We start from the raw sequence: 72,012 nt of genomic DNA, 5'->3' as shown, positions 1-72,012 counted from the left end.
CAATCAATATTGAGTAATTTGGGTAAACACAATTTTAAACTGGCATTGTATTATAGCAGAATATTTGTAAAAAATGATATTCAGGAAAAAAGTATTTATGTAGGCGAAATTGCATACTAAGTGCGCTACACTTTTTTTTTAGACCTTTGCTCGGAGCTTATGGCCATTGAGCAATGAGGGTTCTTTAGCGTCCCACACCTACTGTGACACAGGACATCCGTTTTAAAGTTCATCTCCGAAGAACCGTGACACACACCTGATGCAATCAGAACTCCTTGAATGTCTCGCGCACTCGACATAGATCTCGGATGTAATACGATGCCATCCATGAGTGAATTTGATGCATTGCCAGTTACTCCTCCTAGGCACCTGATCCCACATCTGGTGTGTCCAGAATGCTTTACAACCCCCAATCCACCCCCCCCCCCCAGCGTGAAAACTATAGGACACCACCAATCATCGTTTAGAAGATAGTTTTCACGCGTGGGGATAAATTGAGGGTTGAAAAGCGTTTTTCTATAGAAAACAAAACTGGTTTCCAGAGCTCCTCGGATTCACGATTTTCACCAAAATTTTATTTTTCATTTTTAATTATCAAAATCTACTGCCTAATGTATTTAAAAGATTTCATATAAAAAGTAAGGTTATACATTATCACAGAAGCTCATTTTAGAGAGTTTGTTATTTGTTTTGTAAACAAAGATTGCAGTATGTTATTGTTTACAAAATTTTCAAAAGAAATGGATATTGATCTAATTTTATTATATCTTTCACATTTCAAGCATTTTTGGGGTTAAATGTGTCATCTAAAAGTTTAAATTTGTGACTATGCAAAATTAAGATGCTTTTTGTATTACAAAATGAATATTTCACTTGTTTGTTTGTATACATAAAAAGACTCGAGTCTTTGTTTGCATAACACAGATTTAAAGCTAAAATATTGCTTTTTATTCTTGCATTCAGAAGGTCAAAAGTTTGGCTGTAAACATTAAAAGAGTTATATTTTTAATGTTTAACATAAAAAATGAAAAATATTTTCATCAAAAATCGTGAATCAGTCCCTTTAATACATTTTATGCAGTAGCCAAATCATCTTTCGGGAGGTGATTGGTGCTTTACATGTGCAATCAGCTTTCGGAATTTTCTCTTTTACCTTGACAGGCAAAAGGGGCGGACAAAGAACGAACAGAAACTTGGTGCACATTGTATTGTGTCGTGTGCAACAAGAATATATTTACTTTGAGGGTTGGAATCTCAACCATTTTAAAGAAATAAATGATGGCGGTTGGAATGACCCCGGGGCACTTGCCCAGCAGAATACTCAATGTATCTTGATATGTGCAGCAGGAATATATTTGGTTTAGGGGTCAGCAACTCAATTATTTTAAATATATTTCAACAATTATGAAATAAGGTTTCTGATGACTCCAGGGCATTTGCCCAACAGAATACTCAATGCATTTGACATATGCAGTTTGATTATACATGGTATAGAGTAAATATTAATGTCTTATGACAACATAAAGTTTAACATATAGTGAAGTAAAATGTACTTCAACCAAAAGCACATTTCAACCAGATCTCAAACTTTGTAAAATTCTCTAGACTACAAAGGTGCAAGGGCGAAGTCAGGATGGAGAAGAAACAAATTTTATTTTGTTTCATTTTCTTTGCACTTCCGTTCCTTTGCATCTTACGCCACGGTGGTCTAGAGGTAAGAGCGTTCGACCCGCATGCGGACGGCCGGGGTTCAAATCCCGGCCGCGACAGACGTAAGTCGTTAAAACAGGTAGTGACAGTTCCATTGCCAATCGCTCGGCATCAGGTGTGAACATCACGGGTCTTCGGAGATGCCCGTAAAAAAAACTAGATGCTGTCATGAGACAGTAATACCCGCACGTAAGTGTTTGCCTTTAAATATACCCCCGTCCAAATGGCGGATCCAGAGGGGCACACCCCCCCCCCTTCTGTGGGACATCTTTGTAGTTTGTTTTTGTTTTTTAAATATGATACTGCTAATATTTGTAGGCAATTATTTTTAAGGTACAAGTTAAATAAAAGATTAACTAGCACTGGATGATACACGTATATTTATTTTTATCGATTCATTTTTTTTTTCTTTTTTGGATTTCTGGAACCTTTATATCGCTGAATCCTATAATGTTTAACTAGCAAAGAAACCACAGTGCGAGTTGGCTACGTAATTGCATCCTCAGTTCCAAAAGGGGATGAAGAAGTTGACTCAGTAATTCGACAACTAGGCCTAACGCTATTAAAACAAAGTACGTACTTAAAGCCAAACCTCGATATACCAAATCTTCAAAACATGACTGAATTCATCGTTTAAACTTACATTTTCACTACATACCGTTTCGACTGCCTACCATAGAGAGAGAGAGAGAGATAGAGAGAGGTCAATAAATCCAACTTCTTTACCATTTCAAAAGAAAGAAATTGCGTTGTCAACAAAACCAACGGGGCTCATATTACTTCGCATTGGGATGGTTTTAAAGGACAAGTGACTGTAATCGCAAATGAAAGTTCCTAGCAGAAACAACACATAAGACATGGGCGGATCCAGAAAGAGGAGGAGGGGGGGGGGGGGGGTCCAGGGCGTCTGTACCCCCCTCGCCTTTGGAGAACCAAAGAGTTTAAGAATTATTCAATTTTAACGAGACTTTGAGTCCAAATGATATGTACGGTAGATACTTACATGTATATGTACTACTAATTGCTTCATTCAAATTTATCAACACTAGTATAATTATCATAGGATAAATATGACGACACACTGATAATATATAAAAAATTACGATATTTTCGTCAGATGCAAGTATCGCTTTTAAAAAGAATTCTAAAAAGTACATTTGTATATGTAACATAAAAAAATTTGTTTAAGAAGTAGACAATTTGAAAGTGGAAAGGAAGTGCCAAGAAATGTTCAGAATGCAGGAGTTGCACCATTTACCCTACAGCTTCTGGGGGTCTAGGCCGCCACCTCTCTCTCTCTCTCTCTCTCTCTCTCTCTCTCATTTCTTTGCGATATCAGAAATAGATAGCGGATAGATGTTGTGAAAAGTATCTAAAAGAACAAGAGCTGGAACCCCCCCCCCCCCCCCACTTAAAAAATTCCTGCATCCGCTTCTGTACAAGATCTACTTCACAAGAGATATAATCCGGCAGTAACTCGAAAATCCAGGTTTTCTGCACCTCGTCGTAGTTACTCCAGTGTGTAATTTTTAGGACAAGTTTAATTTTTAGTGAATTACATGCTCAAACAAATGTGATAAAAGTTGATGATCAACCATCGTCATATTCCACTTTTCCCCACTCTAAATATATATGTGATCTTTTGACCCGGCATGATGTTTTAGTGAGCAAAATATTTACGAAGGTAATGTGACCAGGGTTCAAATACTAGATGATTCAAAGAGAAGAAATAATGGAGTTCGAATGATATCAATGTTGTTTATTTGTGTTTCAATGCATGATGGTGACCATTGTACACTGATAAAGTGGCTTTTTATAGGATCTGAAACAGTGACATGTGAGAAAGTTGGTGGGGATTTCTACTTTCACTTTTGAGGATGCAGTAAACGGACGACAGGAGGGGAAGCTGCGCATTTTCTCGTTGGGTGATTTGTGGACGTGGATGTCATTTCAGTGAGTTCACTTGGATTTAAGAGGCTGAGCAAAGGCACAAAGAAAATGTTTCCTGAGTATAGAGTCTGAACAGAGGATATTACATCATTCCTGATCAGGCAAGTCTAGCTTGTTCATTTATTTCATTTATCATTTCTTTTCGGTTTTTTTTGTAAAATTATTTTTTATTCATTTATTGTTTTACAATATTACAGAAGGTGAAATATACATGTTTAACTCTTTCTGTGTATGTGTATTTGTTTTATTTTTTATTTTTGGGGGGGGGGGGGTGAGGGGGTTATCAGTTTGTGTAGAGTGTCAATTTTTTATATTGCTTAAAGATCAGTACCAGTGTCTTAATGTTGAACATTGGGCAGACATGTAAATTGGCACTTGGTTGGTTCATGCAGTCCTCCCTGACATTGACAGAACTTTCCCCATGGAGACTGTTTTCCAAGTTATTCGTAGAGTTTCGGTCATCTATCTGTGTCTCGCAACTTGTAGTTGATGCAGACAGCTATCATGCTGAATTCCATGAAGGAAGGGGATATAGACTTCCTTTGGAATGACGTACATATATACTCAATGTTGCATCGCTTGTGGAGGCCAACATCTTGAAGAGTGACCTTGACTCCATTTTTTAAGGTCAACCACCTATGACCTTGTGGAGGAGAAAGTGATCTTGACCTTGACACACTTTCAAGGTCAACAATCCTAGAAGACCATGTGACTACTCCTAAAGATGTAGATGGAGCTTTATGATAGAAAACGTCATTTTTCGGTCCCTATTTGCCCCCCGGGGCCAATATGAAAATTCCAAAACCTTATTGCACATCTACAGGACATTACTATTCAGCTCCTTGAATATCATGTGACTATTCCTAAAGATGTAGATGGAGTTTAAGTGACAAGCTTAGTGATAGAAAACGTCATTTTTTGGCCCCTATTTGCCCCCTGGGGCCAATATGAAAATTCCAAAACCTTATTGCACATCTACAGACATTACTATTCAGCTCCTAGAATATCACATGACTGCCCCTACAGATGTAGATGGAGTTTTATGTTAGAAAACGTCATTTTCAGGCCCAATTTACCCCCTGGGGCAATCACCGATTGGTGAAATCTGCCGCAGACATCATATCATGTATCATTGCTATGCTGACGATACCCAGGCATACTTAGTTTTTAGACCTACAGATACATGGAATGCTATCTCATCGCGGCTACAGGAATGCTTAGCAGATATAAAATCTTGGATGAACGTCAACCTGCTGAAATTAAATGAAGAAAAAACTGAATTTATAGTGTTTACTTTGAAACATTGAAACGTTTCACCATCTTTTCAACTGTCTTTTGGAAATACCAACTCGGACTGTGTTCGAAACCTTGATGTTTTCTTCGATAGTGTACTTTCTTTTAAAAATCATATTAGTTCCATCTCTCGTTCTTGTTATAATCATCTACGGAATATTGCACGGGTGCGTTCTTTCATCTTGTATGTTCTCTTGTGTTATCACGCTTAGACTATGGAAATGCACTATTTAAAAGGCTACCCCAAACAGATCTGAGCAGGCTACAGACAATCCAAAACTCAGCAGCTCATCGACTGATATCGGAAGATACACTCGTTCAAGGATACTCTAAATATTACTTACTACCCACATACAAGGCACTAAACGGATTGGCACCGGCCTATATCAGCGACCTCATCACTGTGTACGAACCAAAACGATCTCTGCGTTCATGCAATTCACGATTGCTAGAAAAACCCCGCGTTCGTACAAAGACCTATGGAGATCGAAGGTTTGATGTAACAGTTGCCACACTATGGAACAGTTTACCGATAGACATCCGTTCGTGTGGCACTGTCAAAAGTTTTAAGACAAACCTCAAAACATATCTTTTTAGGAAATCTTATAACCATATTTTGTAATATATTCTTTCTTTTTTTAAAGTAAAGGCTGGTTTGTTGCATGAACTCGTAATGTTTAAATTGTTTTATTTTATTTGGATGTTATATTTTATGCTCTGATTAATCTTATCATGTTTTACATTTTACATTGTTAAAGCGCTTAGAGTAATTACAAATTATATAATGCGCTATATAAATGCCGCGCATTATTATTAATATTAATATGAAAATTCTAAAACCTTATTGCACATCTACAGGACTTTGCTATTCAGCTCCTAGAATATCATTTGGATTGCGCTGTAAATGTGGACACAGTTTTAGTGACAGCAACCGGGAAGGACGGACGGACCGGGATAAAAACAATATACCCGAACTTTCTTTAGAAAGTGCGGGTATAAGATGCCCCGTTTCACAGTAGGTGTGGCGAGCATAGGTCAGAAGCCCTTCACCGGTCTTGGTGACGTCTCCATATCAGTGAAAAATTCTCGAGAGAGACGTTAAACAAGATACAATCATACAATCCTTTGCATCTTTACCTTAAATGTAAGAGATCGAGTGGTATAATGATTGACGTGAATGTTCCAGTCATTTGAACTTCATGGAAATGCACTAATTAAATCATGTTTCCCTTCTAAACTATGCAGAACTTATTTTTCACGAGAAGAAAGTGTTTCGATAAACAGAACGAAATGTCAAATTTGGGTGTACTGAATACGCCTTTGTATACCATAAACGTAAACAGACAATTGGATGGTGGGAAATTATTAAATGCAAGTCAATAATGTCAGTTTTTCATATCAATATCACATCAATAAGTCAGATGGTAGGCGTTTTTGCACTCTGGAGAATGTTATTAAACTTCAAAGCATGAATCTTATGTTCACATATCTAATTACTGATTTCTTAGAACGTATTTCCAGTATAGGTTAACACATCAAGTCTGTTGCATTATTTATGAAAAATAAGTTCTGCATAGTTTAGAAGGGAAACATGATTTAATTAGTGCATTTCCATGAAGTTCAAATGACTGGAACATTCACGTCAATCATTATGCCCTTTATGAATTAACAATTGCAAATTACTACAAAAAATTAATTCATCTGTCTTTTTCTTTAAGTTATTTTTGTAAATACAGGAGAGGCGAACGTCATGTCATGTTGGGGGGAAGTGGTGGGTGGAGAAATATTGTTGAAATTCACCTGCAGTGTATATGGTCATAAGAACAAGAGAAAAAAAGTATTTCGTTTATCACGGTGCAACATTACATGTGCATAGTGAAGTGGCATAAAGTTTCAGTATCCATGCAAATTAGCTTAGCGATAAAGCATCTTCACAGCGCCCCGAGTGTGGTCACATATCACTTCCACTTTACAAATTTATTCTCAAGGTCCACCGTCAGAAACCGTAAAGACCATTTCACGGATAATTTTGGGGATTTGATAGCATATATTCTGTATACAACACAACACCACACAAGTATAATTTATAGTAATTACATGTACATTATCAAACATGTTCTATGTACAGATAACAAATTTCATAATACAGTGTACAATTATATATCGTGACAGCCTCATACTTTTCTACATCTCTTTAATGTCTATTCATCATAATGCAATCACATCAGTGTTTAAAACAATTGTCTTCAGAAGTACTCAAGTGTGCGGCCCTTCAAGATTTGTACTCTTGGTTGCTGGGTTTTTTTTTTACCAGACCGGAAGTCCCTATCTGTGGTGAATTCCTCGTCCATGCGTGTATCTCCAGCACGTGACCTTGTCCGGAGTTCCACATACCTCTTCTTGATTTTGAATGACGTAGGATACTTCCCCATTTTCATCGATCACCTCGTCCTCCCCATACCCTGGTGTAAGAAAATAGATGATAACTGATACAAATGAAAGCAATCAATTATACAGCGAAATGTACGTATTTCTGTGTTGTTTTCAACACTTTGAAACTCTGTTGATATGATCTGTTGAAGTTTATTTCGGTAAAGCCTGGTGTGTCCAGGGGTCCGTGTTTGCCCAACTATCTATTTTGTATTGCTTATAGGAGTTATGAGATTGATCACTGTTCGTTATCTTCACCTTGCATAAAACTTAGATGTGATTCTATTGTATCAGAGCATAGAAGTTTTTCATGTGATTCTATTGTATCAGAGCATAGAAGTTTTTCTTTATAAGTCCATATACGCTAAAATATTTCGAAAACCTTGACAAGTTTTCCAGGGTAAATTTTTTTTTTGGACGTTTTCTTCTACAAAAAAAAACAAAAAAAAAATTGATCGTAGGTTTGTACTTAATGTCATAATTATATATATATATATATATATATATATATATATATATATATTTTAAAATAAATGAAAAAACAAAGTACACTGCACTTCATTACCAGGATGACTGACGGCCTTGCGTTCGTCCTTGTTGATCCAGTTACAGTCGGGGTCGCCGAGTTCCTGTCCATTCGTTCGATTGTCGTTATCGGAATCCATCTTGCATAGCGTAGACCAATCGTCCATGTATTTCAAAAAATCCTGAAATGTGTACATTACATTTTTTACTTTGTTGTTTACAATTTAGCCAGAAACAAATGCAATTCCATTGGTTTCGGAGAATATCAACCCACACCCGGGCACGAATCAAGGCTCTGGAGACGGAACAAGGTGTGGGTGTGTCTATGTATGTTTGTCCCTTGAAAGGAAGGAAAATAAATGAGGTCATTTTATTCATACAATGGTTTTTAATATGCATTCCAAACAAATGCACTCTTGTGATTAATCTTTTAAAATATAATTTTTGGATCTCAGTTATTTCCTTAGTTAAAATTCATGTTATGGAAGAAAATGGCAAATGAATCTGTAAAGTTCTTGATTTTCAAGTTAAAATGCTATATTTTGACATTTGAAACAGAGAATTTAGAAGTGCATAATCCGGACCCACAATTATAGAGAGTATGTTATAGGTATCGGTAACTTTCATATCATTGTGTAAAAATAAATCGTATATTCTGCTCTTATTTTAAAATGTAATTAAAAATGACGGGTTGGCTAATATGACGTACTACATGATAATTTAAAAACTAGATACTGTGAAAATTTAAGTTGTAACCCATTCCTTTCCCCACAACCTGAAGCAAGACTGGTCCATGCTAATTTGTGGGTGATAGCATTCTCCTGATATATCATATATTTCCGATTGCCTATGATTACGTACAGACACGAAATAAACATACACGTAACCATGATCTCTGTAATGTAAGATGATAAGCTACCGTCATATTTGTCCAGTGTATGTCGTTATAAAATATATTAGTCTCTATTAAAGAAAAATACAAGTAACGAATGATTTAAACAAATTATATTAACTACATGTAAAACTTGTACGGTAGCAATTTTGATGCACCAGATGCGCATTTCGACAAATTATGTCTCTTCAGTGATGCTCAACCGAAATGTTTGAAATCCGAAATAACAATGAAGTTTTAGAGCTATTATAGGCAAAAACAGTGTGCCAAAAAAGTGGAGTCAAATTCGTCTAAGGATAAGAGCTATGCATGAGGGAGATAATCTTTAATTTTGAAATGAATTTCTAAATTCTATAACAGGAATTAAATATACATCCGTATTTCCAGGCTAGTAACGAAGTACTTAGCTACTGGGCTGTAGAGAACCTCGGGGACTAACAGTCCACCAGCAGAGGCCTCGACCCAGGGGTCATGATGTAAAACCTATACGGTACCAATTTTGATGCACCAGATGCGCATTTCGACAAGTCTCTTCAGTGATGCTCAACCGAAATGTTTGAAATCCGAAATAATGAAGTTTTAGAGCTATTATAGGGGAAAACAGTGTGCCAAAAAGGTGGAGTCACATTAACTACATGCAAGGTGAAGATACCTAACAGTGATCAATCTCATAACTCCTACAAGCAATACAAATTAGATAGTTGGGCAAACACGGACCCCTGGACACACCAGAGGTGGGATAAAGTGCCTAGGAGGAGTAAGTATCCCCTATCAGCACTTCCTAGTGCATATCTGGGAGTTAAAGGGGTATGGACACGATTTGAACTGACCATTTTCAATTTTTTATTTTTACATTTTTGATCTTTAGAATGCAGAACTAAGGCATTTCTAATTGTCAGCAAAAATTATGAATGTCAGTTGTCGAAGTAAATAGGTACAGCGCTCACAATTCTTTGTTGTATAAACAAGGCTTGTGTCATGTTTTTGTTTACATAGGCTAAAATTACAAGTAAATGTTTGTTTAAAGCAGATTTTATCAATTTACAAATGGATTCTGAACACGATTAAATAGTTTCTAGTGTTTGAAACATGCTATTCTCATATGTAAACAAAACATGACACGAGCCTTGTTTACATAACAAAGAATTGTGAGTACTGAATCTCACTTGTAACTCAACAACTGATACTCAAATTTCCACAAAAACCGAGGTCCCGTGTCACAGCAGGTGTGGCACGATAAAGATCCCTCCCTGTCGTAAGCGCTGAGCATAGGCCTACATTTTGCAGCCCTTCAAAGGAAGTGGTGACGTCTCCATATGAGTGAAAGATTCTCGAGTGGGACGTTAAACAATATTTAATCAATCAATCAAATTTCGTTTGACTGTTAGAAATGCTTTAGTTAAGCATTATACACAACATATATGTGAAATGTGCTCTTCGTGAGAGGTAGCAGTTGCACATTGAAGCCATAGGGTCCGTGCTTGCCCTGTTCTTGATTTTGTATTCTTTACAGGATTCTGTTCGTTATCTTAACCATATTCATTATCATAACATAAAAATTCAGAGCTCTCAGATTGGTTGTCGTATATGAGATAAAACGGACTAGAAAAAAAAAAAAAATAGACCGTTATTTACGTGCATATGCCTTCCAGATGAATAAAGCAATGGAATCGGCATCGGACCAAAATTGGATTTAAACTTTGGTAACTTCCCAAATTTACACGAATAATTTTTATTTTTGGTCATTGAATGAAAACTTTCGTTTGTACTCGCGTTCGGTTGAATCTTTCACTATAACTGTAGAGTGGGTGACTTTTATCGTGAACTGTAGTAATAATTGTTGAATTATAGTACACGTGACAGCGAACCTCATCTGAAGATGACAGATCAGCCTTGGGTGTCTCGTAAAAATCTCAAGTCGAAACTTGCACTTAAGTCTGGAATTTTACTAAATTTTCGACTAAAATAAAACTCATACTTAAGTTTGATATTTTTTCTAGAAATCCAAGCCAGGTATCGTTTTGGTAAGTTCTAGCAGCCGATTTCAATGTTTTAAATTATTTAGTTATAAAATAAACAAACAAAAACTTGCATCCCTAATCACTTTCGCCGAGAGTTTGCACTATATTTGTATACAAAAATGGTCAACTAGGTATACATGTATCGTTTTGTAGGCTCTACGACCCAGTTTCGAATTAAATCCTGTAATAAAACAATCATTGACATTTATAGGTCAATGCTTACTCTACCGAAGAATTATGCAGCAATCAGTTCGAATTTGTTTTTTCGTTAGGCCGTTCTTGGCACACTGATTTTGACTACGGATAATTCCATTTACCTGATCACGATATAGGGCTCACGGCGGGTATGACCGGTCGACAGGGGATGCTTACTCCGCCTAGGAACCTGACCCTACCCCTGGTGTGTCCAGGGATCCGTGTTTGCCCAACTATCAATTTGGTATTGCTTATAGGAGTTACGAGATTGATCACTGAGCGTTATCTTCGCCTTTCATTAGAACGTGACACGTTTGACGGCAATCTAATCATAGGCGAAATGGCTTTACAAAGAGTTAAAAACACCCCGCTATGTTCATAGAAATCATCTTAGATCCATACGAGACCACCTCTAAAGGTTAACTCGGATTTTAAAAATCCACGTATAATCAAACATCCCAGATTCAAACTGAGACGTTAGTCTACTAGTAATGTATTCAATATTGTGTTAACTCGACACATTGCTTTCTTCATAAAAGAATCGTAATGTGGGTGCTTTTTCCGACTATCGAAACATGTTCCGGAAAAAATACGTATTACACAAAACTTCATTCCTCCTCGTTTCAGGCAATACCCTGCATTCGGTGAGAACCAGTAAGTTCTTTCATAATCAGAAATCCTTGACACACTTTTTGTACTCATTGTCTCACTTGGATAAATGTATACTTCATGCTAATTATTTAAATGAAAAGAGATTATATTTAATTAGAGTTTTTATAACGTTTATATGCAAATGCGTGACTAGCTACTTTATTAAAACATATGAGTGAAAATTTTTAGAGCGGGATGTTAAACAATATACAGATTAAAACAAAACTTATTTCTTTACGATTTCATTTAACAAACAAAAAATACGAATTCTCTTTAAACCGTTGCATTCCTAAAACAAGGAAAGAATCGAATGCATAAAAATGTACATTGAACAATTGAAGCTGAAGCTTCCAGATGCATGATGAATAACCCATGACAGTCCACTAGCCTAGTGAAACTCTTGTCCCAGAGACGTAATATGATGGAGGGTTTTTTTTGTTTTGTTTTTTTCAATTAAAACGTATCCGATCAAAAGTTTCAAAAGTCTCAAATTCTTTATATTAAAAGAAATCTTAAGTGAAAATGCCTTACATCCATTTCTAGGATTACTTTGTTTACACGTCCAAAATTAATCGCTGCAAATGAACTAAAATATAAAATAGTAAAGGATGTGTGTATATACCCACTTTTCCAAACTGAGTTACATTTTCCTTTTTAGTGTTAATGTAATCTTCACCACATAACTGGTGCCCGATTCCCATCACTTCATACACCGTGCTGTTCCCCCCACAGTTCACAGGGACGATGGAGGTAGGGAGTTTGTGGTACGCGTAGAAAGGATAAGACACAACATAACAAACACTAGTAAATCCAACACATATTATAACACTAAGTAATCCAGAGCCTGCCATGACTATTGCAGGCAGTGTCAGTAGGTTTCACTATGAAAATTTACGACGTGCACTGTGTTCCTTTTCTATTTTAAGTATACATGTATTTTTCAGAAGGTGTGACGTCTCTCATTGTGGTTAGCGGTAAAATGACAACCTGTGACGGATACACCTGAATTTTAAAGAGGAAATTACAAGAAAGTAATCCAAAAAGATCACCACCTTTATATTTTACACAGTTAATCTAATTAATCATAAATGTCCTGTATCATAAATATACATCTCTGACTAACAAGACGTACATTTACGTAACAATTTCGTGTCATTATGGCGAATATACTTTTCACATCAAAGGCTCTTGTTAAAAAATCACACTTCGGTATTCAAAAGTAAAACGGGAACTCCAGGTTTTGTTTAAACTTATACAATTATGTCGAAGAGTTTCAGTGAAAATATCGGTCGGTATTCAGTATGCACATATCAAGCAATAGACTAAGGGGCCTGTGAACACCGAGGTCATGGTACACGAGGGTGGTCACCAATTTGAGGTTGTTTGTTTTACGTCCCGTCAAGAATTTTGCCCTCATATTGAGATGTCAACAGCTGTAGGTAAAGTACCACAAATTTAGACCAATGCTTCACGCTCAGGGCCGTTGCCGTAAGGATCCTTAAAGTTTGTCGTACCAACGCCTGTGTCAGCACGGGACCTCGGGTATTAAGGTTATGTCAAGAACGTACCGCGATTCTCACTTTTAAAGTAGTTGATGGTAAAGCTGACTAGTTGTATTCGACTTATCACAATTTTCCTGAAGAAAATTCATCGGTTGTAAATTTGTAAATTTCATGATCCCGTGGTAGGTGTTCTGACCCCATGGTGGGGCTAAACTTGGTATATAGTGTTTATGTGTAAAACACTTAAATAACATCTTCTTTGGTGCTATTGATACTAAATGGATAGAGCAGGTAGTCTTATCAAAATTGTAAAATTGATGATCCCCAGAGTAAGGGTTCTGACCCCAGGGTGGGGCCAAACTTAGTATATAGTATTGATGTGTAAGTTTGCTGATACTGTATAAAATCTAAATGCATACTTAGGAATAGCAGAAAAGGGTGTACAAACAAGATGTGTTTGTGAAACACAAATGCCCCCGATAATGGCCAATTCTGAAGATGGCCAAGGTCACAAGGACAAATATCTTGGTACCAGTAGAAAGATCTTGTCACAAGAAATGCTCATGTACAATATGAAAGCTCTAATATTTAGCATTTAGAAGTTATGACTAATGTAAAAAAAAAAAAAAAAAAAAAAATAAAAATTAAAAGTAGGTCAAATATCAAGGTCAAAAGGTTTAATACCAACGGCAAGGTCTTGTCCGAAGGAATACTCATGTGAAATATCAAAGCTCTATCACGTACTGTTCAAAAGTTATTAGCAATGTTAATGTTTGAGACATGATTACAGAATGTTTAACAGACAGGACAAAAACAATATGCTCCTCAATCTTCGATCTCGGGGGCATAAAAATGGTGAATTTCAATCAAAACCCAGAGTTATGGCTTTAGGATTAATCCAAATTAGTCATATCTTTTAATGTTTAAATGTTAATTCACCTATTATTTAAAGCCTTTCATCAGTGTATGTACTTTTGAAGGCAGTGAAGTTTTAAGAACACATCTTGTTTTATACTGTTGCTGAACATTAGAATTTAGCTTAGATATTCAGAACAGGAATTTTCTTTTAGATTTCATAGCCCATGGAAATAGTGATACTTTTTCACTAGTATTCAGGTGACCAATAAGGCCTGTGGGCCTCTTGTTTACAGTGTCAAGGACTTACAAATTATCAATGAGGTTAGTTGTATTCAATTTCAGCTTTCAATTTACGCGTTTATTCTTTAGTGATTTTTAAATCGTTTTGGAGCGATTCTGCAATTTTCTGCTACATTACAGTTATAACGGTGGTATTCTAACTGTGGTGAGGGCCAATCCTTCACATATATACGATTTTTCATGTTTTACATTTCTTAGTAGTCTTGGTTACTGGGCCGGAGTACAAGACCAACGGTCTGGTACATTAAAATATTAAATTTACCAGACTGTTAAAGAGACACTACAGCTCATCTTCCACATTTTAATAAAGTGTTTTTTAAAACACGTATTGATAAAATGATAAATATCATATCGATACTGACAATTTTGAACAATTGGATGCATCAATTTACTCTCAAATGCGCTTTGAAGATCGTCCGGAATTCAAAGGTTTCTTCATGCTGACTCGGACTTTTGAATGCTTATTTACATCACGTGGTTTTGAATGACAGCAAAGGTGTTGTGTAGGAAATTATTTAAATTCCCCTTCAAGGGGGTCCACACTCACCTTTCAAGTATAAGATTATTCCCTGCTCCTTATAATAAGTAATTATATAAATCATTGTTTCAACAGAAACCCTTCCATGTTCTAATTGACCGATGTTTTTACAACTAACACGTGTCGTGTTCAGATAAAAATAGCACAAGTTTACTTTTAAAGCAGTGTCTTCGCGGCTAGTCCCAATGGCAGATTTAGGGGGGGGGGGGGCAGGATCCCCCTCCCTCTCGCCACAAAATGTGAGTGAAAATACAAATTTTGCACCCAGAAAGCCGATTACTTTGGCTAATATTTGACTTTCTCATCCCCCTTCGGAAATCCTAGCTAGATCTGCCACTGAGTTACAATCGTTTCTCCTAGCCCTTTCTTTTCCAACAGTCATACTGATCGCAAGGTCAATTTTATTTCACATATTAGTTTTATCTCATTTAATTTTTACCGCTTTTCTTACAGAATCTGTCAAAATTCTGGATCTATCTATCCACTACACGTTCTCTCACTGCACGACATGCTGCACTGTTTACTGTCTATGCGTCTGAAGACCGAAAGGAGGAGACTCGATATTTTTTGTATAGGCCATCAAAAAGTATTAAATTTTACATTAAAACGAGAATTTTTGACTTTAAATAAGTGTTATTTTCGCAAAGTTCATACATTCAACAATGCAACAAAAATTGAAAAAGCGCTGGGAAAATTGTCATTTCATCATTTTTGCGCAAAATGAGCTGTAGTGTCTCTTTAATAGGCATTGTTCATTAGTGCCCCCTGTAATCAGGTCACCAAAACAAGCTTTCTTAACCGTCTTTATTCATATAGCATTTATATATACTGTAATTATTCCAACCTACCGAACTTGGCATGAATTCCACATTTGGTAATCGTACTTATATTCTGCCCTTTGAAAAGAAATTCTTCAAAACCATGCTTCAGTAGTTTTAGACACAGGTACAGGGGTTTCAACAGTCTCGATTGAAGTCAGCATTTCGCAAATTCTATGGTCGTTATAACGATCTAGGTCGTCAATACAACCTATTATTGGGTCAAATGCTGTCTGATGTGTTTCATATCGATTGTTAAGCCGTTCTTGGCACACTGATTTTGACTGCGGATAACTCCGTTTTCCTGATCAGGATATAGGGCTCACGGCGGGTGTGACCGGTCGACAGGGGATGCTTACTCCTCCTAGGCACCTGATCCCACCTCTGGTTTATCCAGGGGTCCATGTTTGCCCAACTATCTATTTTGTATTGCTTGTAGGAGTTATGAGATTGATCATTGTTCGTTATCTTCACCTATCACACATTTAATATCCCAGTCAATGGGATGGATGAATATGAGTTACCTTACCTATACTGGATTCCCAAACTTCACAGAAACCCTTACAAAGAAAGGGACATTGCTAGATCGAGTAAATGTTCTACCAAACTCCATCATGTATCCTTGCTCCTCACGAAAATATTAACAACTGTGAAGGAGAAACTTCAAACGTACCGTGCCACACCATATACCAGAAGTGTTGTAAATCAAATGTGAATTCTAAAACTTAGTAAATTTGAAATCGCAGAACTTTTCTCAAGTCCACAACATCAAAACATATGACTTTACACGACAATTCCTCGCGATAAATTAAGACTAGACTTTCTAACATCATAGACAACAAGAGGTACTGTGAACAATGCTCACTAAGAATACCCCCCGCTTACCCCAATCTCCCAAAGGGTGTTGGTAATAGGTATAAACTACCTCTTTTCTGAGTGTAAAAAACAAATGGCATGACAAACCGAACCATATTGCTACTTCGATGTCCAGTGCGCGTGACCTTTGGACCCCAAAATGGATAGGGAACATCTTCATCCCATGGGTAGTCCATATGTATGATATGGTGACTGTAGGTGGAAAGGATAACGCTTTAGAGCCCGGAAACCATATTGCTACATGTACTTCGATGTCCAGTGCCCTTGACCTTTGGACCCCAAAATTGATAGGGAACATCTTCATCCCATGGGTAGTCCATATATATGATATGGTGACGGTAGGTGGAAAGGATACTGCTTTAGAGCCCGGAAACCATTGCGTCTACAGACGGACAGACAGACGGATAACCCGATTCCAGTATACCCCCCCCCCCAACTTGTTGCGGGGGGTATAATTACTTCTTCAGCAAAAATAGATAAGGAAATATTACTATGTCACACACCACTCTCATTCTACGCACAAGTACTCTGAAGTTGAAATAAAAAAGATATGCTTATTGACAATATCTTCGTAGTCTTGGTGATCAGGTCTTCCAACCGAATTCCCATGAAATGCATGTTTGATCATCTGTTTCGGGAGATCAAGTTTGTTTTACCGGCTATCAGCCTCCGAGTTCAAACGGGTCAACAATATTTAACTATCAATTTCCGGTATAGTAGTAATATTGTCCAATCGTCTTGCACCTTTTAAACTTGAGACTTCCAGTGCTGAACACCCATAATGAATTTAAATATGGATGACCCGTTTGACCTCTGAGGCTAATAGATTGTGTAAACGAATCTGATCTCCCGAAACGGCGCGTAAAATCCAACGCAATGAGGAGAAATTGTATGGATGAATATGTGACAGGGGATGCTTACTCCTCTTAGGCACCTGATCCCACCTCTGGTGTGTCCAGGGGTCCGTGTTTGCCCAACTATCTATTTTGTATTGCTTGTAGGAGTTATGAGATTGATCACTGTTCGTTATTTTCACCTTTCATGGAGAAAATGGTGTAAGGTTAAAGACGGCGGTCTAATTCTCGGAAGTTGGACTTATTTTTTTAAGTTGATGTGAAGTCAAGTAAACTATTCATATAAGTAAAAAACGTACATTCTGGCTTTCGACTGAGAAAACGTTTTAAATAAATGCATTATTAGATCAATAACAAAGTTTTGAGAGTTTGAAGCGAGCAACCGAGAATTGGTATGTCCCTTTTCAAAACCAGTTTGCTCAGATTGTGTCGAAACCCTGTAAGTGATTCTTGAGAAGATAAAAATGTGAAAAGGTAATGAAAACCATGATAAAAGACGCCGGACAAATTTTGACAAGAAAAAGCCTTCGGTTCTGTTGAGCTGAAACCAGTCATAGCTCAACACTATAAAACGGAATTTTTGAAAATTGTTGACTACTTGGAATTTGCCACTGTTCTACATGTCAGATAATTAAATGGGGCGGTCCTTCGGATGAAACCGCAAACACCAATCCCTGCTCAAAGAGCATAGACCTAAATTTTGCAGCCCATCACCGGCAATTGTGACGTCTCCAAATGAGGGAAAAAATCTCCAGCGGGACTTAAACGTAGGTCGCGGGTTTACAGACCTTTTTTTTTCTTACTCGAAAACCCCACCTGAAATTTGACTGGTGTATCTTGACAATTTGTATATACTACTCTGTGAAAATTACTTTTCATTCAACAGCATAGTTTTTTAAAGTAATTACATCTTCAACATACCATTGTTTGAACGGTATCGACACTGTTTTCCACTGAATATATAGAAAATAATAGTGATTGACTTTATTCATTGAATAATTCAACTTAAAATAGACAGAATTTGGTGATGTTCAACTTGATAATATTGATATCAAAGCAAAACAAAAACAATTTGAAAAACAATTATGGGGTAATCGAGTTCGTTTTTCAAAGAAAAAGATGTCAAAGTTTAATAAAAACTACCAAAGCAGCAGATTTTAACAAATAACGTTACAAATATTCGCGACGTTATTCAACAACGCTATTCATTTACTTTTCATGCATCACTGCAAAAAGAACTCAAGACATCGTTATTGACTCCTGGTTTTGAAGGGGAAATCAAATACATGTATGTATGGACAATATTATACACTTATTCTGAGCGGAATAGCTCTTTTATTCTACCCGAGGCAGGAACTATTTCCCGAGGGGAATAGTTCCTATCGAGGGCTGGATTAAAGAACTATTCCACTCACAACCAGTGAAAAAGTGTTTTATTATACAGATGTCAACACTTCAACTGTTCGATAATAGGGAAAAGAAAGATACATATTTTGAATTCAATTAACATTTAATTGATCAACAACAACAAAAGTAACATTTCATCAATATACAAAGCATGTAAATAGAATTCAGTGATTAGCGTAAATAATAATTCATTAAATATAACAGGGAAAATAAACTTGTTATAAATTCACATATTTACACTACCGAATGAACACAAGAATGCCCTACGTTAAAGCATGTATATGTAGGTCTAGTTTACTGCTTATTTGTGTACATGTTAATGTTTACAGTAGAATGTTGAATCTACATCCTGTGTTTTGAGCATGTTACGGACTTACAGCTTTTTGTGTTTAGTTGCGTAACATAGTGGGGCTCCTTAATCTGAATGTTGAACGAAAGACAATAGGATGTAAAGTGTTTTTAATAATTTATTAAATTTTATTCAAATGAATGTACATGAAAATCTTCTTTGGCTCTGCAGTCTGCACCTGAAATAAAAACCAACCACACTCCCCCTCCCAATGTTAACTTTTAAACCTCCCTTAAACAAACCTTTTAGTAAATACGAATTGACCTAATAATACCTTTAGGTCTGATTCAAAGACAAGAAGTGAATTCTTCACTTGTTATAGCATACGACTATTTGTATAGGAACAAAACTTTATGTCAATTTCTCAGTATAAATTCAATATAATACACCATGCATTTGTTAATGATGTCAGGGGTAAATAAATAATATTAAACTCAAGTCACTTCTTGTGACTAAGTAAATAGTAATCTATCAACAGTCAGTTCAGACCACTACCTGTTGTCGAAGTAAAACTCGTGAAATGTAACAAACGGTATTGCAAACAAATAGAATAAATTCCGTATTAGATTAGGTTAATGATAATTACCCATCTAAATTCCTCCCCTCCAAACTCTGTTAGTGAAGTCATTATAGCAGAACCGTTCTGTGCCTGAGACTGCAGACGTCTCCCCGACAGAGCCCACGCAGCTCGTATTTATACCAGTTAGACCCTCTATGACGTCCAAGGTATGACAATTTGGCGGCATAACTTCAATTAGTCGGAAAACTTCGGGTGCTGTATATTTGTTATACTCATCCGAGGTGTTCCGAATGTACTTTATAACTTCAACCGCTTGGTATGAAAAGTGAAGTGTAATTGAAATATTCTATACAAATTATTAGTGACTGGTATTATTTATCCCTTTTACCATAGGTAAGCAAATCCAAAGGTATATAAATGTATTTATAGAACCACTAACGGTGTTATCTACATTGTGTACGCCTTGTCGCGTGGAGGAAATTCGTAATGAGGCGTACAATATACATTTTCTTATTTATCAATAAGAATAATTTAATAAATAAAAATAAACATCAATATATTACTCATACAATCATTCATCCACTTATTACGTTATTGACATGTAATCCACGTAAAATCACTGGTATGACTGTGTTCATCACCATAGTAGGGAATATCAAATTCGTAACACGGCCCCTTTCTCTCTTTAACATCACTGTCATGATCGTGTGCAGGATTGGACAAAACAAGATGGCAGACGGCATTTCCAAGCAAAGGTAGGCTCTTAAAACTCTTCATTTTACCGACTTATTAGACGACGAATTTATGAATTTAAAACACTGCCTGGCCAGGGAGGCATCATTAAGTTGATTGGTTGTTGGAATTCTTACTCATGTACACGTACAACTCTAATTCATTGATCGAAGTTGACGATGTTGCCTCGATAGAATTCGAAGCGGGCGAAGATGTTTCTAATCATGTTTTCATGCATTTTAAGAAAGATACTTTAGGTAAAATAGACTCTGCACATATCTTTTGATGAAAACTTGAACCAGTGTATGCGATTTGTCCCTTAAATTGCCTTGTTTAGATAGATATCTTGACTTGAACATTTGCTAATGTGCAGGATTGGACTATGGTCGTTTCCACGATAAATGTGCCGGATTGGACCTCGATTTTGGTTCAGGATTGGACCCTTTCTTAAATACATGCATTTTTTTTCTTACAGATCCAGTCAGGAGCGGACTTCCTTAAGCTTAAAAGTTGCAAGTGAATGAAGTGTGTTCTATTTTATGTCTCCTACTGAAACCATGGTTTTGACAAACCTAAAATAGCACGTGGAGCAAGGAACTATCAGTAAGCTGGAAGAGCCAGCTCGAAAATATTTTAAGTGTTTGAGAATTTCACCGCGCACATGAACCTAAAGTTCTGCCACACGTTAGAAGGAGCCTTGTTCTCGAAGATCAGCATGTTGAAAAGTCTACATTTTGCAGAAGCAAATACATTTATATTGTATATATACATGTAGACCATGTTCGATTCCCAACCACTTAACATTTGTGATATCGGCATGGAATTATTAAAACTGAGCATGGTTTGACGTATAATAATCTCTTCAGGCATGATGGTTTACATTTCACAAAGCTGTTCAATGGCAATAAAGACAATAAGATGTTGAGGTGTTCATGTTTTCAATACTTAATCATCTATCCACATTCACTTGTGTCTTTCATATGTATGCTTCTTTTGGAACCAGTTTTGATTGTTAAAGCGGGATTTATTATCTTTTGAAAAACTGATGAGTAGTATCTCTGTAAAACAAAGCATAATACCGTAAAAATAATCGTTTCATAATGTACATAAACGGATATATAAAACGGCTGCCATGGTATATGTATGCACCTCGTGTATTCAGAAAACAATGTATTTTTTTTTACTTCATGTTTCTTTTATAATGTTCAAAAGCGTGTATTGCACTGGTCACAAACGAAGACAATTTCTCTGATTGATGTTTCCTTTTTACATGCCTACGCAATTCAGAATTGGTCTTGAATTCCTCACCACAAATTTCGCACATTCGAAGTGTATCCATCTCATGGAATGAAGTTCTAGGGCTTGATACCTGAAACAAAGGAGAAAATCTATATAACAGAGTTTGGAATTAGGTAATATGTAAGCGGGTTAATTGAATTCAGGAAACGTCGAATTTATATTTTACAGAGGATTATAAAATGATGATAATTTCTCACGTGTTTTATAGGTCAAAATGGCCTTATATATCCTGGGGCCTGTTTTACAAAACAACTTACGACAAAGTCGCAAGTCTTAAATTCTATTACACAGTTATTACTTTAAATGAATAAAGTAAAACTTTTCTGAGGCTTAATTTTCAACAATTGTTTAAAAAAATGTTTTGCATTTGGAGTGAATAATCTAACAATAAACTGGAAAATTCCAGTATGTAAAGTTGGTCGTAAGTTCTTTTGTAAAACGCGCCCCTGGATAAGAACAGTCAACGTTACATCTGTCGTAAGCAAAGATTGATGATTCATGTATAGATCTGTTATATTGGTTCAATTTCAAGGAGATAGCGAATGGATATTTTTACAGTAGCAATTGTCGTCGTTGGGAACTTAAACGACGATGTAATTTGATAACAGTAAAAAAAATAATTCAAAATACACCATTGTCATGTTGGAAATGTCTGAGAATCGAATAAGCTACATTAATCATACTAAAATATGATACAGTGAAGTCGAGATTCGAAAATATAAAGGATTTTGAAAAAAGATAAAAAGAGGGTCCAATCCTGAACCAAAATTGAGGTCCAATCCGGCACGTTTATCGTGGAAACGACCATAGTCCAATCCTGCACATTAGCAAATGTTCAAGTCAAGATATCTATCTAAACAAGGCAATTTAAGGGACAAATCGCATACACTGGCTCAAATTTTCATCAAAAGATATGTGCAGAGTCTATTTTACCTAAAGTATCTTTCTTAAAATGCATGAAAACATGATTAGAAACATCTTCGCCCGCTTCGAATTCTATCGAGGCAACATTGTCAACTTCGATCAATGAATTTAGAGTTGTACGTGTACATGAGCAAGAATTCCAACAACCAATCAACTTAATGATGCCTCCCTGGCCAGGCAGTGTTTTAAATTCGTCGTCTAATAAGTCGGTAAAATGAAGAGTTTTATGAGCTTACCTTTGCTTGGAAATGCCGTCTGCCATCTTGTTTTGTCCAATCCTGCACACGATCATGACAGTGAACATTCGTCCTCGAATGTCTGAATTCACATACTATGTAACCAAATAAATGTTTATTGTACCAAAACCCAGATATCTCGATCGCTTGGTTATCTCAAAATTCAACCTTCGCAATATCAAAATTTAACTGTAAGTTCAATAGCTAAACATCAAACATTTGATTGTGTAAAACAAATAGTGAAATGATTATTTATGTGAAAATACATCAAATCAATTCATTAGAATGCACGAAATTCAACAAATATGACATGTTTGTCGTATTTTTAAAACGAAAGTATATTTCGTGTCATTTCTTCGCACGACTTAACAATTGGCGTGACGTCGAACCCTCGTACTGGGGAAAGAGCGCCATTCACCCATCGAATTTACACAGAGCATTCATCTAAAATTGCAAGAACTCTGGACAAAATGCAACTTTCAGTAAGTGAAAATTGAATATTCATTATATTTCACATTTGATCTGATTATAAGTGGAGTTATTGCATAGTTGTTTCGCAGCATTATTTGTGAAACGACAACTGCGCAATCAAAATTCAAATCTGCGTCCCATAGGCTAGTAAAATGTTTCGTAAATCACCGATGCGTGGAAACATTATTTCAATCGTTTCTGATTGTTGATCCGTATATGTTTAAGGATCTTCACCCGCTCACCAACTTTCAACACCGTGGCATACACAAAAAAAAAGAAATCATAGGTAAGTTAAACAATTTCATAAGGGCATAAACATCAATTATTGTAATAAAATCATATGTACAGAATTACGATGATATTAACATCGATCCAACAAAATATAACAATACAGTACACTCAAATTGTGTAACTGTATGTAATATACAAACACCATAAAACATTAAAATAACCCCTACGTTCTCCGAGTTCATTCAAACACTATAGATGTTCAACAATCCCGTGGGGATCCGGGTTAGAATAGGTCCTCAGTACACCTTGCTTGTCATAAGAGGCGACTAAATGGGGCGGTCCTTCGGATGAGACCGCAAAAACCGAGGTCCCGTGTCGCAGCAGGTGTGGCACGATAAAGAACTCTCCCTGCTCAATGGCCATAAGCGCCGAGCACATGCCTAAATTTTGCAGCCCTTCACCGGCAGTGGTGACAACTCCAAAATGAGTGAATTATTCTTGAGTGGAACGTTAAACAATATTCAATCAATCAACATATGTACAATTACGTGCTTACTGTTTATGCAAGATAATCTTACCGATATGGGCAAGAATTGTGCTCCTTTGTTAGCTGACCTGTTTTTATATTGATATGAAGCAGAATTTATTCAAAAACTTCTACGTGAGAAGAAAAAATCTCTCCCTGTGACCTTCAATTCGACTTTTAGATATATCGATGACGTTTTGTCTATTAACAATGATAGCTTTCATTCATATGTCGATTTGATATATCCCTGTGAGCTCGAAATAAAGGACACCACAGAGTCGTCCACTTCTGCTTCATACTTAGATATTTTATTGAAAGTAGACATTAACGGCAAACTGACAACTCAACTGTATGACAAACGGGATGATTTCAGCTTCTCCATCGTCAACTTCCCACATTTATGTAGCAATATTCCATTATCACCTGCATATGGTGTTTATATATCTCAACTAATTCGATATGCAAGAGCTTGTTCTGGGTATAGTCAGTTTTTAAATCGAGGTAAGCTACTGACAAACAAGTTGATGGTACAGGGATTTCAACAGTCTCGATTGAAGTAAGCATTTCACAAATTCTATGGTCGTTATTACGATCTAGTTCGTCAATACGACCTCGCATTGGGTCAAATGCTGTCTGAGGTGTTTCATACCGATTGTTAAGCCGTTCTTGTCACACTGATTTTGACTGCGGATAACTCCGTTTACCTGATCAGGATATGGGGCTCACGGCGGGTGTGACCGGTCAACACGGGATGCTTACTCCTCCTAGGCACCTGATCCCACCTCTGGTGTGTCCAGGGGTCCGTGTTTGCCCAACTATCTATTTTGTATTGCTTGCAGGAGTTATGAGATTGATCACTGTTCGTTATCTTCACCTTGCATTAATGCTCATTGAGAATAGAGAGACCAATGTCAGTCTTCCCACAAGGTAGATGGCATATACTTTCCTTTCTCTATCTCTTCAATTGAGTGTACTAGCCCGGGAAGTCCATAATAGGTGGTTTCCATATGGATCTGTATCAGTACGCATTTGTCAGTGGGGAGGAGCTTATAATTGTAATCTGACGATCTGAGGTAGTCTAATATGAAATCGAAATATCTAGGATTTCTGTCCAAAATATACGTTTTATCATCTGTCCCATTGCTTGAAGAGCACATGTCTCTTGCTGTCATTACTGACAAGTGGGAACTAGGGTCAGCCTGCAAAGTTTGCCGGCTGCTCTCAAAGCATCTTCCTCCTACGTTTAACACGATTCGCTCTTTCTGCTGGATTTCTAATCCTTTTAACATAATTTCTTTTTTATCTGTAGGGTGATATTCTGGCGCTGAAACACTGGCCACTTGATATTCTTTTTCAAAAACTTTCTGTCCTGATTTTTCCGCATGAACTGAAACATCAGGGCTCACCAAGGAGTCCTTTGAAGATTTCTTGGAAGTTGTACTTTTTGAAGATGATGAAGTGGAAGATATATCGAACAACCTGCGACCAGTTTGACGTTCAGTAGATGGAGGTAGTATGTCTGTTAATTTTGACGACTTGGTCACTTCAGGTTTGCTATTCTGTGCGGGTTTGTTGACTTGGACAGTAGGGGTCACTTCGGATCTGCCATCATTAGTAAGTCTTGGCTTTTTCATTGGTTGGCCTTCCCTCTGTATGGGCGCCGAATGGCTAACCCTGATCGCACGTTTTCCATTATAACCTTTGAACATATTTGGGGCCATCTTTTTCATGAAAGGTTCTACATATTGAAACCTGTTTCTCTGGAAATCCGCAAATTCCCTCCTGTCATTCTCATCGAATGTTATTGTAGATTTTTGTTTACTACAAGTACTGTGTATCCCTCACAATTGTGCTTCTGATTCGATGCGAGAGAGCATATACTTACAGATAGAACATTGAAACCCAAAACCGGAATGTGTGGCGGTGAGATGCTGTTCTGCCTGCTGTTGATGTACGAACTCTCTTCCATCACACAGGGTACATTTGAAACGTTGAAGCTACAATGTATAAAATTTTACATCTTGAGTGCTTGTCGTGGTTTGTGTGTGGAATAAATATATAGTCAACTTCATGAATAAAAAAAAACCCAACAGCATGAATATCATAATTTCGGTTCGTATTCTTTTATCAAAGAAAAGAATATCAAGTGGAAACAAGAGTACCGTAAACGGTACATAATACGCCCGTGAAATGCTTACATAGGCTGTTTTCCTTGTGCTATAATTTGTATAAATTTGCTTCAGGTAGTATTAACCATCATGAGGCTATGACAAACTTTCATATGAACAAAGGGTCTTAGCTTAAAAATCGAGATTTCCTCAAAATGGATCAAGTTCAACAACCTGTAATTTTTTCAAAAATGGAAGAAAATCAAAATCCTTCCCCAGATGCACATCTTCAATACCCATACTCCACACTTGAAAACTGTGGGAGGAGTAGGGCGGACAAATTATGTACCCTCTATATAATAATTATTTCCAAATAAAGGGGGAAAACTCCTGGAAAAAAGGTTGAAATGGATCAAAATTGCAGTATGATCTAGAGTGACCCACAAAGAAGCTACACAGCAAGTTTCAGCATGATATGTGAAAGGGAAATGAAATTATAAAGAGAAAACCCCGAACGGACGGACGTCTAAAGACGGGCGTATAAAAATGATCAAATATTCATTTTGTTTTTGCATCTAATTATGATACCATGTTGGTTTATTTTCACCAACATACAATTTCAGTCTATTGTGGTGGAAGATAGCACCCTTGTGCTTGGGAGATTTTCTAAATTTGTATAACACATCATTTATTCTTTGGGTGACTACGTATGGGCCAGCCCAGTTCTTTAAAAAGGCTTGGTTTAGGATTAGGGTAAAACATCCAAACTGGATCTCCCTCAGAATAAATGTTTGGTGTATTTTTGCGTTGTATTCACGCAACATCTTACTAGAACTTAAGTTATATGTTATTTCTTCCAAAATTATGAATCTTATCAATCTTCCTTGACAGATTACGAGCAAACTCAGTTATATTCTGATTTGTTTAAGATTCTGGTCTCCCTAACACTAAATCAACAGGCAAGGTTATGGGGTGACCAAACACTATTTCGCAAGGACTTGCACCAGTAGACTCATGGGCTGAGGACGTATAAGCGAGTATTAAAAGGGGTATCGATTCATCCCAATTTTTCTGATTTTCATCTACAAAAACAGATAACATATTTTCAGTAGTTCGGTTTGCCCTCTCAATCATGCCTCCGTCGGCGCGGGTTCGAATCCCGCTCGCGCCGGTAAGTGAGAAAGTTTACCAGTTTACTTTCGGAAGGTCGGTGGTCTCTTTCCAGGTATATTGTATCTGGGTTCTCTCTTCCACCAATAAAAAATTGGGCGCCACCAGATAACTGAAAAATTGTTGAGTGTGGCGGAAAACATCAATCAATCATGCCGTCCGACTGTGGACGATAAGGAGTGATCCTTTTCTTTTCTATTCCCAGTATTTTACATATTTCTTGAAATACGTCTGACTCAAAAGTCTGTCCTTGGTCAGAATGTATTTGCATTGGTGTTCCAAATATTGTGACAACATGGTCAACTATTTTCTGAGCTACTGCTGTAATTTTTACCCGAGTTGCAACGAAGTTGAACTCAGCTATTGGTTTGGTGATGCGGGCGGGCGGTTGGGCGTCAGCAATTGGTTTCCGGATGATAACTCGAAAAGTTTACAATCTAATCAAATGAAACTTTGATTTATTGTTGGGTACCAGGTAAGAAAGACCCCTATTGATTTTGAAGAAAAATTGTCAAAGGTCAAGGTCACAGTGACCGAAAATAGAATGAAAATTTCAGAAAAATTTGGTTTCCGGATGATAACTCAGAAATTTTAAATCCGAATCAAATGATACTTAAAGATATTGTTATGTACCAGGTAAGGAAGACCCCTATTGATTTTGGATTAAAAGGGTCAAAGGTCAAGGTCACAGTGACCGAAAATAGATTTAAAATTCCAAAAAAAATAGTTTCCGGAGAATAACTTGAAATTTTTTAATTTGAATCAAATGAAACTTGGTTATATTGTTGGATACCAGTAAAGCAAGGCCCCTATTGATTTTGGAGAACAAAGGTCAAGGTCACAGTGACCAAAAATAGAATGAAAACTTCAGACAAATATGGTTTCTGGACAGTAACTTGAAAAGTTTAAAACTGAAATTAGTTCTTCATAATTATAAATATGCCACATCATTCCTGACTTTACAATGTATCCCATGCAACTCGGCTTATGCACCCCTGGATGCATATATTGATTTTTTTAAAATTTCTAATTGGTATGGGATCATACCAATTTTGTATTGCTTGTAAGAGTTATGAGATTGATCACTGTTCGTTATCTTCACCTTTCATCAAGCCATTTTGTGAAATAACAACCCACCACTAATAAATACGAATTCTTTTTGTATGTAATAGGAAGGGGACCAAAAATGTCTACAGTCCATCGCTCCATAGGAGCACCTACATTGTAAGTCTGTAAAGAAGCTTTTGAATTTTTGCTTGGAGCTTTTCTTGATGCGCAAACATCACACATTTTACAGTGGAATGGTATATCTTGACGGATCTGATGCCAAAAATACCCATCTCAAGCTTTTGACAAAGATTTTTTTAAACCCAAGTGCCCCCCAGTTACATTATCAAGATCAATGATCCCCATAGTATCTTCGAAGTTACCCACAACTGTCCCTTTGAAAAAATTGACATTATGATCACCAAAGTTCATGTAACGAACAGGTACTTGATCGGTTTTGACGTTTGCCAAAATCTTCAGAATTAATATACCATGATTACCTAAAAGCTTTGCCACGGGGTCTAACAAAGTAACTTTGTCATTAAACAAAGGGTTATTCTACCCTAGCTGGGGCAATAAATTCACTGTGAGGGGGAATCTCTATAGTTTCTGCTAGAAGTACCTTGCAGCTTTGCCTATACAAAACTTCATGTGTAAAGCAAGAGACTTCTGTTTGCTTTATTCTAAGTTTCATTTTGTTCAACAAAACATCACAGTTATGATTTGTCATGAAATCTAACCCTTAAATGCAATTGTTTTGAATATTAGTCACTATCACATTGTGATTGACAGCGACATCTAGGACAGGTATTTTCTCCCCACTAGCAGTTGTTAAATGAACAAATGAGGGGTTCAATTTTAATATTCCCTTTAACTATGAGCTTTCTGCAAAATTTGACCTAATAACTGTTACACTAGCTCCTGTGTCGACCAACATGGTAGTCTGTCATATTCGCAAGCCAAGTGTAAGGTGAAGATAACGAACAGTGATCAATCTCATAACTCCTACAAGCAATACAAAATAGATAGTTGGGCAAACACGGACCCCTGGACACACCAGAGGTGGGATCAGGTGCCTAGGAGGAGTAAGCATCTCCTCTCGACCGGTCACACCCGCCGTGAGCCCCATATCCTGATCAGGTAAACGGAGTTATCCGCAGTCAAAATCAGTGTGCCAAGAACGGCTTAACAATCGGTATGAAACACGTCAGACAGCATTTGACCCAATTCGAGGTTGTATTGACGAACTAGATCGTAATAACGACCATAGAATTTGCGAAATGCTTACTTCAATCGAGACTGTTGAAATCCCTGTACCATCAACTTGTTTGTCAGTAGCTTACCCCGATTTAAAAACTGATTATACCCAGAACAAGCTCTTGCATTTCGAATCAGTTGAGATATATAAACACCATATGCAGGTGATAATGGAATATTGCTACATAAATGTGGGAAGTTGACGATGGAGAAGCTGAAATCATCCCGTTTGTCATACAGTTGAGTTGTTAGTTTGCCGTTAATGTCTACTTTCAATAAAATATCTAAGTATGAAGCAGAAGTGGACGACTCTGTGGTGTCCTTTATTTCGAGCTCACAGGGATATATCAAATCGACATATGAATGAAAGCTATCATTGTTAATAGACAAAACGTCATCGATATATCTAAAAGTCTACCGGTAGATGAGAGTATGTGAATCGGACACTTGGCTTGCGAAGATGGGTAGTCTGTATGTTGTCAATTTTTCCTACTACAAACATTCCTTCTACTATCAGTAGTTGCAAAAGTGCTAAACAGAATCATTCTAACAAGACTCTTGAAGGCCATAGACGAGAAGCTCAGAGACCAACAAGCAGGCTTCAGAAAAGATCGATTATGCACGGACCAAATAGCAACACTGAGAATAATCATTGAACAATCTCTAGAATGGAACACCTCCCTATTTCTCAACTTTGTAGACTTCGAGAAAGATTTTGACAGTTTAGATAGAGAAGTTTTATGGAATCGAATGGCACACTATGGAATACCACAAAAGTTCATTAACATCATCAGGAACTCCTATAACAACATGAAATGTAGAGTTATACATGAAGGTCAACTTACAGAAAGTTTTGATAAGCAAGGTTGTTTGCTATCTCCTTTTCTCTTCCTCCTGGCAATTGACTTGATCATGAGAGAAACAACTGAAGGGAAAAGAAATGGAATTCAATGGACAATGTGGCAACAACTGGATGACCTGGATTTTGCTGATGACATTTCCGTCATCTCCAGTACCCAACAACAAATGCAAGACAAAACATCTCTCCTAGCAGCAACATCAGTTAAACTAGGATTGAAAGCAAGACAAAAATTATGAAAATTAATGCCAAGAGTAAACAGCCTATTAAAATAAGGGATACCATCCTGGAAGAAGTTGAGGAGTTTACTTACCTAGGAAGCATTGTGAGTGTGAATGGAGGTACTGATGCTGATGTTAAGACCAGAATAAACAAGGCTAGGGTCATCTTCAACATTCTGGGGAAAGTATGGAATGCAAAGAATATCTCGAGAAACACTAAAAGCAAGATTTTTAATTCAAATGTAAAGTCTATGCTTCTGTATGGGGCAGAAACACGGAGAACAACAAATGCCACGATTTCAAAAATTCAAAGATTCATCAATTACTGCCCGCGCAGAATAATGAACATCAGATGGTTTGACAAAGTGAGAAACGAGGATCTTTGGAAAAGAGCAAATCAAGCCCCCATAGATATCCAAATCAAAAAAAAAGCAAATGGTCATGGATTGGACACACACTGCGAAAACCACCAAGCAGCATCACAAAACAAGCCCTCAAATGGAACCCCCAAGGAAAAAGAAACAGAGGAAGACCAAGGAACAGCTGGCGCAGAGTTACGGAGGCAAAATTAAAAGAGCAAGGCTACACCTGGAACTCAGCAGAAAGACTAGCGCCAAACAGTCAGATGGAGGGAGTTCGTCAATGGCCTATGCTCCCTAGAGGAGCAAAGGCCTAAGTAAGTAAGTAAACATTCCTTCACCACAACCCTTTATGTCTCCTACACTTTCGTTTTTGAGTAAATTTTCAAACTTAGCAGTTTTCTCAACATCAATTTCTGATTTATTTTTCATTAGATTGTCCTTCTCAGTTACATTGACTTATGAGGAGTCTCTTTAATAAATTCTTGTTTTTCTGTAACACGAGGTCCTCTTGTTTCATCATTATTTATTACTGATTGGGGCCTACCCCCGCCCTCTGCCGACTTCCGCCCCCTGAATTCGACACTGGGAAGTTTCCCTGGTTTGAGGGTCGAAAGCGACCATTTGGAGATTGTTTTGGTAATCATTACGTTTGCCAAAGGCATTGCATCGGCATTATACTGCTGCCTATTAACCTGAAATTCACTTCTCTGAACCGAGGATGCACGTTGCTTGAGCGAGAAAAGTTGGGTCTCAAATCATGACCATCTTTTAGGAATGATATAGTCTCTTTTGTTAGTGATTGAAGATCTTAAGACCCTATTTTCTTGTTTGATGGAGGAAAGGAGATTAGTATCCATTTCTGGATGAACGGCATTGACAAGTTTTACCCTCTGTGCATGTTTGTGGGTTTCAAGTCGTATTGCCAATATCTCCACCTCATGGATGTCTTTGGGTCTACTTTCTCTCAAGCGAAGGCGCATATCCGGATCGGAAAGTGCGTCTATAAAGTGATCTACTGACAGAACATTTGTCAAGTTGGAATCGGCAGTAGGGTATGCTTGCCGAGTAAATTTCTTAATATACTAGCGGGAAAAAAGAAACTGCATTTTAAAATTTAGTATAATTTTTCTATATTTATTGTTTATATTTATAAAATCTAAACAATTGATAAAGGTGATGTTTTTGAACAATATCGGATAGTACCCGACTCGGATGCACGGACTTTTTCATGGTACCGCTAGTGAACACATGTTGTTTATTGAAGTGTTCGTACGCATGAGTTTTACTGACCAATACTGTTAGGAGTAAGAAGTGTAAAAGGTTTGTTTGGACACTATTCGTTAAGGACAGCACTTTAGTTTTGACAAAATTTACCCTTCTGTCATGCCACGACTCAGCGAAAACCAACGTAATCGTGCTGTTGGGATGTTTCAAGCTGGAATGGCACAACATATCGTAGCAATAAAATTTGTTCATTGTTAATTTTTTTTCATAATTCAAATAATGCAGTTTCTTTTTTCCGCTAATATATTATATTGTGTAATATATATATTCAGTATATGTACTTTTGATGGCATTGAAATTTTAGGAACACATCTTGTTTTATACTGTTACATATTAGAATTTAGATTCGATATTTTCAGAACAAGAATTTCTTTCTAGATTTTTAGCCCTTAGGACCAGTGATACTTTTAACTAGTACTCGGGTGACCGATAGGGTTGTTGGTCTCTTGTTGCTTAAACCCAGAAAACAGCATTTTGACTGTCTTAGTGTACGAACGACAACTCTTCGAATGAATTAAGTCTATTACTTGGACATTCTCGTTTCCGAGCATGCGTGTTTTATCTCCCTTTCATTTTAAGAATCCAAAAAAGCAGACTCAACAAGAAGTACTGTGAGCAATGCTCACCAAGAATACCCCCCGCTTACCCCAATCTCCCAAAGGGTGTTGGTAAGAGGTAAAACTTCAGTATTATGATCCAAAAGGTATCTAGGAACACAGCATCTCCATGCGATGGAATTTAAATGGAAACCATATTGCTACTTTGATGTCCAGTGCGTTTGACCTTTTGACCCCAAAATCGATAGGGAACATCTTCATCCCATGGGTAGTCCATATGTATGATATGGTGACTGTAGGTGGAAAGGATAACGCTTTAGAGCCCGGAAATCAAATTGCTACTTTGATGTCCAGTGCGCCTGACCTTTGACCCCAAAATCGATAGGGAACATCTTCATCCCATGGGTAGTCCATATGTATGATATGGTGACTGTAAGGGGAAAGGATAACGCTTTAGAGCCCGGAAATCATATTGCTACTTTGATGTCCAGTGCACCTGACCTTTGACCTCAAAATCGATAGGTAACATCTTCATCCCATGGGTAGTCCATATGTATGATATGGTGACTGTAGGTGGAAAGGATAACGCTTTAGAGCCCGGAAACCATATTGCTACTTCGACGTCCAGTGCGCCTGACCTTTGGACCCCAAAATTGATAGGGAACATCTTCATCCCATGGGTAGTCTATATGTATGATATGGTGACTGTAAGGGGAAAGGATAACGCTTTAGAGCCCGGAAATCATATTGCTACTTTGATGTCCAGTGCACCTGACCTTTGACCTCAAAATCGATAGGTAACATCTTCATCCCATGGGTAGTCCATATGTATGATATGGTGACCGTAGGTGGAAAGGATAACGCTTTAGAGCCCGGAAACCATAGTGCTGCTTCGATGTCCAGTGCGCCTGACCTTTGGACCCCAAAATTGATAGGGAACATCTTCATCCCATGGGTAGTCCATATGTATGATATGGTGACTGTAGGTGGAAAGGATAACGCTTTAGAGCCCGGAAACCATATTGCTACTTTGATGTCCAGTGCGCCTGACCTTTGACCTTTTGACCCAAAATCGATAGGGAACATTTTCATCCCATGGGTAGTCCATATGTATGATATGGTGACTGTAGGTGGAAAGGATAACGCTTTAGAGCCCGGAAATCATATTGCTACTTTGATGTCCAGTGCACCTTACCTTTGACCTTTTGACCCCAAAATCGATAGGGAACATCTTCATCCCATGGGTAGTCCATATGTATGATATGGTGACTGTAGGTGGAAAGGATAACGCTTTAGAGCCCGGAAACCATATTGCTACTTCGATGTCCAGTGCGCCTGACCTTTGACCTTTTGACCCCAAAATCGATAGGGAACATCTTCATCCCATGGGTAGTCCATATGTATGATATGGTGACTGTAGGTGGAAAGGATAACGCTTTAGAGCCCGGAAACCATATTGCTACTTCGATGTCCAGTGCGCTTGACCTTTGACCCCAAAATCGATAGGGAACATCTTCATCCCATGGGTAGTCCATATGTATTATATGGTGACGGTAGGTGGAAAGGATAATGCTTTAGAGCCCGGAAACCATTGCGTCTACAGACGGACGGACGGAGAGACAGACGGACAACCCGATTCCAGTATACCCCCCACGACTTGTTGCGGGAGGGGGGGGGTATAAAAATCATCGAAATACATGTAGATTAGATAGCTTAGTACAAAATCGAAGGTGAAATGTTACCAGATAAAAACAGATTAAAACATTGGTTTTTTTTCTTTCAGATCTTCATTGTCAGTCACCGACTAGATTGTCGCCATGTGGCACAGTTTTCATCATAATGTCGAGTGATATAATTATTCAGTTTCAAATAAGATTTTGAGCACTCGCTATTTTTTTTTTTTTTTTTTTTTTTAGAAATTGAATTAATTTGCTCTCTGACTTGCTGTATGCACAATTGTGTTGCGAAAGGTGCAGGAGTAAAGAAGTTTTCCAAAAGATTTAATGTTTTTTACTATTTGATCCGTATTGTTCCAGCCTTAGGAGTGTAGTTTTGACCTATAAACTAGATAGTTCACTTTTTCAATGACACGTTCATTCATTATAACTTGTTTGCTTGTCTCACGACCCATTCCAAACCTTTTCCCTCATGTAACATCACCAGATGTAGGTTAAACACCACAAATTTTGACCTATATGAAATCTTAATTTTGTCCGTCTCGCATGAACAATTGAACATGTTTAACTACACAGAGACTGCAGTGCCAACAAGTGGGGCATGGGGGATTATTTAAAAAAGAATTTTACGGGACAACTAGCGGCTAGTTAAACAATATAATGCTATCTTTGTTGTTTTATCGGATGACGAAGCTTCTTTTTAAGGTAGCACACATTGCACAAAAAATTCACAACCCGAGTTGGCGGGTCCTGCAATTTTTTCTGCAATGATTGCTACCTTCATGATCCGATACGACAAAGACATTTAATTGGTTATATTCATATTTGTATGCACTTTTTAAAAATATAAACTAGATTTTAAGTACTAAAATATCACAGCGTTGACCCATTCATTACTTGAACGGAGCAGCCAGTGCACCCTTTGACCAAGAAGACGTTCCATATTTGGTGATGATTACGCGGAGAGGTGGTTGGTCACCGTAGTAAAAACCCGGATCGAACTACACTGTAGGTTGCAACAAACATGTATTCATTGTCAAAGATGAAAGCAATGTCAATTTGAAAAGAAATGTTAAGAAACAAATTTCAGTGAATGTAAATATATATTGATGAACATTGACATAGCGAGCAAGATTCCTAAGTGCCTACCTAGGATGAGGCCTTTTAGCACACACACACATCGAGGCCTCTGCTGGTGGACTGTTAGTCCCCGAGGGTCTCTACAGCCCAGTAGCTAAGTACTTCGTTACTAGCTTGAAAATACGGATGTATATTTAATTGCTGTTATAAAATTTAGAATTAAGGATTATTTCCCTCATGCATACCTCTTATCCTTGGACGAATTTGGCTCCACTTGTTTGGCACGTTGTTTTTGGCTATATTTAGATCTAAAACTTCATAGTTATTTCGGATTTCAAACATTTCGGTTGAGCATCACTGAAGAGACATTATTTGTCGAAATGCGCATCTGGTGCATCAAAATTGGTACCGTATAAGTTTTACAATATATATATATATATATATATATATATATATATATATATATAAAATCAGAATGACACATTCCATAAAAACAATCAACAAAAAAATGATTGTTTTTTATGGAATGTGTCATTCTGATTTTCAATATTTATTTACAACTGTGCCGAATCAACTTCTAATATATATATATATATATATAGAGAGAGAGAGAGAGAGAGAGAGAGAGAGATGAAAGGTGAAGATAACGAACAGTGATCAATCTCATAACTCCTACAAGCAATACAAAATAGATAGTTGGGCAAACACGAACCCCTGGGCATATATATTAAAAATTTCATGTTAATGCATCTCGGCATCAAACACCCAAACTGAGTACACAATAATAATGAATTAAGGGAGAGAGAGGGAGAGGGGGTATGAGTTTCTAAAATCCTGGCTTAAAGAGGTTCGCTTTTATTAAAGTTTTGTAATATTGTCAAATTGGGGTGAAACTCATTTCTACAGTAAAGGAGAATTGTGAAATAGAAAAGAAAACCTGGGATCAACGTGCTTGTTATTGAGCTACATGTGTATATATAGTGTATTAAATTTGACCTTTTTGCACTTAAAATTAACTAACGATTTAAACACATCAACTCGATTTGTCTGATGATTCCAATACCACACAAGCATCATAAATCCACCATTAAATAAATACACAGCCAGGTCTTACATCAAATAAATACACAGCCAGGTCTTACATCAAATAAATACACAGCCAGGTCTTCTAGCAGTATATATATTAAAAATTTTGTGCTAGTGGATTGGAAATGAATAACGACCATTTTGCACTTATTATACGGATTGATTGATTGATTAAATATTGTTTAACGTCCCTCTCGAGAATATTTCACTCATATGGAGAGGTCACCACTGCCAGTGAAGGGCTGCAAAATGTAGGCCTATGCTTGGCGCTTATGGCCTTTGAGCAGGGAGGGATCTTTATCGTGTCACACCTGCTGTGACACGGGACCTCGGTTTTTGTGGCCTCATCCGAAGGACCGCCCCATTTAGTCGCTTTCTACGACAAGCAAGGGGGTACTGAGGGCTTATTCTAACCTGTATCTCCACGGGACTAAACAGAAAGATTTGAATATGAGAGTTCAAAATAATATAGTTAGTAAGTATTGTCATTTTTTGTTTTAATTGCGCATAAATCAGTCTTTAAATGCAAGGTGAAACTTGAGGAAGTCGGGATTATGGATAAATTTTAATTATTGACCTAAATGTTGAATTTTCATACAAAATTCCAATATACATTGATGATTTTTAGTGCTGGTGTTATGTTACCAAAAACAAAAAACAAGATGTGTTTGTGAAACAAAAATGCCCCCGATAATGGCCAATTCCAAAGATGGCCAAGGTCACAAGGGAAAATATCTTTGTACCAGTAGAAAGATCTTGTCAAAAGAATGGCTCATGTACAATATGAAAGCTCTAATATTTACCATTTAGAAGTTATGACCAATGTAAAAAAAAAATTAAAAGCAGGTCAAATGTCAAGGTCAAAAGGTTCAATACCAACGGAAAGGTCTTGTCACAAGGAATACTCATGTGAAATATCAAAGCTCTATCACTTATTGTTCAAAAGTTATTAGCAAGGTTAAAGTTTTCAAAAAGTAGGTCAAACTCCAAGGTCACAGGGTCAAACATGTTGGTACCCACGGAAAGGTCTTGTCATAAGAAATACTCATGTGAAATATCAAAGCTCTATCACTTACTGTTCAAAAGTTATTAGCAATGTTAAAGTTTCAGACAGAATGACAGACAGGACAAAAACAATATTCCCTTCGATCTCGGGGGCATAAAAAAACCCAAACAAGATTAATGAATTCACATTAGTTCAAAGTATCTACTACTTGTATCATAAATTACAACATTGATATACATACCCAGGGACATAATTATTGAAGATATGTTGCATAAAATAAAAACTGTAAAATCGCGCATATTTAGTGTTTTGGATTAAAATCCATTCGCCACAAGATGTAGTCCTTTCTAAATTGGAATCCATATACAAATAGTAAATATATAATACATTTGGACCAATAGAATAAGTATTAACTACAGTTATGGAATTCTGAGGAGCTAGCTTCCTCAATGAATGAGATTGCATTACTTCTTCACAAAAACATTTTCAAACTAGAGATTGTTTTTAAGGAAAATAAATGTCTCTCCAGCTGCCCAAATTGGAGGTGCTCCAAATAAAACATCCCCTTAATGTACAGCATGATGTGGAGAAAGCATGAGCAGGAACATCGACATTATGAACCCCGATAAGCCATATAGGAGTAGTGTTCACAAGCTATTTTACAATCTCCACCCCTCTTAGATCCACTAAACCTTTTAGGAAAATAATTGGATCCTCCTGTCCCGATAATATTACATCTATATAATGGCAAAGAAGCATTGTACAAAGTTTCAATTCTTTCCGATAATCCACATAGGAGAAGCGTTCGCAAGATTTTGTGACAGACAGACGGACGGACATAAAGTACAAAAACAATATGTCTCCCCCTGGAAGAGTGTAGACATAATTCTTATCCTGTGGGGATAGGAATAAGTCGTTCGAGTGAGACCACAAAAACCGAGGCCCCATGTCACTGCAAATGTGGCTCGATAAAGGTCCCTCCCTGCTCAAAAGCCATCAGCGCCGAGCATATGCCTAAAATTTGCAGCCCTTCACCGGCAATGGTGGCGTCTCCATATCAGTGAAACATTCTCGACTGTCCCAGTACACAACCAACCAACCAAATTCCTCTCCAAGACAATTAGACATCGCACAATCAAACAACATGTATGTAGTGTGATATTTAGCACAGAAGCCTTTACATAAGTCGTTAAAGTCAAGACTGTTCTATTGCCAAAGTGGGGATCTGGAACATTATGCAACAGTGAAAGTGAAAACCCAGAACATCAACCGAACTGATTATAGAAAGCAATACCGGAATGAGAAACTACTACACAAAATAAATTCATACAATTTGTAGCCCTCGGCCTCGGGCCAAGAACTGGGCTTAGTTGGCTTCCATCTTTGAGTGAAATAGATAAAAACCATGTCTGACGTTATTTTGTTTTTAAATTTGCTTTTCTTGGCGTATACTTCAAGAGACACTACAGCTCATTCTGCGCAAAAATCATGAAATGACAATTTCCTCAGGGCTTTCTCAATTTTTGTTGCATTGTTGAATGTATGAACTTTGCGAAAATAACACTTATCTAAAGTTAAAAATTCTTGTTTTAACATAAAAATTAATACTTTTTGATGGCCTATACAAAAAATATCGAGTCTCCTCCTTCGGTCTTCAGACGCATGCGCACAGACAGTAAACAAAGTAGCATGTCGTCCAGTGAGAGAAAGTGTAGTGGATAGATCCAGAATTTTGAAAGATTCTGTGTGAGAAAAGAGGTAAAAATAAAATGAGATAAAACTCATACGTGAAATAAAATTGACCTTGGGATCAGTATGACCGTTGGAAAACAAAGAGCTAGGAGAAACGATTGTAATTCAGTGGCGGATCTAGGATTTCCGAAGGGGGATGTGAAAGTCCAATATCAGCCAATGTAATCGGCCATTCTGGGTGCAAAGTTTGGAGTTTCACTCACAATTTGTGGGGAAAAAAGGGAAGGGGATCCTGGCCCCCTAAATCTGCCACTGGGACTAGCCGCGAAGACACTGCTTTAAAAGTAAGTGTTATTTTTATCTGAACACGACTCGTGTTAACTAGTTGTAAAACATCGGTCAATAGGAATATGGGAGGGTTTCTGTTGAAATAAATTTATAATGATTTATATAATTATTTACTTATTATAATGAGCAGGGAATAATTTTATACTTGAAAGGTGAGTGTGGAAGGGGAATTTAGATAATTTCTTACACAACACCTTCGCTGTCATTCAAAACCACGTGATGTAAATAACCATTCAAAAGTCCGAGTCAGCATGAAGAAACCTTTGAATTCCGGATGATCTTCAAAGCGCAGTTTAGAGCAAATTGATGCATTCAATTGTTCAAAATTGTCAGTATCGATATGATTTTTATCATTTTATTAATACATGTTTTTAAAAGCACTTTATTAAAATATGGAAAATGAGCTGTAATGTCTCTTTCAATAAATTTACCGAACACTTGTCGAAATTGTTAATGAAAGAGACCGCATTCATTTACTTCCAGTCCTATTTCATAGAACTTACCCCCGCTAAAAGTATATTTATGCACAATATAACTTACTGCTGACGACATGTAGATTCTATTCATAGTGACATTGTCATTGTAAGAACGTAACTGCCAGAGCAGACAGGTCAGAACCACTTCAATCACTATTGAGGGAAGAAGAATATCAAAAGGACAGATTTCACAACATAACCACCACATGCAATTGTTTTTATTCTTGATTGTTTAGCACATTCAATAGGAGTGTTAAAAAAAACCTTAAATCAGTGTCAATAAGTTAAAATACTCTTCGTATCGACAAAATTATGAATGCGTAAGAGAAAGTTCAGTACATACTGCAACGTGTTGTAAACATTGATACAGTGCCTCAACTTGGAAATCGTTACAAAAAATGCCGTAGGAACCAAACTGGATGAATAATTATTGTACTATATCATAATCACTTAGCCATAATCCTCCTTTCAGTTATTGTGCTTTCCAATCTATACTTGTGAATATTAACGCGGTTAATCACCAGATGTACAGTACTGTTATGTCCAACAATGATTACTCATGAACTTAAGTCTTTTTTAAAGAAATAAATGTTTTATATCTGAAATTCATTTGAAAACTACCGGTATCTACAACAAATCATATTGCGGCGTAGTTATTAGGACATCCACTTTGCAACTAAGTGTCCAAGGTTCAGTTCCTGATATTGACGGTCGCGTCAAACCCGTCGTTGACATAAGTAGCGACTGTTCTCTTCGCAAAGCGCCCGGCATTGCAAGAAAAAGTCCTAGGTCTAGGCTATGACCTTCAAACCAGCAGAAAGTACCACGATAGGCGTTGTAGTCTTTCCTTTGTATTTAAATGTTCGAACTTCAACTATATACTACGCGGGAGGTCTTAAAAAGTTTACAGCTAATAGGATAAAAACAAAGGAATGCCACTGACCTCGAAGTCTCCATGAATATATCAATCACGAAAACTGATCCGTTTATCATCAGCTCTGAGTGGATACTTGTTCTACAGAAGAGGTCTTCATTATCCCTTGTTTGTCGTAAGGGGCGACTAAATGGGGAGGTCCTTCGGATGAGACCGCAAAAACCGAGGTCCCATGCCACAGCAGGTGTGGTACGATAAAGATAACTCTCTCCTCAAAAGCCGTAAGCGCCGGGCATAGGCTTAAAATTTGCAACCCTTTACCGGCAATGGTGACGTATCCATAGGAGTAATTAATTCTTAATATACAGAATACAAAATAAAGATTTACGCAAACACGGACCACTGGACGTACCAGAAACAGAACCAGGTGGAGCAAGCATCTCCTATCGACTGGTCACACCAGGCCTGAGCCCTAGTCTTTATCAGGTAAACGGAGTAATCCGTAGTCAAAACCAGTGTGCCAAGAACGGCCTAACAATCGGTATAAAACACGTCGGACAGCATTTAACCTAAAGATAGGTTGTACCGGTGTTATAGAGCCAGACTTCCCCCAATAAGTCTGGCTCTAGAGTGAGCCTTCCCCCGGTAGTCTGGTTCTAGAGTGAGCCTTCCCCCAAGCAGACTTGCTTTAGAATAAACCTTACCCCCAGGGGGAAGACTCACTCTAGAGCCATAACACCCTCTTGAAGTCTCGCTCTAGAGGGACACCCCCGCTTTCATCCCCTCCTGCGCAAACTATGAAATAAATTTTAGTTTATCGGACAGGGAATTACCTACCTACCTACATATCTACCTACCTGAAGTTGTACAAGTTTAAAATCATAACCGATATTTGTACGCAGATTAGAAGAAACAAAAATTCGAAATTCCCTCATTTCATTTTTCAAACTTCTAAAACTAACCAAGGCATAGGTCAAAGTTCAAGGTATATGGGTCCAACAAAATGATTTATCAATTCCAATGTGTTTTATTCACCATTTTCTTCTCTTGAGTTTAGATAACGACTTAAGGAGGTATGCTACACCAGAGAAATTTGATATGGATGAAAAGTGTACGATGTGTACAATATTTTGAAATTGTAAACTTTCAAATTTACTTTATTTAGTTAAAAAAATGCAGTTTTAGTAGAAAGCAATCTGAGAAAAAATTAAAACCCATGCTAGACTTGAACACACGATCTACAGTTCAGCAGTCGACGTGCTTTCCCCCCTTTTATTGCAGTCGACGTGCTAACCTACTCAGCTAGGTGAGAATTCTTTAAATGATTAGACAAACATTGCTGATATTTATATTTTCGTCCATGTTTTAAAAGGAAGTCAGCCATTATGACGATGTAGAGTACCTCCTCAAGCAAAATCATTTAATGCCCTGCTGAAAAAGGTCTTGGTATCTAAACAATCATAGTGATAGCAGTTTACCAGGAATAAATGAAGGGGGAAGTCCTGCTATGGGGGAAGTCTGACTCTACAACTAGCGATAGAGTATGTCTTCCCACGGGAAGTCTGACTCTAGAGTGAGCCTTCCCCCAGGGGGAAGACTCACTCTAGAGCCAGGCTTCCGGGGGGGGGGGGGGGGGGGGGGTCTTACTCTACAACACCGGCAAACTATATCATTATATCGACCATAGAATGTGCGAAATGCTTACTTTAAACGAAACTGTTGAAACCCTTGTAACATCAACTTGTTTGTCATATGCCTGCCTCGATTTAAAAAACTGATCATATGCAAAACAAGCTCTTGATTGAGTCGGTTGCTAAGTATTGTTAAAAAACCCTGTTAATTTCCTTCAATGGAATTATTTGATAGGTGTAATTTTGAGTGGAGGTGAGGTTTTTCTGGTCATAGTGCATTAGATGAAGGTTATATGATTCATTTGGCATTGCAAGTATCGACTGTGTACACGTGAAATAACGAGGTGGTTACGGTATACAAGCCAATTTCAAGTAGAATAAAAGGTCATTTTTAAAATCGATTCTTGAATGTCTCGGGAAGTATTTGGACTACTTATATATAATTTATAAGACAGTTAGTGAGAGTTGTATTCAATTTAATTAAGTTTGTAATCGCCAAAAATGGCTACCTTGTAATAGGATTTACAAGCCTTTCTCTTTAATACAGGACAGTAATATTAAGACGTTTTCGGAGCCTGTGAGCAGGTGCAACAACTATGTAAAGAAAGAAATGGAGAAGACATATTCACTTTCACGTTCGATCTTCAAATCCATGATCTTATTGGCAAATATAACCTGCCATTATGTCGATTGCTGCCTGGCGTGTTTCAAACGTTTTAAAAGTTTACAGCTAATAGGGTATAAACAAAGTATTGCGACTGACCTCGCAGAGTCTTCATGAATGTTAATCACGAAAACTCCGTTTATCATCAGCTCTGTGCGGATACTTGTTCTACAGAAGAGGTCTTCATTATACCTTGTTTGTCGTAAGAGGCGACTAAATGGGGAGGTCCTTCCGATGAAACCACAAAAACCAAGGCCCCGTGTCACAGCAGTTGTGGCACGTTAAAGATCCCTCTCTGCTGAAGGGTCATGGGCACCGAGCAAATGCCAAAATTTTGCTGCCCTCCACAGGCTATGGTGACGTCTCCATATGATTGAAAAATTCTCGAGAATACAACCGACCGTTCATCTGGCTCACGGCGGGTGTGACCGGAAAAAAGGGGGATGCATGCTCCTAGGCACCTGATTCCACTTCTGGCATGTCCAGGGGTCCGTGTTTTGCCCTACTTTTAATTATGTATTCTTTGTGAGATTGTTCACTTTTAATGGAGAAGGAAAATCAAACCAAAACGGCGGCAAGACTTTTTACGGCCTTCAATCCACATCTTGTATACGTAAATTGTTAGGTTCGCGGAAGAGGTAAAATTAAAACAAACAATAACATTCTCACCAATAACAAAAATTTATTGAAAACAATATTTGTAGATAAAAGTGAAACAAAAATACAATGGACTTCTTGAAGATGAATCAGTCGTGGTGTTGACCTGTTTAAAATCTTAACACACCAGTAGACAATCTCCAACATATTCTGTGACACCGTTAACAGTTTCCTCCTCTTCATAATACCCTGTTAATGTACGTAAAATACATATGTGTGAAACATGTTTAAAAAATTTCGTCATCTGAATTACTTTTGATAGTGGGAATACAAACCAAAATAAAAATAAGGTGTTTAAGAAATTAAATCAACTTTGACAAGTTAAATGTACCTGGGTGACTGACTGCAGTCAGTTTTGCACAGTTGGTGTTAGTTTCGCTGCAGGGAGTCCATGTGCAGTTTGCATCTCCTAATTCGACTCCGTTCGATCGTCCATCGCCGTCAGTGTCCATATGACATATATTGCTCCAGGAATAGGAGAATGAAAAGTCCTAAATAATTTTACAAAAAATCAATATACATAAATCAGTACAATACTTGTTATATGAACCGCATGGTTATGTGTAGGTTAGTACAAATCGAAATGGGGTATTTCTACTAATTTGTTGATTTAAAAAAAAAAGTATAATAGTCTTGTCTTGGGAATGAGAGGAAATTATAGCTAATGCTACCAACGTCAAGATATATATATATATATATATATACCAGGAATCTAAATATGCATCGTATAATTTGAAAGTAATTCCAATAGATGGCCAGTCGAAATATCTGAAACTGGGTTCAAGTGCAACATGTTATTTTCATGCACGAGTGGACGTGTTTTCGGCAAAAAAAAAACCCTACATATATCCGTGCATAGAAATTCATATTATACAAAGTAACAGGAAGGTATGTTAATGTCGTGAATTAGGTGAAAGGTCAACAGACTGTCCCCAGAAGAAATTTAGAGGACAATCGTATTTTGAAGCAGTGTTGGTCAACCAGAGAAAATTATGACTTACTTGACCGAAGATGTTTCTGTCGAATGAGAAATATCCGCAAAACTCGTGTCCCACTTCCGTTATATTGTAATAATGGTAGTCATTAGTACCAGCACTACCAAACGTTTTACACACATACGGAACTTTGTCAACTGGTATGAGGTCCAAATAACTTTGATAACCCAACACGAAAAGAGGCACTGCCACCGTACAAAAGAGAAGAGACAGAAAGTGTTTCATTTTTAAAGATTGTAATAATTATGCCAGTTTTTTAAACAGAGCATCTGTTAAGAATTAATCCAGACGTCAATTAAAATAACATGTCTCCTCCCATTTTGCGGCGTGTTTATTGTGACGTGTTTAGTGAAATAGTCTTGGCAGAATGTGTTCTGACAAGTGAAACCGTGCATTACGTATTGTACCTTCACCTCAATTTCGCCAATCAGTTGCTTTCACTGGACGTCACGACATTAAAAATAGCTTTAAAGTAAGAATTTTCAAATGTCTAAACAAAAACACTTACCAGAGCTAGAGCTAGACACCCTTTTCATTTTACTAATTATATAACATGCTGTATTTTTCAATGCGCGCCCAGTAAATAGCAGTTGTTTTCATTTGTCTGTATAGAATGTAATATTAGTAGATTTCATCGTACGGGCAATGGATATCTTAACCTGGCTGTCACACCGACAAAAATGGATTGAGTTTTCGTTGCAAATGATATACTTATCATATGGAGGGGGTACCTAAGTCACACTTGAATTTTTTAAATGTATATTCTGAATTGCGCAATATAAGTAGCGTGCTATAATTTCACATACTTGTACTAATGTTATATGCAACACTAAATTGCATACATAATGTTATATGCAACAATTTACTAAATTGCATACATATAGTTTAAATCCCGTGGGGATCCGGGTTAGAATAGGTCCCCAGTACCCACTTGCTTGTCGTAAGAGGCTACTAAATGGGGCGGTCCTTCGGAGAAGACCGCCAAAACCGAGGTCCCGTGTCACAGCAGGTGTGGCACGATAAAAATCCCTCCCTGTTCAATGGCCTTAAGCGACGAGCATGGGCCTAAATTTTGCAGCCCTTCACCGGCAGTGGTGACATCTCCATGTGAGTGAAATATTCTTGAGAGGAACGTTAAACAATATTCAATCGCTCATATAGATTGACTTCACATGTACATATAGATTAATATATTTACAGTCGTATATGAATTGTTAGTACTTTGTTTATTAACATTATATATCTCATATTGTGAAACACGATTGTATGCCAACATGTTTGGTGAATCAATCAATATACAGTTCATTACTCACTGGGAACATACTATAATCATACGGAAAAGTACCAAATAAAAAGTAGCATTGTTTTGAATGTCATTAAAATGAGGAATGTTAACCAAAACAAAACCAAGGCATGTTTGAAAAACATATATATAAAACTCCACCAATTTGACCCCTCCCTCCGGTTAAATAAAACATGGTAAATAAAAATAACCATTTGAAAACGATTTATGACATTCACATTGCCTGTAAAGTTTGATAACTACATGTATTTAGTCCAAAGTCATCATCATCGATCTGGATATCTAGTTTGATGACTATCAGTTATTTGTTGGTTGGACTACATCATTATGTGTAATACAGACTTTAGTGTATACCCAATTTACTGCATCCGTAGGTCGGGACCTATATGACGCAACTGCAACCATATCTAAACATTAGACCTAAATTGAAAATTAATAGCGTTCGATTCCCCTTTGCGGGTTCTCTTTCCCTGTCTGTTTACTACAGAGTGATCACAAATTACTGATTTGCTAGGGGTGGTACCGTTCTATCGGAAAGTGCGTTAAATGAATAATAACTTATGGTTTACAGCTAATATCGATCTTGCTCGTAATTATCATAATTATGAATATTTGTAAGCTTGAGATAATTTTATTTGACTGCTCAAATTAATAAAAGGGCGATTTTCCACATTGAAAGATTATGCTGACGAAAATCACAGGTTTGTTTTAAAATTGTGTTCAAAATAAGATAATGTACATCGGTCTTGCAATAAAGAAACTGTCGTAACTAAGAAACCGTACACAATATATATATATATATATATATTTTTGCATATTTACCATCAAACTATTTCAACATATGAAGCCATTATTGATGTGATTAACAGGCAGTCAGGCGTACACATACTATTTTGATATATGAAGCCATTATTGATGTGATTAACAGGCAGTCTGGCGTACACATACTATTTTGATATGCAGCAAAACGTTCGATGCGTTATTATTTTTACTTCATTATCTGAAAAAGAATGGTAGAAAAAATTGTGCGATGTAGAAATTTGTTTGTGCCGTCTTTCTCTCACATGGAAACAAATATCTCGTTGTTAAATTAAAAATCAATCAAAACAGCCGTATTAATCACTTGCTACACCTAAACCACTCTGACGTAAGGGCGATGACTGGAAAGTTATTTCACAACACCTGTAGAAGAATACTACTAAAGAGATGCACTCATTTCTAAATCGTTGCGGTTTTGACAGACCTCATATTTACGGTCATTTAAAGTGTTATTCTTTTCTTTGTAAATAAATGGGATTGTGGAACGAGCATAACCTAGTTTAGTCCTCTCCATTCAACAAAGACAAAGATGGGATGTTTTACAATAATTTACTCATAAAGAAACCATGATTTAAAGAAGATTAAAATAATGATGAAGGATGGTTGGTCGGTTGTTTTACATGTACGTCCCGTCAAGAAAGGTTCACTCATATTGAAACGTCACACGCTGTAGGTGAATTACCAAATCTTTATACCTACAATGTATGTCTAGCGCCCAGGACCGTAGCAGTGTGGGTTCTTTAACGTAACATCGTGCCAACACCAGTCGCGACATCCGTTTTTAAGGACGTATCCGAAAGACCTGCGATTCTCGCTTTTAAATGCCGAGCGTTTGTAAAATACCTACTTAGGTTTGACGCAGTCATGGCAGTCTAACACTGACCTACCGCGACCGGTAAATAATGATTAACGAAAATATGTGAAATTTGGACAAACTCTTGGCTTAATCATAACCCTTCTTATAATGATCATTTAAGTATCAAACAGACTGAGGTGTACATTCTATGCAGTCACTATGTAAACATTCATTTTATTCAGCCTGAAAAAAATCAGTGTCTTATGCTTCAAATTATATTTAATGTTTACTTTTTAAATGGGAAACTCTATACGGAGACTCCTTGTTAAGTAACACGTGATCTGGCTTCCGTGAATTTTGGATCTGAAAAGTAAAAGAGGGCATCCTCTTGTGATACAAACCTTTTCACATGAAATTACTTAGCTAAGTTTTATTTGCTACATTTTTCTGCAAATGTTTTCTTTCCAAATGAGCCAGATACATTAACCTTTTCATGTTAAATATTCTCAAGTCACAGAAACTCGGAACAGACTTACGATATCATCCGCAAGAAAACTTATTACCACGTGTGACCCAGTGACATTTGACTTTCTGACATTATAAAACCCACCAATATATAAGTAGCATTCTTAAACCATGTAGGATCTTCAGGTGAAATTTCATTGCCAAGGCTCAAATAATACGCGAGGTGTAATAAACAGATACAGATCCCACCAAATATACATGTACATGTAGTATCCTCATGGGCCTTTGGTCCCGTCTCTGGTGTGTCCAGGGGTCCGTGTTTTCCATACTCTTAATTTTGTTTTCTTTACAGGAGTTATTATTAATTTTATATTCCTTGTGCGATTCGTTACTGTTCTTTATCTTCACATTTTCTACTTTCGCTGAAGCTGAGTAAAATATGATTTTTAGAGAAAAAGTTGATTTCTTTTATAAAACAACTATTCATATAAACGAAATCATCTGTGTTTTTAACTGTTATGTCCGCCGGATGTGTCGTTAAAGGGTGTCCCGTTTCAAGAATCACAACCCCCTTGGCACGCAAAAGGTCGTTTCCCTGATTTTCGAAGAGTAGGCTCACTGGGGGCCATCAGGGAAACTCAAACTCGTAACCAAACAATTTCAATTAGTTAATTGCCATAAAATGGCTGAAATATTTCCAAAACGGCGTAAAACCGCAATCAATCTATTGGACGACTCCGATCAGCTGAATTCCCATGAAATTTGTCCGTTTAAAAGGTACTTTTCAATAATAAAAACTTTAACAATTCCTTAGCTTCCGGGACTATGCGATCGTCGCAAACCACGGTTTTGCTCTGACCACTCCGGAGAGAATCGATGAGAAGCACGGGTGGTTAACCGACGATGGGACTACGCCCCTCCCGAGGTTTTGATTATCCAGTTATCTCTTCTCCCCTTTTAATGAATATAGATACTTCAGGAATTGATGTCTTTATAAAGTTAAGGTAGCTCATTACACTAAATTTTTATTAATGGCTCGTTAAAACACTTCTTATGAAGTATGATTTCACCATCAAAAGAGTTATACAAGCTCTCAATTATTTTATAGGAATCTTTTGTGATTTATCCCAGAATGATAAAAAGGGTAATTTGTTTGCAAAAAAAGATAAGAGTCCAGATTTTGCTGTGATTTGATGCATAATGGATATCTAAGAAAACATGCCTGAACGACCCAGATAGACGTTCTGAATTTTTTTTTACAAGGCGGATGCCTTTGGTATTCAACAGGCTCTGTACATTTATATAATAATAGATTATAAAAAACAGTTCTGATGACGGCAGCCTGAGGCCAAAACCGGTCAAGCAAAATAATTAGTATAAATGATGAAGACAAGTGTAAATTCTTATAATAGTTATATTAAGATTTATTTCTTTTACAAAATAAGTCCAATTATTATAGCAATGGTTAATGTTGCGTCTAAATTCCGCGCCTTAGATTAGGCACAGATAGACGTACTTATAAATCAATAGAATTGATGTGTATACATGTAACATGTCATTTCAAAATGTAAACATACATTTAGAACTATATCGCCAATTGTTTAGTCTCAACAACGGCTTTATTATGTTTATTTTGTTTTTCTACATCAGAATTCAAAACATTTATATTCTACTATTTCAACAATATGCAACCTCGACAAAAGTCGCATTTCCATTGACAAAGGGGGGGGGGGGGGCATCGAAGGGTAAACGCAAATTCGCAGGGAGGGCCAGATTCCCAGGCGTGAACAAAAGGTATCGGAGGGAAAAGAACACAGAGCCACCTCAAGAAACGGATCCTGGGACAAACAATGAATCGAAAACCGTGTCAGAACTGGAGAAAGTTGTCTCCTCAGTAGCGAAAAAAAACCTACCAGAAATCAACAAATATTCCTCAAAGCCTTAACGCATTGTCGTCTTAAGGGACATGTAGCAAAGTCTCATATAGTACAGAAAATACATAAGTATCAAATTTTTCTGATTCGGATTAAATAGTTTGTTTGGACACATTTTTTCCTCCATGTTCATCACTTCAGAACATAACCAGTGTGCATGATGATCTAAGTATGCATGTTATTCAATCAGTTAAACAAAAAAACATCATGAAAGAGGAGTTTATGGAACTACATACACTTTTGAATAAGCAAACAGATATTGAAACACAGAAAAATAAACTTCTATTTATGAACTGTCGGCTTACATTAAAATCTGCAAATACGTTAAAAATTGATACTTGGCTAGACGCATTTTTAAAAATATATATGAGTATATATTTGTCAGCACATATTGATCAAGCTCACAGCTTTATCAAATATATGGCAAATGTCAAACTCGGTGCCAGCCGAATTGCTGGTGGATGAGGTTGGAGAAAATACGACCGTTGGTTTCGATTTTAACAAAGCCAAAAGACAACAGTATTTCCTGGGACAAAATTGACCCAGAGCTATAGCTATGGCTTCTTTATATAACCCCTAACACCGTATAGCAGTTTTTTTCCGCGGGTCTAAAATTTGGCGATTTGCTGGCTTAAAAGTATGCGAGTAACTGTAGCAGAATAAATTTTGGCGGACAAGGAAGAGTTACCTCTTGCAAATACTGAAGTCGCAATTAGGTGCATATTTGGCGAGGAAAAGTTTGGCGGAAAGCTTTCTAACCGCTAAAATAAGCCAAATTTATCACACCGCGGAAACAAGAGGCCCACAGGCCTTATCGGTCACCTGAGTACTAGTGAAAAATTATCACTACTACCAAGGGCTATGAAATCTAGAAAAAAAATTCCTGTTCTGAATATCTAAGCTAAATTTCAACATTCAGCAAAAGTATAAAACAAGATGTGTTCTTACAACTTCAATGCCCTCATAAGTGAATAATTACAATGATGACTACCTGTTCTTTCTAAATATCTATTTACTTTCAATACACATGTAGTATCAATAGCATTAAAGAAAATGTTATTTAAGTGTTTTACACATAAACACTGTATACTAAGTTTGACCCCACCCTGGGCATGCATATATTTCCATACCAAGAAGAACATCCTGATGGACCACCAAGAACTGCAGATTCTGTGATTGATTGATTGGGGTTTTACGCCGTTTTAGCAATATTTCAGCCATTTTACGGCGGTTAACTAATTCAATTATGTTTGGTTGTGAGTGTTTGAGTTTCCCTGACGGCCTCCAGTGAGCCTACTCTTTTTCGAACATCAGGGAAACGATCTTTTTCGTACCAAGGGAGCTGTGATCCTTGACACGGGACATAAAAGTTAAAAATATATGTATATAAACAGGTTAAAAACAATTCGTGTATATAAACAGTTGTATTATAAATAAAAGTTTTCAAAATTTTCCGTAAAAGTCGCATTCTTGTACATATTGTATAATATAATGACTGTCGATATTTGTAAAAAGTTCTTTCATTGATTGCACACTATTAAAAAAGTCTATTTCGTATGGACGTAAAATCACTACATTCTAAACGAATGTGATGTATAGTTAATGTACAGTCACAAGATATGCATTCAGGCTGAGGTTCTCTGTTAAGTAAGAATGTGTCAATTTTGAATGTCCAATGCGTATTCTTGAAATAATCACTTCGCCTTGACGTTTCATTACGATGTTACACGATTTGTTTACTTTGTTTTGAATAGAATAAAGTTTACTTGTGTCACAGAAATCCCAATAGATTTGCCAAACATAATTTACATATAGTTTTATGAAATATTTAAAATCAGTGTATGAAATTTTGAAGTGTACAATATCACCTTGAAGTGCATTTTTGTCCGCTTTGGTGTTGCCATGGATACCAATGTGACTTAGGATCCAACAGAACTCAACTATTTTACCTTGTTTAGTGAAAAGTAGTACCGGTGTAAGATATCTAAAATATATGGATGATCAATAATCATGTTGTTTATTGACTGAAGACATGATAGGGAGTCTGAGAATATAGTAAAATGTTTGTCATTAGAAGTTTGTATGTATTTCAAACGCAAGCTGAATAGCCTTTGCTTCGGCGGTATAAAGTGTTGCTTCAATTGGAAGTCGTACAGAGAAAACATCGTTTGTGATTACTGCAGCAGCAGCGACTTTATTTTGGTCTTTTGAACTATCTGTATAGATATCAGTTGTAGAATGTTTGGATTGTTTTATTTGGGATAATTTTTGCTTGAAAATGGCGGGATTTGTTTTAGATTTTTTATATTCATAAAGTGATGTGTCTACTTTGGGTTTTAGTAGTTTCCTTGGTGGTATTTCAGAAGGCGATGATGGTTTTACGATGTCCAATGGTAATTTAGAATCGCGTATATGTTTTTTAACTCGTAGACCGATTGATTTTATGCACTTCTTGTTTTTGTCATATAAATGTTCAAACTGCGGATGGAAAACGCAGTTAAATGCAGGATTGTCAAAGTTAGCTTTTAATTTAACAATATATTGTAATGTAAGTTTTATTCTACGTAGATCGAGGGGTAGTTTGTTGGCCTCAACATATAAACTATCTACAAGTGAGGTTCTGTAAGGTCCTGTGCACAGTGATGGTGAACTGCATCGAGGGCTTTGATATAGGATGTTTTTGCAGCACCATATACAGTAAAACTCTGATATAGCGAATTTCTGAGGACCATCTATAAAAATTCGCTATAAGCGTAATTCGCTATACATTTATAGCGAATTCATAATTCAAATACAACGAATTCGTTATAAAACTGATTTGTTCTACATGGATATCAGTTATATAAGAAAGCAGCAATCGATATACTTACGTTTGTATCGTCTTTAAAAGAAATGAAGCCTATATATTTTCGAGAAGAAATGTTTTTATACAAGAAATATACACATTGATTTATATATGAGAATTCATCTTGATGGATTATTAAGTCATGCAGGAACATGTCGAGAGAGAAATTTCAACAAAATTTTGCGCAATACATACATGCACAGTTTATTGCAATTGTCATTTACTTGTTGCTTTACACAAATAAAGGAGTGTACGATAAAATAAATGCAATCAAACACCAAATATTAAGGAGAATATTAAACAATACCGACAATATATTTCCTAAACGTATGTGTAAGTATTGTTTTGCGTTAACAACCTTTTTTGAAAAAATACAAACAGAAATTTTGTAATACGTGTGGATCCTTTATTTTATGTCAATGGAAAACGATTGTTAAAAATCACAAAGAGATTAAAATGAAAAAAAAATAAATTCGTTATAAAAGGTTATTTTTATGTTCATTTTTAATTCAGGGGGAATATAGTGTAGTGGAGTATAGTGTTGAAAAGGCTTTAATGTTATTGATTTGGGAAAAATTCTGCGATTTCAAGTTTACTAAAAGTTCTATAGAATTTTTTAGAATCCACATTTGATTAACACCCCTTCTGGCATATGTAGTCGCACAGTAAGTTTAGAACTTTCTCCTTCACAGCTGTTAATATTTCGTGAGGAGCGAAGATAGAGGCTTGGTAGAGCACTTACTGGATCCAGCAATGTATTTTTGTTTGTAAGGGTTTTAATGTAGTTTAGAAATCCAATATAGGTACGGTAAATCATATTCATTCGACCCATTGACTGGGACATTAAATGAAAGGTGAAGATAACGAACAGTGATCAATCTCATAACTCCAACAAACAATACAAAATAGACAGTTGGACAAACACGGACCCCTGGACACACCAGAGGTGGGATCAGATGCCTAGGAGGAGTAAGCACCCCCTGTCGACCGGTCACACCCGCCGTGAGCCCTATATCCTGTTCAGGTAAACGGAGTTATCCGCAGTCAGAATCACTGTGCCAAGAACGGTTTAACAATCGGTATGAAACACGACAGACAGCATTTGACCCAATGATAGGTTGTATTGACGAACTAGATCGTAATAACGACCATAGAATTTGCGAAATGCTGACTTCAATGGAGAGTGTTGAAACCCCTGTACCATCAACTTTTTTGTCAGTAGCTTACCTCCATTTAAAAACTGACTATACGAAGAACAAGCTCTTGCATATCGAATCAGTTGAGATATATAAACACCATATGCAGGTGATAATAGAGTATAGCTAGATAAATATGGAAGTTGACGATGAAGAAGCTGAAATCATCCCGTTTGTCATACAGTTAAGTTGCCAGTTTGCCGCTAATGTCTACTTTCAATAAAATATCTGAGTATGAAACAGAAGTGGACGACTCTGTGGTGTCCTTTATTTCGAGCTCACAGGGATATATCAAATCGACATATGAATGAAAGTTATTATTGTTAATAGACAAAACGTCATCGATATGTCGAATTGAAAGCCACAGCGAGATTTTTTCTTCTCACGTATAAGTTTTTCAATAAATTCTGCTTCATATGAGTATAGAAACAGGTCAGCTAACAAAGGAACACAATTCGTGTCCATGGGAATTCCAACAGACTGTTGGAAGACCTGATCACCAAAGACCACGAAGATATTGTCAATGAGGAACTCTAGCATATTTTTTATTTCAACTTCAGAGTAGTTGTAAATGTGTCTAAAACTGAAGCATGGTTTTGAAGAATTTCATCTTTTGAAAGAGCAGTTGGAGTATAAGTACGATTACCAAAAGTGGAATTAATGCCAAGTTCGTTGAAAATACAGTTGTAATAATGAGCTTTGCAAACAAAGACAATGTTGTTACTAGCTTTGTCAGCTGGAACCAAAACATATTCCTCATGTAACCTATCTAATTCTTTTATCACTTCTGGTTTACTAAACACAGAAGGATAGATGGTACGTACTTTTGTTTTCATGTGTCTAATGCGGGATTTTAATACTCCTCTTATGCTCTTAACCCATTCTGACAATGTATCAAGTTCTTCTTTTACATATTTAGCCCATCGTCTGGCATAATCTTCGACAGAATTCATAATAGAGATGAAGTTATATCACCAATTAAAAGACCGAGGTTCTCTGTATTAAGGACCTTTTAGAATGAGTGATTTGAGGTCCTCATTTTCATCTATATCAGCATCACCAGTAATGAGACATGTCCACCTCGACTATAGTTGAAAGAAGATGAAGAACACGTTGGTGGATTACGTATAAGATGTCAGACAGACCACGATCTCTGGGTGTAAACTATTTAGCATGCAAATGTTTCTGTACATACTTAAGTGATCATGCCTGTGATTTGTTACTGGATATTAACTTCTTATCCGGAATCGGTCAGGTCATTATCTTTGACGCCAAAATCTATGAAGGAATGACATTGTCACAAATATGATGATTTTAGGTTAGTGAATGTGGCAAACAGAAAAAACTTTTTATAACTTATTTCTTCACCTCTGGTGTATCCAGGGGTCCGTGTTTGTCCATCTCTCTATTTTGTATTGCTTATAGAAGTTATGAGGTTGATCACTGTTCGTTATCTTCACCTTTCATATCCTACATGAAAAGTGGGTACAACCCAGGAAAAAATGTTGCAGGTCAGAAGAGGGATAAACCTCCAACACGTCGCCAAGGGCAGAAATATGAGGATGACGTCAGCAAGAGAAAACGTGCTGTACCCACGCAGGCACACTTTTAAAAAATAGTATGAATTAAAATTTTTGTTTTGTCAAAGTCAATACCTTCTTCATCTAAGTCTATACAACCAGCATCCTCAAGATGTTGCGATACTTGATGTATATCTTTTCAAAAACCGATAAGAAGGGACTTTTTCTCGTTTATCACTCCTTCCATTCTTGTCATATTCTTCACCTCCAATAAATATAAGTAGTATAACCCGCCTAGATAGGGAGTTCAACTGAGTGCAGTTTTGAGTACGGGCCGATAGGGGGTTCAACTGAGTGCAGTTTTGAGCGCTATTGAGTGTAGGGGTCAAGCAGGTGGCCAGCAGGCCACCTGGCGCGCTCAAGCGGGGTTGGGGCGGTCAAGCTGGGGAGAGGTGGCGATGTGTAGCAGGCGCGGTGTGGGGGGATAACGTGTGAGCGTTTTGTATTCCTGGTGTATTCCTTTATGTTAAATTTTCAAATAAAAAGAATTAAAAAAAACAATGGTTGAAAGTTTACACATTTATTCAATGAACAAATCGACACATAATTTACTGGTCCGTAGTATTGCATCATGTCTAGAAAAATAGATAGGCGAGAGGTTTCGTTTTCATTTCTCGGAAACGCGGCTATTTCTGAAAATCGCTATGACTTTGTTTTGTAAACAATGAGCTCAGCTATTTGGTAGTTCTATAAAACTGAATTCGGTTAACATGCAAAGAGTTTCATCATATGTTCACTATATTGTGTGGTTTGAGTCGGATCTTTCTGCAGGAGAGGTCATTACTGCCCGTGAAGGACAGCAAAATTTAGGCCTATGCTGGGCGCTTACGGCCTTTGATCGGCGCTTACGGCCTTTGATCAGGGAGGGATCTTTATCGTGCCACACCTGCCGTGACACGAGACCTCGGTTTTTGCGATCTCATCCGAAAGACCGCCCCATATAGTCGCCTCTGACGACAAGCAAGGGGAAGTGAGGACTTATTCTAACCCGGATCCCATATAGTTTTACGCTCTATATTGAAAAATAATTCATTTTTACTCTAAAAGTACTTTGGACCTAAACTCTAGTATGGATATAGCAGAACAGTTTTATAGTATATAAAAACAACTATCTGTGCACTTCGCACCCTATGAGATCACAACGAAAAAGTACGTCACGACGTACATCTTACAATTCATGTCTATATGGTGTCGTTCTATTGATAGGCGTTATCAAGTGAAAAAATTTCTTGTCAAATAATATATTATTTCAATTTCGTATAAAATCACTCAACATTTTTATATTTGCGCGAAGGTCATAATTCACATTTAGGATGATGTGAAATGGGGGGGCTTTTTGGGTAACCAAACGACAATTTGGGTTACCTGAGAGGGCCTTGGTTTTGACTGCCGGCATGTTGGGTTACTTGGAAGGACTCTTTTTTCACTTAGACCGCAACTTTGGTTACGTATTCAGGCATGTTGGTGACCCAGAAGGCAACTTGGGTGACTTGGTTTTTTTTGAAAAAAGTTTAAGTCCAAGTGGGTGGACCTTAAATTGGGGACCTGTTTTCTAGGGGTTTTGGACCATTCAAAGACGATTGAGACCCACTTGTAAAAGTCCCAAAATGGACCCAAAATTTTTATTTAAGGGGCCATAATTTTGGGTCCCCATGAGATTCGGGTCCCCACTAGGGGTCATTCGGAGGGCCTTTTCAGAGCCTATCGGACCCCTCCAAGGTCAAGGCCCCAGTGCCTAGCAGGCGTCCGGTAGAAAGCGAAAAACTAAAAAAAAATTAAAATTTCCCCTTTTGGACCCGATCGAGCTACAGGACCCAGACTTGGTCGAGGACCCTTCTTAGGGATCAGGCTCGACCCCAAGGGGGCCCGTGGATCCCCTCCGGATCGGGAACCCCATGTCACGCCACCTCTTTCTGGGAGAGTTGGTGCTCCGGGGTCGATGGGGAAAAAGTGCCCCACTTTGTCTTAAGAGCCCCCTCGGGGCCGGCCCCTACCCCCCTTGGGGCCAGTCGAGCCCCTTGGGGTCCGAAGCCCTACGAATTTTCACCCTTTTCTACCCGACCTGGTGTGGTCAGGGTGTGAAAAATATTTTGACCCTATTGGGGCGCGAGTCCTCCAAAGGGCCAGCCCCGGCCCCACATGGGGCCAGCAATCCCTTATGGGGTCCCAAATCCCCTTTTTTTTTAAAAGTGAAGGGGACCCTTTTTTTGGATGACGTGCCCTCCCGGGGTCGATGGGGCTAGAGGGCCCCAACGGCGACTGGGCCCCACAAGGGGGGCGAACTCGACCCCCATGGGGTCAGTGGGGCCACAAGGGGCCAGGGGTCGTCAGGGTAGGGGCCGACATTTTTCGACTTTTGACCGTGCCCTCCTCGATGGGGCCAGACCTAATCCTCTTGGGTGGGGTCAAAGGGCTGGCCCCACTTTGGGGTCCCATGGGGCCAGTTAGGGGCTAGGGGCCTGAAATCTTTTTCTGACGTCACCCTTTGAAAGAGGTGACGCCAAACCCTTTTCTGCCCCTTGTTGGGGCTTGCCCTGCAAGGGGTCAGTAAAGGGCCCCCCTAGGCTGGTCTGGTGAAAAAAAGGGTCCCTAGGGACTTCCGGTCCCGAGGGTCAGGACCCTCGAAAACTTCCTTTGGGGCTCCCGGGGAGACTCCGCCCCCTCTCGGGTCCTTTTGGGGTTCCCCGGACATTTCGAGGGTCTGACCCCTGTGTCCGGGACCCTCCGCCCCCGGCCCCTCCGTTCCGACCCCATAAGGGGCCCACCCTAACGAGGGACATTTTGGCTACCCCGAGTTGGGGTGAAAAAAACTAAGTCTTTTAGGGCCTTTTAGGGCCTTTTTGGCCACTTTGCCCGATGCCCGAAAGAAAAATGACTAAGTCTTTTCGGGCAGTAACCATTTTGCCCGATGCCCTGAAAGAAAAATGGCTAAGTCTTTTAGGGCAGTAACCATTTTGCCCGATGCCCTTAAAGAAAAGACTAAAGTGGTCACCTGCAGGGCTACTTGGCTACTTCACTTTTTTCTTCTCCAAACTCTCCTGGCCCCACTCTGATGCCCCCCTGGGACCCGTTGGGGGCAAGGCCCCCCCCCAGTGACTTTTCCTTCCTAAAAGGTTGATTTCAATTCACTCTGGCCCCTTTCTGGGGACCTTGTTGGGGCCTACCCTTCCAGGGGTCTTCAGAGGGCCCCTTAGGGGATCCGTGTGGAGAAAATGGGATCCCTAAAAAAAAAGGGGGGGTACCGAGGTACCTATCTTGGAGGAAGGCTATTATTCCGGTAGCCAAATTAGCCCTTAAATGTAACCAAAATTGCCCTAAAATAAGGTGGGGTAAATTGGGCAATCTCCTATTCCGGTAGCCAAATTAGCCCTAAAATGTAACCAAAATTGCCCTAAAAAAATAAGGGTTGGCCCATTTGCCAATCGCCCCAGCTGCCAGACGAGTGGGGCTAGAGGGCTCATATTTGGGTAGGGACCTTCCCTCGTAGCGCCCTTTACCCCTTTGGGGCCAAAGTCGTCTGAAGTGACACCCCTTACTGGAGGACATGTAGGTCTGAGGTCGATGGGGCAAGAGCACCCTTATTTGGGGTGGGGCCTCAGAGGGGTCCGTTCTCGGCCCCTGTAGGGTAAATTGGCCCCCTTGGAGTCAGGGGTTCCCAAAAGGGGTTACGAATTTTAAGACTGATGACTGAGCCCCACTTGATGGGGTCAGCCCCAATATTTTCTGAGGGCTAACATGAAGGGGCCCCACTCTATGACCCCATGGGGTCGATTGGGGACAAAGGGCTAAAAACCCTACCCCGGCATGACCCTTTTCAGAGGGTGACCCCAAACTAATTGTCGACCCCTCTAGGTACCTACCCTTCCGGCTGTCGATAGAAGGTCCTTCGAGGGGCTCAGGGCCAAGAAATGGGGTTACTAGGTACTTCCGGTTCCGAGATACGACCAATGGAAAGTTTTGTATTTGTAACGTTTTTTAGGGCCAATTTGGCTACATTTAAGGGCTATTTTGGCTACCTTAATAACAACCTTCTTAAAATCTATCCAAATTTTCTAAGTGTTTTAGGTCCAGAAAGATTTACCGCTCGAAAGTGGGGCATAGGGTCACCAACTCGAAAGTGGGACCAAAGGGTACAATAATGATATTTTTTGGGCCAACTTGCCCCTTTATAAGTCATGTGTGTTGGGCCCACTTTTTAGACTTGCTGCTGAGCTCTACTGGGGCAAGACCGACCCCATTGTTCGTCGTGGGGTTTTCAATGTACTGGCGTTATCCCATGAAATAAAAGACAAAAAATACAAAGACGTTTAAAATAAATTGTATTCAGTACATTAACCCACCACCAAATAGTACAAAAATTTAAAATGTCAGCCCATCGTAGTCCAGTGTGTGTCTTCCCCGACTCCTAACTACTGCGGGAACTGCTCTGAGGAGAGGGCACTCTAAAATAACAATAAACAACCGTTAGTGAAGATGATGAAAAATGGAAGTAATGTTTTCAAAGTAGGAAATCTGCTTACCTTTTCGGAGATCCGCCTCATCTCCGTCCGCAGTCGGTCGGCGGTCCTCTTCAGCCAACTGGCTCCCATCCTGTTCTGGAGTGTGTCCAACAGGGAGCGTCCTTCCTCGGACCTCTCGAGGGTCTCGCGCACCTGGCTCTGCACGCAGTGGCCTCTGGCAATGAGTTCCTTACATAATGTGGTCAGGGTGTCCACCTCAGGGCCCGTGAAGGATCGCCTTCCGTGCTGTGGAAGCGACTGTAAAAGAAGACATAGACAACTGTTACCGAAGATGTAATTTTGAAATGAAGTGAAGATGTTCGATAGAAGAGAGAATCTTACCTCGTCCAGGGTTAGGCTGCAGGACGTGGTTGGGGCCGGTGACGGCGTCAGTGTGTAGGCGGACTGTAAGAAGAAATGATGGAAATGGAATTACCAAATGCAATGCTCCCGGAAGGGTTACCTAAATTACCATTGTCATGATAAAAGAACCTGTTCAAGATTAGAGTCTTACCTCTGGAAGTGTCGGCGGGGGGACTGGTGGGTCGACTGGCGCTAGCGTTTGGGTTGCTGGTACCGACGCAGACAAGGGGGTGAACGCTGACCCGGAGGAGTGTTGGAAACGTTGGCTCTGTAAGCAGAAATGGATGAAATAAAAATAACGAAGTTTTCAAGAAAGTATTACACAATTCAATCATTGGAAGAAAAGATTTATCTCTGACAGGGGCCTCGACCGCCCGGTGATGGCTCCATGAATCCTTCCGGCCACGAAGAAGGCCGAGTCTCTGGCCCTGGCGAGATTATAGAATCGGTCGCTTGTCCCCGGGGCGTGGGACATATGTCTGGCCAGCATATCCCGGATCCAAGGATCCGTCCGCCTCGTATAAGTTGCCACTGCCTTCCGGTACTGGGAGGCGGAGAGCGGGTTCTCTGGTCCGTGCACCGCACACCATACCTGGTTTAGTCCCTAGTAGACGCCCTGTCTAGAAAGTGGCCGGACGGGTCCATCAATGTTTTCCAGGGTAATCCAGATGGATTCCTCGCGCATCCTATGGGGGTTGTAGCCTGCCAGTCCCTGGTAGCCAGTAATGAAGTTTCTAAGCATGGTCCACAAGGGTTCCATGATGGCGAGAACGGCAGGCGCCACATAACCGCTTTTGTGCCTGGCGACCTGTTAATAAAGAAATCATTACAAACATGCCAATCAATATCAAGAAAAGTAACTAAGTAATCTTTGAAAAATAACTTACCGTTAGTATCGCTCCCTCCTGTGTGACTTCTGCGTCGGATACGACCTGTGGGGTGATCCCCATCAGGGCTCCGACCCTCTGGCCATTGTCGATCATAATTCGGAACATCATATAGTTCCTCACGCGTCTAAGGACATCCACGTCGGTAAAAGTCTTTACTTTCGAAAGTCGGATGCTTATGGCCCGGACGTAGTTTGAGTTGATGACCTCGACTATCTGCTCCGGTGTCACCATGTTGGCTGTAACGAAAGCAGAGATGAATAAATGATGGAATTACATATACACAAATATCAGACAACAATGAAAGAAAGGAACTCACCCACTGCTTTCACCTCCATCTCGGACCTCCTCTGCTGAGATCGTCGATGCAGTCGTTTCTGTGTCCTCTTCAATTCGCTGATGGCCCTTTCCGTCTCGCCAATGTCCTCGGCCCAGTGGGTGGAGACGGTGAACTCCAGGAACTGGATAAGGGATCCCAGGTAGGATCTGATGGTTCCTGGGGCGAATTTCTCAGCTGTTGTTTCCATCCAGACGTCTTTGACGCGTTGAACGTCGAGGAGGTCCTGTAAGTCGTACTGTTCCCCCTGCCGTACCTGGGTCCATATGTGGAACGTCTGCTTACTGTGCTGGTATCCAACAGGGTGTGGTTTCCCCATCTCCACCGACGTCAGCCAACGAAAATAACGTCGGAGGAGGGGTACTGAAAAAGAAGTGAATGTTGAAAATAAATGTAGACTACATATCCCGATCCCAATGCCTGCTGCGTAAATACTTAATGATGGTAAGAACATGGACAAATAGTACTGACCTCCCATAAACCCTGTCACATCGGAGGGGACTTCCGGCGAGGCTGGTCGTGGGTGGGCTGCTGCTGTCTGGGGTCGGGGTCTTTTCAACGTGGCTCCCGGTCCCTGGACCTCTCCTAGAGAGTGCGGAAGGGTCGCTCTAAAAGAAGAAAATGATAGGTCGTTAGAGTTAGGAAATAGTCCAAGTCTTTTAGGGCAACATTGTTTACTTTAAGGGCATGGGGTGCTGCTTTGAGGGCAAGATTGGTTACTTATAGGGCTAAAGTGGTTACTTGCAGGGCTACTTGGCTACTTCATTTGGGGGATAAAAATTTCTAAGTCAAGAAAAGCATGCTCTTACGTGGTCATCAGCGGGGTGGATGTGCGCTGGGGTGGGGGTAGTATGAAGGTCACTGGCGGTCCCTGGACCTCTGCTAGCGGACTGGGCGCTCTAAAAGAAGAAAATAATATGTCGTTAAAGTTAGGAAATAGTCCAGTGTATCTAGGTGTTGCAAATGAAAGAAAAGCATGCTCTTACGTGGTCATCAGCGGGGTGGACGTTCGCTGGGGTGGGGGTGTTGTACAGGTCACTGGCGGTCCCTGGACGTCTGCTAGCGGAATGGGCGCTCTAAAAGAGAATGATATGTCGTTACAGTTAGGAAATAGTCCAAGTCTTTTAGGGCAACATTGGTTACGTTGGGGGCATATGGTGCTGCTTTGAGGGCAAGACTGGTTACTTGTAGGGCTAAAGCGGTTACCTACAGAGCTATTTGGCTACTTCATTGTGGGGGGAAAATTTCAAAGTCTTTTAGGGCAACATTGGTTACTTTGAGAGCATATAGTGCTGCTTTGAGGGCAAGACTGGTTACTTGCAGGGCTAAAATGGTTACTTGCAGGGCTACTTGGCTACTTTTGTTGGGGAATAAAAAATTGTAAGTCCAGAAAAGCATGATCTTACCTTGTCTTTGCTGGTATCGAGGTGAACCTCAACCTCTTTCTGGGCCTCGAGAGGGAGTCCCTCTTCCTCTTCCCCAGGGTTAGGGTTACAGGCTGGCGCTCAGGGGAGGAGTCCGTCGACAAGGAGGAGGAGGAGGAGTAATATGATGAGGAGGAGGGTGGATCCATCAGCCGCTCCAATCTGGTTTTCCTATAACAGAAAAAAAGAAGAGTGACCTTACCATGTCCTGGATGTACAATCAACATCAGAATAAGCCTCCCCCCTTTGCACCAGGACCAATAAGAGATGACAAGAAGAAAATATAGCAGAAAGATTTCCTACCTGCCCTGCGTGTTGGCCCTCTCTGGATCCAGAGGTGGCCATATCTGCGGCTGTCCGTCCGTGTAAAAGGCGGTGAAGGTCCGCAACCTCTGGACCAGTTGCTTTCGCATGGTTCCTGTCGGTATCTTATGTACCGCTGTGAGGTGCTGACCCAGGCGTGCCACAGCCTTGTGGCACCCTCCAACCGGGCACTCTCGATAGACGTGGCCTCCCTGACTCTTCATGGCGGTGGGCCTGGCTGGCGGCTCCCTCTTGTGAACTTGCCGCTAGTGACGCGGCAAGTTCACGACGACTGCGTGACACTTCGTGCATCGGCAAGTTGGTCGTACCCGCACTGGGGGCCTCTGGCGCTGTCTCGGTCGAGGTTGGTGTTGGGTTGGCTCTCGTACCGATGTGGCAGGCTCAGCCTCGGGCTGGGACTCCGACGAAGATGAGGAGGAGGACTCCGAAGACGAAGAGGGTGTCCTGGTCCGGGATGCGGAAGGCAGGGTCACGACGTGGTATGGGCCCTTCAAAATCCCACACGAGCGATCCCTCGCATCCTCGGACTCGTCGGAGGAGGAGAACTCCGAAGAGGAAGAGGCTCTCCTTGTGCTGGCTGGCGACTCTGGCCTGGTAGAAGAGGAGGAATCGGAAAACTCTGGAAAAGATGTAGGCGGCTTCAATGCGGAGGAGGAATCCGAAGAGGCAGACGGTGACTCTGGGGGCGGTGCCTGAGCCTTCAAGCTATCCTCCATGTTATATTCAACGGTTTCGTCGAGATCAGTGGATGTGTTCATCTTGCCTGCCGAACGCCAAATGACTGAAGTGTGCTTTTCCCCGCCTTATATAGCTCTCGGTTACACCGTCAGTCTAACCCTAACCCTAACCAACAAAAATCACCCAAAACACCCCAAAACAACCCAAATACTTATGAAAACTAGTTCGAACTATAATTTAAGAGCATGAAAAAATAATTTAAAAAACCCCAAAAGCAAGAGATATGGGAAAGAAGGCAAATCGTTTTTTTTTTTTTGTGGAAAAATGATTTTTTTTTAAACGACGTCGTAGACCCCCCAAAACGCATTGCTTTTTCGTCCCCTTCACATGGTCGATAGTAGTTTCCAAGCCGATCATTATTTTATAAAAAAAAAAAAAAAAAGCAATTATTTTACTTCGGGTGCAGAGATATGAGCAATTGAAATTTTGCAAATTTTCCGGAAAAAAAGTCATGAACTGCACTTTATTGGAAGGATAATAACTCGTTCGTTTCTAACACTGAAAAGACGTCCTTTACACATTAGATAGAGTGATGAGGTGGAAATAGGCGGAAAAGATGGGATCGGTCAGTACTTCCGGTGCTGAGATATCACCCCTATAAAAAGGGTAAACATTGCCATCTCCGAAATATTTAGAGTAATGTTTTTCCCATTAAAAATTGTCCTGCACAGCATTTACTGTCCGTCCTAAGGGGACAATATGTTGCAAAGATGGAGTTCCTACCTACTTCCGGTACTGAGATATCGCTCTTGCAAATCGGCCCAAAAAGAGACTTTTTGCATAGAATGAATGTCTCTCATTTTACCTCATTCGAAGTTGACCATTACAAAGTCGATAGACTCCACCCCGGTGAAAATCGGCTGAAAAGATGGCGTTGCCAAGTACTTCCGTTTAGGATATATGACCCCTTGAAAAAAGGGTGGAAATAACGTTTAAATTTTGAAGGTCAATCGGCTACTCAAGGAGCAATTCTGGTTACCTAGCGGGCTTCCGAGGTTACTTAGAAGGCAAATTTGGTTACATTGTTTACTATTTTAACCTATGAGGGCCGAAATGGCTACCTGTTATTTTCCCTGAAATATTTCTAAGTGTTTAAGGGCAGAAATGGCTACCTCAAGGGTATGAAATGGCAACCTCACGAAGTGGGGCAAGGGGTCCCCAATTCGAAAGAGGGGCCGGCGGAAGGGGGCGATCCGAAATCCCCATGGGGCGACCCAGCCCCTCCGGCCATCGGGAATCCCCTGGGGAGTACTCCTTGTGTTTTAAGGTTTGGCGCTTGTGAACGGATGGGGCAAGGGGCCCCCAATCGGTTCGAGGCCCCTTCCATGGGGTGCCCCTCGGACCCCATGGGGCCAATTTGCCCCATGCAAGCATTGTTTGCACGAGTGATCGTCTTTTTTGAATAACTTTTTTGGGAGGGGCTGTTGGGGCTGCCGCTTCTAGTATGAGCTGAAGCGCCCTTCGGGGCCGCGACCCCAACCGGTCTGGGGCCAGTGAGCCCCCTTTTTTTGGAAAAGTAGGCATTTTGTCCCTTTTCGGTTTTCACCTCAACGTCATTTTTTTGAAGGTCCGGAACCGATGGGGCTAGAGAGCTGAGATTACCGGCGGACCCTTAAAAGGGCAGGGAGTCGCCCCTCATGGGGTCTGTTGGCCCCTTGGGGTCGATGGGCCCATATGGTGACCTTCGAATTTTGGGTCATTTTGGAGGGGGCGTAACTCTGAAACCGACCGTGCGAGAAGACTGAGTTTTGGCCCCTTTTGAGCCCTATCCCTGCTTTACCAGACCCTTGAAGGGCATTGTCTGTCCTTGAAGGGTTTCGTGACATCAACTCCCCAATCGACCCCATGTGTTCCATTTTCGACCTTTTTTCTAAGAGTCGTTGCCCTAAGGTCGAGGGGGTTGCAGGGTCCCATGTTTCGCGAGGTTCCTCTTAAGGGACCGCCCTCGACTCCCATGGGGGAAATTTGGCCCCTTGAAATCAGGGACCAAGTGGGGCCCAAGTCGAATTTCTGACTTTTTTGAAGGGCCGGAAGTCCTAGAAGCCTTTGAGCTAGGGAAGATGAGATGGGCCCCCAAACGTCCCCTGTCAGATCTCAAAAGGACAGCTTCGAGTCGTACAGGGTAACGGAGATATGGGGTCAGGACTGGAGTCCCCGAATGGCAAAAATCGGCCCTTTTTGAAAGACGCCATCTCCCAGATCCTTTGAGGGATCGGCTTGCTCTTTACAGGGACAATCTAGATGGGCTAGTGCAACGCGGGCCCCAAAAATCAGGGGCCTGGGTCAAGGGCAAAGGGTCCGTCTGACCCCAACCCTAGCCCCACCCTTTGGGGGCGAGTCGGCGACTTGGACTCTTCACTGAGCCCAAGTCTTTGGGGCTGCCGAGGACCCCTTTGCACCCCAACATGGCCTGGCCGCACTCTATTGTCCCGTGGTGAAAAATAGAGGCTAGGGGCTAAGACCACCCCACAATGCCTCCGGGAAGTAAATGGAGTGTCACCCGTCGCCTTTGACTTCTTCTGTAATATCCTTCTAGGAGCCGACCTGAAATGTTGGGGGCCCTTTGGGGTCGAAAAAAGGGGTTCAACCCCCTTTTCCAAAGGGGCACAACCCTCCAAAAACCCTTTGAGGGCAGATCCTGCACCTTAAGGGCAAGTGGCGACCTGAGTCTAACGTCATCCTGTCCCCCTTTCCCGAGGGATTTGAGGGGCGAAACTTGCCAGATCCGTAGGGCAGGGCCGGCTCTTTAGAACCCCACCCAGAAAAAGTCTCTGAGGGGGGCGCTTAACCCCCGGGGGTGGGGGTCAAAAAAATGGTTAGGGTTAGCCAGGGTTAGGTAACGGAGGGGCAAGTGGGGTGACTTTAAAAAAATGAAAAGTCTCTCCCCACCCCCAAGATGGGGGATCGGGCTGCAATTTTGGGAGGGTAGGTTTTCGAACATTACCCTCGGACCAGGGTAAAGATCCCCCTAAAAATCTAAGGATAAAAAAACCCCTCTAACTTAGCCAAAAAAATGAGTTACTTTCAGACTTAGACATTACTATGGGGTAAGTTGGGTATACCCCTCAGAGGATCCTCGTTCCTGGGTCCCTGCGAGCCATATTTCTAGGGGTGCTGGGGCTAACCCTCTCAGAGGGTTAGAAATTAATTTTGACCCTCTAACCCACCCCTAATTAGTTGTGGCTAATTAATTATGGGAAAGCAGAGTTTAAGGGCAATTTTCGCGTTTTTGGGGATTTTGCCATAACGTTGTCAAAAAAAAAACTAGCGTCCCGGGGGTGGGGGCACGTTAAAACTTGGCGATTTTGGGAGGATCTAACCCCTATGCCGTGCCCACACCTTAATTAGTCTACCCACGGGACTTAATTATTTAATTTAGAGGACAATTAGGGTTAGGTTTAAGTTCATCCTAATTAGGGTTAGGACACACTTCTGACACATAAAGAAACCCCCCTTTCCGCATTTGATTATGTCTGGCATACTCTTGAAAATGAAAAAACAGTATCCTGCATTAGCTGCATTTTAAATTTCCCTCTATCGGAGCACTTGGTCTCTCTATAGATCTGGGTTTTTACTATATCAACTATAGGAAGTCTCATAATTGTTCATGAAAAAGTGAAGATAATGAACAATCTTATAATGATAACACAACTGAGAGTAGGGTAAACACGGATCCTTGTTAAAGTAAATATGAGTGGTGGCAACTGCTATGCATTATTTTTGTATGGGGACGCCTGAATTCAGTGAGAAACAATTTCTCGGAATTAGTCAAAGATAAACCAATTTGTATATTTTACATTTTATTGAACATGCAATTTTTAAAACCATTATAAGAACACATGGACACAAGTCATACAGTTTGAACGCAATCGCACAAGTTCTCTCTTCTTTTTAGGGGTTCCAGGGTTTTGATGGCTCGTTCACCTCGTTGCAAAAGTCATTACTTCGATTTCTAGTGGCTGTCAGTCACTTATCCAGGGTCCTAACTGTCCGCATTTGTAACAGGGTACATGGGGAAATCTAGCGATCAATGCTCCATTTCACTACAGATGTACCAGAGGTTGTTATTTTTCGATGCTGCGAGTTTGGTTGGATCTAGTTCCTCCACCCTTTTTTTTTTCAAGGATAGCCATGTGCTTGGTGACCTTCTGTTCCCAATACTGAGGTGATATAGATAATGAAGAACTTTTTTCTTTGGGGTCTTGAGGGTATTCCCAGCTCTCTCCTCAGACTAGTTCGGGGAATAAATATATTTCTGACAGGGCAATGCATGGCCCGAACCATTTTCACTAGTGAGTATCTAATGTCAGCTGAGCAGACCTCTCATACGTTAGATAGTCAAATGCTATCTGACGTATTTCATACCGATTGTTAGACCGTTCTTGGCACACTGATTTCGACTATGGATAGCTCCTTTAACCGGATCAGGATATAGGGCTCACGGCGGGTGTGACCGGTCGCCAGGGGATGTTTACTCCTCCTAGGCACCTGATCGCACCTCTGGTGTGTCCAGGGGTCCGTGTTTGCCCAACTATCTATTTTGTATTGCTTATGGGGGTTATGAGATTGATAATTGGTCGTTAAATTTGCCTTTCGTGTATTAGGCTGTAATAACCCATTAGGATACTCTTGGGGAGACTGTCGGTTGTTAAACACGCTTTTTATACTTTGTACGACGCCTCTTTTTTCTTTTCTTTCCTTTCCCCCCTTGGACGGCTCCGGCTATGGCACTAACAACCATAGGGAGGAAAATGGAAAATATTCCGTGTCCTTTCTGACGCCTGACTCCGCGATGATACTTCATCGTAACTCGACTTTTCTTTTCAATACACCTTTCGGAAATGAAGTTTCACCAGTGTTCTACCATTTAAAAAGGGCACGGGGGTCCCCAGAGAGGTCATGATGTGAATGTCGATGGTATCGAAATGTTTTTTACTCAGTTTCAAATATTCGGCCCTGATGGGTTCCCATTTGTCTTGTTGTCCGTCCACCAGGTGAAACGTACAAGGAACCACCCTTAATAATTTCAATTCGTTGGACCCCACCACTTGAGGGTTCACGACATCGCAATACACGTACATGGATTTCAGATTTTCGTAGACATACGTGGTATTGTTCCCCAAGTAAGTCACGTTGATCCATTTGGTTAGGGTTTCGTTTGGCAGGATGAGTTTCTGACTATCCATACCGAGCTTGTAAGCTAAGGATGTGGGGAAGCGAACGCACAAGGGGATTTTTTTTTGAGTGTTTTCCCTTTAAACTGATACATGATTCGCTCGTATTTTTCGAAGTTAACTAATTTCATGAAACTCTCTTCTTTGGGGTTACCCATCGTTTTCCATATCTTTTTCATACTTCCTGCCAGTCCTTCGTTGATTTCGTCGATTAAAGCCGCGGAATGAACGTAAGCTCCGGGTCTGAAGTGAATTCGGAGGATAGCCATCTTGCTATCGATGATTTGAGTCCAGGGGGTATTGGGCCATTCGACCAGTACGGGACACTGCCTCAAAGGAAGCAGCTTGACTTTTTCCAGTCGAAATCGTCCCCATTTGAAAATATTCGGATTTTTGACGTGTTTAAGGTACTCTTCTGGAACGAGGATATCGAAATAAGCCTCTTCCACTGTGATGTTTTTCAAGGCATTGGGAAACATCATTACGGTTAAACCGACTTCCCAATCCCCGTCCGTCAAATCCAGGGATTGGGGTAATAAGATTTTAAACTGAGCTGCCGTATTGCTCGGAAAGGATTCCTTAGACCCATCACTGGGAAGGGTAAAATAAAACCCTTCACGTTGAGCCATGATGACTTAAATGATGAAAATGACCAACTCCCGTCTCTTCATACTGGTGCCCATCTTGTAAAGTATCTTATGTGAGTTCGCTTCGTAATACCCGTGTCATAAAAAATAACACATTTTTGTAGGATTACAACTTTTATTTATTGCATATTTTAGATGAAAAATATCATTTGATGTAGCTTTTTCCTTCAAGTAGATGCAGGTCAATATTTGAATGAATTCAGTTTTTAAAGACGGTGTTTCTCGTTATACAGTGGTGTGATTATGTCACATCGGTTAGTCTTCCTCCTCCTCCTCCTCGTCTTCCTCCTCCTCCTCGTCTTTATCATTGTCATACTTATCTAGGTAAGATTCAAGTAGATATTTGTGTTTGCGAAGAGCCATCTTGATGGATTTCTTTAATCCATGATTGTCGGACACAAATTCATCGATGGCGTCCGTCACCTGTTCGTGCGTTGTGTCTTCTTGCAACTGATACTGATCGTAAAGGAACCGCTCATACAGTTTTCTAAACTGTTGGTAAGTTTCTCCTTTGGTCTTTTCGTCTGCTTTCTTACTAGCTTTCTTTTCTGACATATTTTGGTTCAAGTATTTCTCGTATCTCTTCTGCCACTCCCCGGCAATATGTTTTCGCGCTTTATGTGCCATTTGGCGAAAGACGATATTCTCTTCCTCTGCGTCACTGTCAGTATCACTCTGTGTTGGAGAGACATCACTCATGTCAATATCATCTTCCTGATCGCTGTCCCCGTGATTTAGTCTTTTGTGACGCATCATGGCATCTCTGCGAGAAAATAAACCATGACACTTTGAACACTCAATCATGTTAACTGCTCGAATGCATAAAAGTGAATGAATAATTCCTGGATTTAAGGTTCTTTATATGTTTCCACCACCACCACGCAATTACCGGTCGCATTGCTCAATGATAGAGTGTTTGTTTCCTAACCAGAAGTTCATGAATTCGATTCCTCCTCATGCCATCGCCAACCTCAGACGTAAACATTGGTAGTGATTGGTCCTCCAGATGCACCGCATTTACGGGTCTTTCGGAAGGCCTTATGGTGGTAGGCGTTTGCAGGCTAAAGAGCCATCAATGCTACGGGTAGAACCACCAAGCATAGTATTTCATCCACAAGTGGTGTATATAAGGGTGAATTTTCTCGGGAGACGTGAAATAACCAGCCAACTACTACCATCCACACTTTCGTTAACATCACACACACACCCTACCTACACTTTCGTTAACACCACATACCACAACCATTATTTTCATTGACATCACATACCACCACTTATACACCACATACCACCATTCACATTTCCATAAACACCATTTTCACACAGCTAATGCCACATCAGATGCTAACACATGTGTTTTAACACCTTTTTGTTCTACACCAATCACACCACTACCTATACAGGTCTGAGAATTGATAGTTTTACATATCAATATCAACGAAAGAGATAGATCTACCGTTATTAGTTTGCATGTATCACCATCGTACTACCACTTACATTTCCATTAACACCACCTATACACC

At 39.3% G+C, this 72,012-nt stretch overlaps 5 protein-coding genes and 1 long non-coding RNA gene across 6 annotated transcripts; 1 reads left to right on the top strand and 5 right to left on the bottom strand.

The window, feature by feature from the left end:
• Positions 1–7,021: 7,021 nt before the first annotated feature.
• LOC125672164 (temptin-like) lies at positions 7,022–12,747 on the bottom strand. The gene is made up of 3 exons (XM_048908286.2): positions 12,294–12,747; positions 7,949–8,090; positions 7,022–7,415 (listed from the first exon to the last, which is right to left on the bottom strand). Exons 1-3 carry the CDS (start codon positions 12,516–12,518, stop codon positions 7,279–7,281), a joined length of 504 nt encoding a protein of 167 aa, XP_048764243.2. The 5' UTR covers positions 12,519–12,747; the 3' UTR covers positions 7,022–7,278.
• Positions 12,748–20,399: 7,652 nt separating this feature from the next.
• On the top strand, positions 20,400–21,270 carry LOC130054019 (uncharacterized). Its single transcript, XR_008802272.1, has 2 exons — positions 20,400–20,444; positions 20,897–21,270. It is a non-coding gene; the product is annotated as an uncharacterized LOC130054019 (long non-coding RNA).
• Positions 21,271–25,019: 3,749 nt separating this feature from the next.
• LOC130053775 (uncharacterized) lies at positions 25,020–25,829 on the bottom strand. The gene has a single exon (XM_056161337.1). It carries the CDS (start codon positions 25,827–25,829, stop codon positions 25,020–25,022), a length of 810 nt encoding a protein of 269 aa, XP_056017312.1.
• An 18,339-nt stretch (positions 25,830–44,168) lies between these two features.
• On the bottom strand, positions 44,169–45,541 carry LOC125670325 (uncharacterized). The gene is made up of 3 exons (XM_048905419.2): positions 45,165–45,541; positions 44,495–44,654; positions 44,169–44,352 (listed from the first exon to the last, which is right to left on the bottom strand). The coding sequence occupies exons 1-3, from the start codon at positions 45,381–45,383 to the stop codon at positions 44,282–44,284; spliced, it is 450 nt and encodes a 149-aa protein (XP_048761376.2). The 5' UTR covers positions 45,384–45,541; the 3' UTR covers positions 44,169–44,281.
• A 15,788-nt stretch (positions 45,542–61,329) lies between these two features.
• LOC125670503 (uncharacterized) lies at positions 61,330–62,535 on the bottom strand. Its single transcript, XM_048905709.2, has 3 exons — positions 62,165–62,535; positions 61,846–62,084; positions 61,330–61,766 (listed from the first exon to the last, which is right to left on the bottom strand). The coding sequence occupies exons 1-3, from the start codon at positions 62,499–62,501 to the stop codon at positions 61,563–61,565; spliced, it is 780 nt and encodes a 259-aa protein (XP_048761666.2). The 5' UTR covers positions 62,502–62,535; the 3' UTR covers positions 61,330–61,562.
• Positions 62,536–63,584: 1,049 nt separating this feature from the next.
• Positions 63,585–66,066, bottom strand: LOC125668933 (osteocalcin 2-like). The gene has a single exon (XM_056162122.1). It carries the CDS (start codon positions 64,686–64,688, stop codon positions 64,176–64,178), a length of 513 nt encoding a protein of 170 aa, XP_056018097.1. The 5' UTR covers positions 64,689–66,066; the 3' UTR covers positions 63,585–64,175.
• Positions 66,067–72,012: the final 5,946 nt, after the last annotated feature.

The sequence above is a fragment of the Ostrea edulis genome, chromosome 4 (assembly GCF_947568905.1).
Source record: "Ostrea edulis chromosome 4, xbOstEdul1.1, whole genome shotgun sequence".
Classification (NCBI taxonomy): Eukaryota; Metazoa; Mollusca; class Bivalvia; order Ostreida; family Ostreidae; genus Ostrea; species Ostrea edulis.
This window is presented reverse-complemented; position numbering and strand designations above follow the sequence as displayed.

What these genes read in the sequence shown, in the direction of transcription:
- LOC125672164 (XM_048908286.2), bottom strand. Translation starts at nt 12,518, where the DNA reads ATGGCAGGCTCTGGATTACTTAGTGTTATAATATGTGTTGGATTTACT. An exon ending in ATGTAACTCAGTTTGGAAAA is followed by an intron (nt 8,091 to 12,293) that starts GTGGGTATATAC and finishes TACACATTTCAG; the next exon opens with GATTTTTTGAAATACATGGA. An exon ending in CAAGGCCGTCAGTCATCCTG is followed by an intron (nt 7,416 to 7,948) that starts GTAATGAAGTGC and finishes TTCTTACACCAG; the next exon opens with GGTATGGGGAGGACGAGGTG.
- LOC130053775 (XM_056161337.1), bottom strand. Translation starts at nt 25,829, where the DNA reads ATGGCCCCAAATATGTTCAAAGGTTATAATGGAAAACGTGCGATCAGG.
- LOC125670503 (XM_048905709.2), bottom strand. Translation starts at nt 62,501, where the DNA reads ATGGGGAAACCACACCCTGTTGGATACCAGCACAGTAAGCAGACGTTC. An exon ending in GATGGAGGTGAAAGCAGTGG is followed by an intron (nt 62,085 to 62,164) that starts GTGAGTTCCTTT and finishes CTTTCGTTACAG; the next exon opens with CCAACATGGTGACACCGGAG. An exon ending in AGGAGGGAGCGATACTAACG is followed by an intron (nt 61,767 to 61,845) that starts GTAAGTTATTTT and finishes CTTTATTAACAG; the next exon opens with GTCGCCAGGCACAAAAGCGG.
- LOC125670325 (XM_048905419.2), bottom strand. Translation starts at nt 45,383, where the DNA reads ATGAAACACTTTCTGTCTCTTCTCTTTTGTACGGTGGCAGTGCCTCTT. An exon ending in ACAGAAACATCTTCGGTCAA is followed by an intron (nt 44,655 to 45,164) that starts GTAAGTCATAAT and finishes AAAATTATTTAG; the next exon opens with GACTTTTCATTCTCCTATTC. An exon ending in GACTGCAGTCAGTCACCCAG is followed by an intron (nt 44,353 to 44,494) that starts GTACATTTAACT and finishes GTACATTAACAG; the next exon opens with GGTATTATGAAGAGGAGGAA.
- LOC125668933 (XM_056162122.1), bottom strand. Translation starts at nt 64,688, where the DNA reads ATGAACACATCCACTGATCTCGACGAAACCGTTGAATATAACATGGAG.